Source organism: Thalassophryne amazonica, chromosome 5 (assembly GCF_902500255.1).
Source record: "Thalassophryne amazonica chromosome 5, fThaAma1.1, whole genome shotgun sequence".
Classification (NCBI taxonomy): Eukaryota; Metazoa; Chordata; class Actinopteri; order Batrachoidiformes; family Batrachoididae; genus Thalassophryne; species Thalassophryne amazonica.
In genome coordinates, this window is record NC_047107.1 from 87,644,278 (window position 1) to 87,716,366 (window position 72,089).

General features: G+C 41.1%; 1 protein-coding gene and 1 pseudogene across 1 annotated transcript in view; both read right to left on the reverse strand.

The window, feature by feature from the left end:
* Positions 1 to 6,247: 6,247 nt before the first annotated feature.
* On the reverse strand, positions 6,248 to 22,982 carry LOC117509978 (annotated as a pseudogene).
* A 14,763-nt stretch (positions 22,983 to 37,745) lies between these two features.
* LOC117509979 (probable global transcription activator SNF2L2) overlaps positions 37,746 to 72,089 on the reverse strand; it is a 126,211-nt gene continuing 91,867 nt past the window's right edge. Inside the window, exons 15-25 of the mRNA XM_034169587.1 lie at positions 65,971 to 66,137; positions 65,340 to 65,503; positions 61,290 to 61,517; positions 61,065 to 61,142; positions 58,583 to 58,801; positions 55,155 to 55,378; positions 46,935 to 47,040; positions 41,801 to 41,902; positions 41,165 to 41,294; positions 39,694 to 39,827; positions 37,746 to 38,967 (exon numbers count right to left, since the gene is read on the reverse strand). Coding sequence (XP_034025478.1) covers positions 38,938 to 38,967; positions 39,694 to 39,827; positions 41,165 to 41,294; positions 41,801 to 41,902; positions 46,935 to 47,040; positions 55,155 to 55,378; positions 58,583 to 58,801; positions 61,065 to 61,142; positions 61,290 to 61,517; positions 65,340 to 65,503; positions 65,971 to 66,137 — 1,582 coding nt within the window. The 3' untranslated portion in view covers positions 37,746 to 38,937. The remainder of the gene's footprint in view (positions 38,968 to 39,693; positions 39,828 to 41,164; positions 41,295 to 41,800; positions 41,903 to 46,934; positions 47,041 to 55,154; positions 55,379 to 58,582; positions 58,802 to 61,064; positions 61,143 to 61,289; positions 61,518 to 65,339; positions 65,504 to 65,970; positions 66,138 to 72,089) is intronic.

Here is a 72,089-nt window from a genome sequence, read left to right on the forward strand (position 1 = left end):
GGAAGGAGAAAAGCATATGATAGTGTGCCAAGAGAAGAGCTGTGGTATTGTATGAGGAAGTCTGGAGTGGCAGAGAAGTATGTTAGGGTAGTGCAGGACATGTACAAGAATAGTGTGACAGCGGTGAGATGCGCAGTCGGAATGACAGACTCATTCAAGGTGGAGGTGGGATTACACCAAGGATCAGCTCTGAGTCCTTTCTTGTTTGCAGTGGTGATGGACAGGTTGACAGATGAGATCAGACAGGAGTCCCCATGGACTATGATGTTTGCAGATGACATTGTGATCTGTAGTGAGAGTAGAGAGCAAGTTGAGTCTAGTCTGGAGAAGTGGAGATATGCTTTGGAGAGAAGGGGAATGAAAGTCAGTAGAAGCAAGACTGAGTACATGTGTGTGAATGAGAGGGAGCCCAGTGGAATAGTGCAGTTACAAGGAGTAGAAGTGGTGAAAGTAGATGAGTTTAAATATTTGGGGTCAACTGTTCAAAGTAATGGAGAGTGTGGTAGAGAGGTGAAGAAGAGAGTGCAGGCAGGGTGGAGTGGGTGGAGAAAGGTGGCAGGAGTGATTTGTGACCGAAGAATATCAGCAAGAGTGAAGGGTAAAGTTTACAAAACAGTAGTGAGACCAGCTATGTTGTATGGTTTAGAGACAGTGGCACTAACAAAAAAACAGGAGGCAGAGCTGGAGGTGGCACAGCTGAAGATGTTGAGATTCTCTTTGGGAGTGACAAGAATGGACAAGATTAGGAATGAACATATCAGAGGGACAGCTCAGGTGGGACGGTTTGGAGACAAAGTCAGAGAGGCAAGATTGAGATGGTTTGGACATGTGCAGAGGAGGGACCCAGGGTATATAGGGAGAAGGATGCTGAGGATGGAGCCACCAGGCAGGAGGAGAAGAGGGAGACCAAAGAGGAGGTTCATGGATGTGCTGAGAGAGGACATGCAGGTGGTTGGTGTGACAGAGGACGATACAGAGGACAGGGTGAGATGGAAACGATTGATCTGCTGTGGCAACCACTAACAGGAACAGCCGAAAGACAAAGAAGAAGAAGAATCAGAGTTTTAGCATGCAATGTTGATGTTGTTGTAAGTGTGCAGCGGTTAAATTACAGCGTTACCTGAAAGTCTCAATGCAGTTCTCAGTGTTGTTGACATATTGCAGAGGAGCAACCTCAGATTTTGCAGGATTTGAAACCTCAATAGGGTGAATAAGCACAATGCACAGTACTGAGACTGAACTCAATGCGATGATGTCAATGCAAAATTGTAATCTGGCCCAGACGGGTACGCAATAGAGTTCTTTACAAAATTCTCCAACAAATTATTTAAACTCTTACTTGACATGTTTAATGACTCTCTAGACTGTGGATCACTGCCGCAAACACAGGCTTAACCAATGATTTCTCTCCTGCTATAAACAGGTAATGTCAACACTGAATGTGGTTCATATTGTCCCATCTCCCTCCTAAACCGTGATCTGAAGATTTTGGCCAAGGCTCTAGCCTTGCATCTGGAAAAAAACAATGTATGATGTGATATCTGAGGGTCAAACTGGTTTTATTTTAGGACGTCAACTCTTCACTCTGCTGTGTCCAGTGCAGTACCAGAGGTGCCTATCCTCCTGGATGCAGAGAAAGCTTTTGATAGAGTTGAGTGGGGAATATTTATTTGCAAGCTTAAAAAAAATGGATATGGCCCTAATATTATTTCATGGATAAGTCTCCTATACTCCTCAGCCAAAGCTTCTACAATAACAAACAGTAAACAGGGGGACTTGTCAGGGATGCCCCATCAGTCCACTACTGTTTGCATTTGCCATTGAGCCCTTATCCATCGCACTTAAATCATCTCCATCAATAAGTGGGATCCTGCACAAATGTTAAAAATTAAATCCTTATTGGCTCCATGCTCCTGATACAGACCGGTGCCGCTTTGAAGCCACATCCCATATCTCAACATCCCTTAATGCCCTGGTCACGTCCAGTCTTCCGCTGTCCATTTCTAATTTTACTAATAATTCAATTGTCATAAACACAATCAAAATATGGAGCTTTGAGTTCAATAACTTTCTTCACATAAGTCCTGTATGTAACAATCATTCCTTCTTCCCAGCTAGATTCGACTCTGAATATTCTTTGGCAAAGATGAGGCATTTCTAAATTTAAAGATTTGTACATAAACAGTCTGTTTGCTAGTTTTGATGAATTATTATATAATTTGTCCTTTCATGATCCATCTTATTTTGGTATTTCCACATCCGCCATTTCTTTCAACATAGTGATACTAATTTTCTGGGTTTACCTTTACATCCAAGTTTCGATGATATGTTAGATATTTCTTTGAACACAAAAGGACTAATCTCAAGGATGTATAACTTCTCTTAAGAATAAAACCTTTTAAAAATAAGAGAGGATTGGGTGGATGAACTGGGACAGAAAAAAATGTGGAATAGTGCCCTAGAAAGAGTAAACGATAGCTCCTCCTGTGCCAAGTTAAACATAACTCAGTTCAAGGTAGTGCATCGCGCTCAGTTTCCAAGGCAAGACTGTCTAAAATAGATCCCAGCATAACTGCAAGTTGTGACAGATGTCACAATATTCCAGCCAACTTAGCCCATATGTTTTGGTCATGCCCCATCTTAGCTCCCTATTGGTCCTTTATCTTGACAGACTTTCAAAAGGTGTTTAATATCAATTTGAAACTCAGTGCGGCAACAGCCATATTTGGTTATAGATAGAAGACGTACAATACCAAATGGACATGAAAATATAATAGCTTTTAAAACGTTGCTTGCACAAGGAATATTTGGAAATGCAAAAATCTGCAGTGGTTGAGTGACCTCATGCAGTTTATACAACTGGAAAAGATAAAATACTCAGAGGCTCTAGAGATAAATTCTTCTCCATCTGGAACCCGATATGGACATATTTGGAAGGACTCAAAGTTTTGCCTAATGTAACTTGGTAGCAACCTTCTTCGTGCAAGACAGTATGTCCGCTCAATAACAGCACTGGGTAAATTATTTAACTTTTATTGTTGTGTATTTATTTTCTGACCTTGATGGATTTTGTGTTTGTCGGCGCTGCAGTTTTTTTAGGTAGGTAGGAAGGTGGGATGGGTGTGCGGTTAAGTTCCTCAAGTTCATTGTGCTCACACACACACATATATACAGTATATATATATATATATATGTACATATACACATAACATACACACACACACACGGGGGGGGGGGGGGGGGGGGGAATGGAAATGTCAAGTGATTGTACATACTCATACTCTTATGTCTGTCAACATTTCTGAAAAAAGTATTAAAAAATCAATATTACTCATCTAGATTTATTATGACAATGCAGCACTAAGCGGAATTGCTAAGAGCCATCTTTAAGAATTCCATGTGTGTTCTCTCAGTCTTTATACTTGAGACTGGTTTGGTTACTAATCAGGCAAACAACATGCACAGTCTCAACAGAAAGAACATCTTGGAACGTATTCAGACCAACTGACATAGTTCACATTTCTGCTGTTATTCTGGGGTTTTGCTTCCTCCAGGTTTATGTCCTGCATTGTCCAGTGTTTACTACATAGCTTGTGTTGCTGCCCCGTTATATTCCTTCCTTAATGTTACTGTTTTATTTTACTCATCGAGCTATTTTACTGTTATTCTTCTCTTTCTCTGTGTTAATTATTCATTAATCATTTTCTGCTGCTTTTTTGGGTCCAGGTCACGGTGGCAGCAGACCAAACACCTCATTCCACACTTCCAGGGGACATCCTGACCAGATGCCCGAACCACCTCAGCTGGCTTCTTTTGGTCCAAAGTAGCAAAAGTGTCTTACCCAGATTTTCAAGTTTCTCGCCCTGTCCCAGAGCGTAAGCCCAGATACCCGATGGAGGAATCTCATTTCTGCTGCTTGTACCCGCGACCTTATTCTTTCGCCATTTCCCAAAGCTCATGAGCATGGGTGAGGACAGGAACATATATCGACTGGTAAATTGAGTGCCATGATGGTCTGGTACAAACCTCCGTAAAGCCGCCTCAGTCTGTTAAGTGTCATGTTTATTCTGCATCTTTACTTCCTGTGCACCAATTCCTGGGTTCTCCCGCCCAGTATTCTCTTGCTCCCTCTGGTGTGCTGTTCTCTTCCACACGTTCCTCATCCAGTCCCATTAGTTTGCAGTTGTTTCCAATTGGTAATCACTCACACAGTGTTTCAGTTCTGTCCTTTCAGTTCACTAGTATATCCGGATTTGTTTCATGGCATGTATCCTGCATAATCCCAGTGGTTTTCCAGCTCATCTCCTCAGTGTTCCCACATTATTTTCCTGTGTGTATGCTTTCAACTCCTGTGTACTCCTCGACTGATCCCTGTGTTTATGGACACTTTCTGTACTGTCAACTTTCACAGTAAATATGTATCTTCATTTTTACATCTGTGCCTCCAAGTGTCTTGGTGTGCCTGTGATCAAGTTCAGATACAGCATTTTCAAGACGCCAACAGTCTGCCCAATATTTGGGTGGCTTTTGCGTCACTATCTGTGTCTGAACAGAACACCATTGGGACACAACAGTACCAAAAAAAAAAAAAAAAAAAGCGTGTAAATGTGCCAAGAATACTGACTTAACATGATTTGTGTAGGAACATATGCACACTGAGAAGCAGAAATGTATTTAAAAATAGTTTTTTTTTTTTTTACCACAGCAAAGGTTTTTTTTTTCCCCTTATAAACATGCACACATTGTGTTTATGAAATTACAGTTGTGATTTAATACGTCCACCAAGGATGTTCTAGTCAAGCATTCATTCCATTATCATAGTAACAAATGCTGTTTTTAGACACTTCACTCAAGCATGGGCACACAATTTTTGAGAAGTGCCTACGTGAGGCATATTTACTATACAGTCTCATACTGACTGTATTGCTTAATGATTGAAATAAATGAAGGCCGAGTCATATTCAGTAACTTGGGAATGTTCATGTATCCATCCTGTGACTTATCTCACAAAAACTGTCAAAGTGATGATTTAACCTTTATATTTAGAATAAACGTCTCCTGTCTCAACTTTTTTGGAATGTGTTGCAGGCCTTAAATGTGGGAATGGATGTATATTATCAAATGAAATGAGGCTGACCACACAAAAACATGAGATATCTTGGGTTCATAATGTCTGAAATGAAACAGAAAACAAAATAAATGCAAATATAAACCAAATGGTTACATTTGCATTTTCAATATTGTCCCATCTGTTTCTGATTTGGTGTTGTATTTGTCCCCAGGGAAAGCAAAACAGAAATGTGCTGAAAATCTGTGAGATTTTATTTGCTCTGGGCTATGAGATACAACCACAAAGACACTGTGCAAAGAAAGCAAAGATTAAGTCCACTTAGGGAAAGTTGGCAAGCATGGTTCACACAAACAAAATGGATATATCTGCATGTGAACGATACACAATAGGTTGTCAGGAGCTCATGCTACAAACAAACCAACAGCACAAGGGCTTAAAAGTAATAATACACAAACACCGTAACCCAAATGTATAAAACAATGTTGTTTAAAACAGTCATATTTTGAACCCATAACAGTTTTCTTTTGTAATCTTTCAAGTCATTCATGGTCTTCTGGCTAATAACTGCAAAAATTTGAGACTCCGTACTTATAAGTTTGCTTTTTACAGCAGCATAGAGTGATGCAACACGTGAGATGCTTTTCAAGAAAAGCTACATTTTTGTGATTGGATAAATGTTTCTCATATCCAGCAAGACTACACTTCTATGGATCTGTTGGCCAAAACCACACATTGCTCTGTCAAATAAACCCAGTCTGTTCTCTCCTGTCAAATTGAGTTCAACAAATTCTACTGTATGATACACAATTTGAAAACACTAAGAAGGTATAAGAAACAGATGGAACAAATGTAGTGCTGCCTATGTAAAGTGGGCACTTTTGAATGCGGTTAAAAATAACGGGGAGGAAATACACACATTTAAATTAATTGTATGTCCCCAAGTGTCAATAAAGATTGTCATTTTGTTTAAAATGTGCATCGTCTAAACATTTATCATGTCATTAATCTAAGCACGAGTGGTCACAAAATTTAAAATGGTCATCAAACTCCAGATTCACATGGCGATCTCAGAATTACCTAACTGGTATTATTTTCTTTTATTACTTTGGGCATTAACCTCATTTGGCAGAAGTGCAAGCGATTACAAAGCAAACGCTGGTATACTGTGACCAAATCTTTTGTTTCCCTCCGTACAGTTTCATTTATCATAAAAGCAGAGAGATAAAAATATACTACAAAATAGAAAATAGCAGAGTGGTATTGCTGTAGTTTATCCTCTTAACAGTAACACATTTCCAAGCTTGGGGGGGGGGGGGGTGTACAGTATGCACTACAGAAAGAGGAGAAGAAATAAACTTAAAAAAAAAAGAAGTGAAGGACTGGTTTACAGAAGATATTGTCTTTTATGTAAAAACGTCCTCAGTCATCATCGCTCTTGTCTGATGGATCCTGCAGACAGAAAGTAACAGAGGTGGATTTAAATGGTGGAGACAGACTGAAGGGTTTTGTTTTTTCCTGCAGACAGCATCAACAGCAATACACCATGATGAAAAAAAGAAGAAACTATCAGAACCCTGGAGTGAAGAAAAGACAGGCTGTGTGAAGGTGAAGTCAGTGACCTTTCTTGACTTGATGTCGAGATTGTGTTTGTGGGCAGAAGCTGACCTACGGAGCTGTGAGGGGAATGAGGACTTAAAAAAAAAAGAAGAAAAAAAAAACTTTGAGAAGAAATGCAGTTTGTGTTGTGTGTGTGGACAGGGAGAAAGAGATAGAAAGAGACTTCTCTTGGAACAGACGTCATAGTCAGGATGTGTCATCCCCACGGCTAACAGACGGCTGAGAAAATCACTGGCTACATTTACATTCACAGAGGAACCTGCTATTAGCTATGTTCTGCTGCCGGAGCTCTTACTGTGGCTGAGCGCTTCACAAATGATCTACTTTAGCATCATAGATACTGTGATGATAACCCACAAAGATTTGGGCTTCAATTATGCAGCCAACCGTTACACTGGATCTAGTCAAGCTTCATCATTATTACTGTCACATGAAGTGACTGACTTACAGCTTTTCTTTAAAACTACATCTGTCTCCTGATTACAAAATGACAGACAGTTATTGAGAAGAAAATTTTGGAAATAAATTGCTAAACTGGCAAACTGTTGAGTGACTTACGTTGTCGTCCTGCTCCTCGTCGCTGTCATCATCGCTGACCACAGGGTTTGGCCTTGGCACGGCTTTGCCTCTTCTTCCTTTATCATGGCCGCGTGCATCTTTGCTGAACTTGATCTTAACTCTCACTGATTTGGCTATATGAAGCACAAAGAAAAAACCAGGAATTACTTTAATCGCAGTTTCTGATGAGATCCCACAAACACGTCCCGGACTCAAAACAAGGGCCTCGAAGTGCACAAAATCTTTGTTAATTGATCTCGTACAAGGTTTCTGACATTTGTGCCTGAGGCGGCCATTAGAACAATCGAAACACAGCCAATGAAAAAACTATCTGAGGTTTTAGGGGGGTGTACCACGTTTGACCAAATGGACACACAAAGACAGACACATACACAAAATCAAGTGGTTCCTTTGCTGTCCCTGCTTTTGACAATGCTGGCAATGAGGCATTAGAACTACCTAATGTTGTGCAATCACAAATTAGCATCTCCACTAAGGCTGCATGATATCGTGAGATATTCAATATTGATAACTGTTGCAAAACAATAATTGGCAATACAAATCAGCGTGTGCAACATCAAAGAGTCTGCAACTGTACACACTGTGGTCTTTAGTCTGCTAGCATGTTTTTTATGCATCATTGTCATAAGTGGTGGAAACAAATGTTAGGTTTTTCTAGATAGCCGCTCCATTTGCATGACACATTTACAATGGCAGCTTACTTGCCCTGCAAGTGACCTCTGTCACGTAAAACTAAAAAACTGACACAGCCTCATTTTCAGACCTCAGTGTATCATTGTGGGAGTTCTTCTTGTGAGGAAAAACTGGAATTGATTCATGATCAATAACAGCAACATTTCTGAAGACTGAAAAGTACTCCGTGTGCAGATATAGAGCCTTTGTGCACTTTCTTACAAGCACACAGAGCTCAGGCACACAGCTCATGCATATTCACAACAATTTTGTGACAAAAATAAAAATACCTCCATCCATCAATTGAGGCAGACTGAAGAATTATGTTGCATGTTGTCTGTAAAAGCACAAAATTACTTTAGGCAGAGGCTCAGTTCAACCCAGCACACCGGTGTTTAATAAATGTTACCTGCCTGACTGTCAACTGATCTTATATGTTCTCAGTATTTATACTTAAAACAACCATTTCAGTTGAGGAGGAAAACAACTTGTCCTCAGCACCTTTTTGTCATGTTGCAAGTAACACAGTAATATTCAGATAAAATGAGCATTCTTGATTGTTTGTTTATAAAAACAACCCTCCGGCTGTGTGTATTTAAGTATGTATTGTGCACTTCTGATTTCAACCACTTTCCTCCGTGTTGTACAGTAACTCTTATGGTGGCAAAAGTAAATCTCAGAGTCAGCAGTGCAGAATTTTAAGTAGATTACACAAGCACATGCATGTAAATGTGCGGCTGTGCATTTGTGCGCATGCCCCAGAAATGTTGAGTCGTACCCTCGGGCTCGGACTCGTCCCTCATCATCGTCATCATCATCCTCACTGTCATCGTCACTCTCCTCGTCCCTGGCAATCTTCTGCCTGGCACTCTTGAAGACGGACTGAAGGACAATGGAGTCCTCATATATCTGCAGAGAGAGAAAGGAAAACTGTTAACCTTGATGACATACAACTTTATGAAGGTAGGAAGAGAAGAATTTAGTGACAAAATGCTAATGTGAAAAAGAGATTGCAGCATTGCCACACCCCTCCCGATTTATTTTTACACCATATCTATCTTGATCAGTGGTTCTTATACAAGTCCTTAAGTACCACCTAACATGCACATTTTCCTTCTCTCCCTGCTCTGCCACACCTGAATGAGCTCATCAGCTTGTAGTAGAGCATGGAGAGAAGGAAAATGCCTGTAGTAATTTTGAGTCATGGATTTACGCAGTTACAGTTGTGGATTCAGACCTGTGGCCACTTTGAACACTGTAGTCTGACCTGCTGTGTAATTTGATCAAAATCTGGACAAAATAATTTAGTTGTTTTACGGGACTACTGCACCATTCTTCATTGGTGTTGCGTTGTCATCTTACTGCTGCAAGGAGACAAGAAGAAACTGTAAAGAGAGACAACTGAGAGGGTTTCTGACCTGGGATCCTTCCAGATTAAAATTCTGGGCATTGTGACAGAGCAGCATCACATCGTTCTCCAAGTCTCCCACATTTCTGTATTTATGATTTCTCACACGCTCCTGTTGACACAAAAAACACCAACATGTCATCGTTCAAGCAGCAAGCATTCAACCCATGCGAAATTTAACACATCCGCACTGGGCCATACTGTCTCAAAAGACAAAACAAAAGCCAACACAGTTTTCATTCATCTTTTCTGACAGTTCCACAGTTGTGCCAGTACACTTTCTCCCAGTGATATCCATTAGTGGAGTAACTGGAAAAAGGTTGATCTCCTTAGATATCTGTCAAAGCTCTGATGTGCATGGCTAGCATAATTAAATTCACAGGTATTGCACAATACATAACAATCTACATGCTAAATATCCCAAGTAGCTCTGGAATTAACTTAATTAGACCATGATATCAATATAAATAATTTCCTTTGGGATAATAAAGTTCATCGTGTTCTTAAATTTTACCGTTTCCATACATGTTTCCAAAATATTGGATAATAAGGTACTTAAGACCACAATAACACCCAAACCATGAGCTCACAACAACATAAAAATAGTTACATGTACATTACGATCCTAGACTCAGGCCGTAACGTCAATTCTTCTTTTATTCATCTTGGTTCAATTGTTGCAAGCTGATTCAAAGCTGAATGTTTCTGCCTCATCTCCTTCAGTAGAAATCATAATGGACCACAATGGAAATAAGTGGATAAATGGATGACACAAAGCCAAAGCAAGCTAACACTTGGACTTTCAAAACCGGGCCGGAAGAGCAGCCAGCTCGAGTGGACAGAGGGAGAGGGAGCTTCTCATCAGTCAGGCCTGTGGCCCGGAGGAGAGACACACAGTCGGTAACAGACATGACGGTGGGAGAAAATGACAGTATTTGGAGGAAAAGTACTTAATCAGTGAAGTGCCACAAAAACAACGGATGAAGGATATTATTTTTTACTTTACACAAGGGACAGTAATTTCAGCTTGCCGGCGAGCCGGTAACAGCAGCAGCATTTGGAGGAATGATGTTTAATCACTCAAGTCCCATAACACATGGAGGATACCATTATTGTTTTTACTTTACAAGAGGGACTGTAACTTCAGCTTGCCGGCTGAGCTGGTACCAACGGCAGCATTTGAATGAAAGATGTTCACTCTAGTGCCACAACAACAAACAACAACAAACAAAAACACACAACACCCACACACACACACACACACACACACACACACACACACCACACCCACACACCACACACACACACAAACAACACACACACACACACACACACCACACACACACACACACACACACAAAACTATGCTAGATGATGCCATAGTATAACGGTGCTGTGATGATAGGATTATCCAGGTCTGGAGAACACTGCAGGGTATTAGCAAGTAGTACAGCCTTATCAACTTTATCAGGGCTAGATATTGAGCACTTTTTGGCACTGGCCCACATGGCCCAAAGCTTTGGAAAGTTCTCGCCCAACAAACTTCTACCTGGCCCAGGCGTACGTGCGCCAACGCAACTACAGCTGAAGAATTTTTAAAATTCGGATACAATTTTGTGCATTCTAAGGCTAAATGAATAAACACTAAGACTGCACAAAAGTGCTATTAGTTTTACAACTTTTTTTGCATTCAGTTTTTTGTTTGAATATGTTTGTTTGAACTTACTTGTACTTAACTTTTTATGTTACTTATTTACGTTATTCATTGTTTAGCATGTCAATAACACTTGTGCAGAAAAACATTAAAAGTGTTAAATTGTTACTATTTAACCTGTTATTTTCAAGTTTCATACATTTTTTTTAAAAGTTGGGAACTGCCTTGCTTGCACTAATTATTGAAGTTATTTTACATTTTATTCACCACTGAAGGTGTGAATGATTTTTAATTTTGAACGGACCCTTTTTTCCTGGCTTTAAACATATTAGGGTTCATTTATTCAGAGTGTTCTGTTCTCTTGTGTCTTCCTTCATTGTCTTCCAGTTCGATAATTTAAAGATGTTGAGGAAGATTGCCAAGTAACAGTATAGTGCAGCAGATAAGGAAACAATCCTTCACATAGTGATACAAGCTCCAGATTTGGCATGAAGGTTCTTCATAAATCAGATTGAGATCAGTTTGAGTAAATCAGTTTGAGAGAAAAAGTGCTAGCCCACGTGAAAATCCAATATGACGGCCAGGTAGGGGGTCAATGAAGGATGACACAGGGTCAAAATTCAAAAATGCTCCAATCATATTGAAAGCTATACCAAATTATGTTTCTGATCACAAAGATTCCAAAAAAGGTATAGTTTGGACTATCTATGACTGAATGTTATGGAGTTATGGGGTAAAAACAGCAATGGAATGGAAGAAAAGGTCAGATTCAGTTTGCACAGGAGTCAAAGTTAAAAGTTGCTCCAATTTTGGTAATAGAAAGTGGTGCAAAATATTGGTTGAACTAATAGGATTAATAAATGGAATAGTTTTTGACTGTGCTGAATGCTTGGTTTGCAGAGTAAATGTCAAACAATGTTGACGTACATTGGATTCTATGGCATATGACGATGTTACCCTGTAACGTGACAACTAAGCATGGACACATGGTGCAAACTATTCCTTTTTAAACCCCTATTAACTCAACCAATAATTTTGCATCACATTTTACAAAAATTGGAGCAGCTTTAACTTTGACCCCTGTACAAACTGGAAACTGACCTTTGTCACCATTTTTGCTGTTTTTTACCTCATAACTCCATAACATTCAATCATATAGTCAAAACTATACCTTTTTGGAATATTTATGATCAGACAAATAATGTGATACTTTTCAGTATGATTGGAGCATTTTAAAATTTTGACCCCTGTGTAATTCTTCATTGACCCCTACCTGGCCACCATACTGGATTTTCAAGTGGCCAGCACTTTTTTCTCAAACACTGATTTATGAAGAACATTCATGCCAAATCTGATGCTTGTATGACCAAGTGCACAATTCTGGCAAAACATCATACTTATCTGCTCCGCTAGTAGCGGAAAAGGCCAAATGCACCCTCCACACTTCTTCTTTCAAGTTTATTGGCGGTTTGCAAACCAACATGGTGCATTACCACCACCAACTGTTGGGCGTGGAGCATTAATGGATTCTCACTCACTCACCTTCAACCACTTATCTGGGACAGGTGTTACCGACCAAACGGTCCCCTCTAAAAATTGGTCTGCCCTGCATTCACTGCGCATGTGTTATCTGGGACCACAGCAGCACGTCTGAGACTGACTCTCTTCACCCAAAGTGATCAAAGGGAATAATGGGATTATTAACCATCAGATGACAACCTCTTAAATCATTCTAAATCAGTCTTAACTCATTGAGTGCCAGCCATTTTCAAAGTTCAGAACATCCCAGTGCCAGGATTTTTCAGCATTTGAGTGTTTTTTCAAGACCCATAGAAAATTGAGTTCTATGTCCATGTCAACAAACAACATACCAAAAGAAACTTCAGACTTTCCTTTATCATCAGAAAAAAACGTCTGTTTGTACCTCTTTCCATTCATTAGTAATTGTCTGCAGAACATGGGTGGGTATCACTAAAAATGCTGATTTCTGACAAAAAAACTGAGAAAATTGGCTTTTTGTGACAAGCAACATTTCAAGGAGAAAATGTCTTTGATTATAATTGTTTTTGCTTCAGTGACATCTCAAACATTATGAAAAGTGATCCTATTGTATAATGCACCAAAAAAAAAAAAAAAAAAAAAAAAAATATCAGGGGAGGGACTCCGTCTGTCTCTTCTCTCGGCGGCGCGTCTTTTCCCTCTGGCTCCCGTGTATCAGACCTTTTTTTTTTTTCAAAAACCTGATGGATTTGAATCACGTGTGCTTGCATGAGCCTGTCGATTGCATCATTTGCTTGTAAGCAGCCTTTGTGTGAGGTGTGTCGTGCGCTCAGCGTTTTTTCATTCCAAGGAAGAAGACGGAACGACTGGAGCAACGCGACTGCATCACAGTTTGACAGACAGCCAGCTGGAAACCAGTCGGATTAGGAGCGGTACAACCGTAAGACGTCCGCACATTGGTGGAGAGCGAGCCGCGCTCTGGTCCACACTCACACTGCTACCACCCACAGAATGGGTTCCCTTGTGATTACAACTCTAATTTTTTTACACAAGCTAGATCAGCTGATTACCACCCACCCCATGAAAAAATGTAATTGGTGCGATGACACGTCTTTGGCGCTGAGCGTTACTAACTGAAAAGACGTGTTTAGGCGTCAATGGCACTCAATGAGTTAAGCAGAAACAAGGCTGTTTTAAGCAGAAACAAGGTGATAATCAGTGAGTCACTACTAACGCTCTGAAATGACGTAGGCGCAGCAGCACGTCTGACTCCGACTGTCGCTCTCTGATCACTTCCCCCGGCTTTTATTCTGAAACAATGCTGAATTTATGTGGAATTGATTGTTGTACAAAAGGTTCATATATCTGTCTCTGAGATAAATGATGACTGGAGTGCAGTTTGAAGCAGAAAGGAGGTGATAATCGGCGAATCGCTGGTGACGTTCAGAAATGATGCAGATTTTTTGGGGTGACCGTTCGGTTGGCGACACCAGGTCGGGGGATTAACAGAGTCTGATGTATGTTATATAATAAGGAATTGTGGAAATGAGGGAGGGGAGAAAAAAGTAGCAGAAATTACACAGAACTATATTCTGCTGAATAACCCGTTCAAACCATTTCTTTGATCTGAAATCTCTTTTCCTCACTGGAGTTTGCACAAGACTGCAGGAGCGCGGTGCGAGACAAAAACAAACATGGCGGACTTGCAGAAATGTAAAGAAATTCAACTTTGCCACCAGAAAAATGGTAAAATAAATAGAATTTTGCAAACATTTGCAGTGGCCCGAGCAGGCCATCATTTTGTAAATTGCACTGGCCCAACTGTAGGCCAAATCACTGCCAAGCCAGAGGGCAATGGCAATGTCGAGCCCTGTTTATATTTTGCAGCAACATCCTGTTGCAGATTTGTCATTTATTTCATGATATCGCCTGCCAAAATGACTACTAGTTCCTCATTAATGTTAATCACAGATTCGGCACCGTCACACACCTTTGATCTTCTTGAAGTCCAACAGTTCTTCTGATCAGCTCATAATATTCAGGCAGCTCCTTCCTGGATGGTAGCTGGACAAAGACTTCACTTAGCTGCCGTCCTGACCTGTTAATAAAGACAAAATAATTTCACCTTTCAACAAGCAGATTACAAAAATGTTTTTGTGGAGATTTTTTTTTTCAAAATTTTGGGGTATATCTTACAGTGCAAGTCCACTGCATTTAAAGTCCTCCAATTTACTATTACAATACTTACTATCACATTTAAATTGTTCAATAAATTCTACTGAACAGTAAAAGTTTTTTTTCCTTGAACAGAGAACAGCAGAAACACACACTAATGTTACCAAACAGTAAAATTCACAGCGTACACTGTTAAGTCAATGCATAATGTGTAATTAATGTAAAGTCAGATTTCTGTAAGCAGAATTTTATCTTACAGAACCTCTCCAAACGATTGCAAATGACAAAATTCAAAAATTCCTTTATAACTGTAGTCACTGAAACATGACAAACTGCCATACAACCCAAAAAGAGCCCCTTTCAAACCAAAATACTGAAACATGTTCCTACCACTGTTTACAGCAACTTATGTAGTCTCCTGATATACGCTGTGCTTTAATATGTTCATATAAATGTGAATAATGCAGCACGAATAAAAATAATGTTTATGCTCAAATTGGCCATTTTATAGATGGTGAGGTAAAGAAACATGGAAAGAATTATAAAATAGCAACAGTGATAAGCCATTAACAACAACGGGCACTGTCGCTTCTGGGAAGTGGAATAAATCTGAAATGCACAGGCCTCTCACTGGCTATACAATCATACAAGATCGGTTGTTGTTCTGGCTCATCAAAAACCTTTGCTAAAACAGGTTATCCACTAATACTTTGGTCCCATAAACTAATTACTCTATGAAATGAAAAAAGAAAGCATGTAAAATAGATTGTCCTCTTTAGCCATTTCAAAAGGCATTCATATAATTCCTGAATTTATTCATTATTTTATTACTATATTTGTTCACAGGGTTTGAATAAGGGTTTGGAAATTTGGAGTCCACGGGATAAAAAAAAATTTGTGAGTCCCAATTCAATGAATTTTGACATTCAAATGTGATGTAAACTTGAATACGACTCATTTACCTTTCCAACATGGTATATGCAGCTTAATTTTTTCTACTTGTAAAATTTATCAAATCAGCAGCAGCAGCATCACCACCATTTTCTGAATATTATGTTAATCATTGTCATATCTCAGTTACTGTAGTTTGTGCAATGCTGTTATGGGCTTTGCTGTGGATTGTAGCCTCCCTTTCAGAGGATGGAAGACCATGAGTTAGAAAATTTAGACCAGTCAGTGCTCATCATCGCATTCAGTATAGAATAAATAAATAACTAAATGACAAGAAAAGAGACATTTAAATGACGGCATGAGGTTGAATTGACAGATGAATACAATAATATGGTGTAAAAATCTAGTTGTTGGAATAAGACAATATTTATATTATAGTGCTCAATGTTAACTTCAAGTCTACAATGATTTGGTGTCAAGTAATCATGTGGCGAAGGCCATGGATACACATGCACGCACACACAAAAAGAATTTTGCCCATTGACAAAGTTCCATTTAACATTTTCTGACACCACCCCAGAATTCATTGGCCAGCCATTGAAAAGTAGATGGAAAACCTTGGCGCCTTTCTGTTGAATGCAATGAAGGGACTGCGCATGTCTGTTCGCACAAATTTGGAAAACCTTCACATATAACTGTGTTGTAAAATATCACAAATAAAAATACTGTTTTGGAAATGATTTGGTGCTATGCTGTTGTCATTATAGTGTCGCTAGTAGCATCCTTGCTGGATTTTGTACCACCTTCAATGATGCCACCACACAATATGAATTTTGGACCACTGCAGAATGTCGCTGTACAGTGGTCCCTCGCTATAACACGGTTCACCTTTCGCAGCCTCGCAGTTTCACTGATTTTTTTTGTCCAATTTTGCATGCTTTTTTTTTTTTTTTTTTTTTTTTACAGCGCATTGTGTTCTGCGTCCTCATCAAGAAGGCCGGTCGCGGCACTGTTCGGCATCACCGCGAAGGGAGAGCATGCGCATTGTGTTCTGCGTGTGTCTGTTTATAAGAATCTTCTCGGCCAGAAGAAAAAATAGCGGCAACAACTACCCATAACTGTGTTTCTTTCACTCGGAAAAAGACACCTGCACCGAGGTGGTCACTCAGTGGAAAAAGACGCATACAGCGGAGCGCGCCAGGATGAAGAGGCGCGATCAGAAGGAACTGTGAAATACTGGTCAGTCACTATTAATATTTCTTATGTGTCCACCTCATAGGTTGATCGTTAAAATTAAATTTGTTTACACAGGAGAGAAAGAGGTGAGAAAATGTTAATTGCCTGTTTGAAGAAAATGTATAAAGTGTGTAGTGAGGGTTTTGCAGCCTTAAAATGTATATAATATTGTAAAAAATAATGCTTACCACTTCCCCGGATTTCGCCTATTGCAGGTTATTTTCAGGACGTAACTCCCGCGATAAACGAGGGACCACTGTATTGTAAAATTGACTGAAGCCCCGTTTTCACTGCATTAATTCACTTAAAATTGCAGGAACATTTTACTGCAGTACAAATTTAATTGGACAGTTGAATGAAAGATATGCAAATTAAAGGAAATATGGTCAGAGGAGCTTACAAAAAGGCATATGCACAAAATGCAATGGGAAGTGACACTCAACTGCATCTCCCCAAGTAATCGCTGGTTTGACACAGTCATTTCAGCAGTACCCAAGGACTCTCTGAGGAGACCCTAGTACCAAAAACATGTCGTCACCTTAGATCACTGCCAAGATAAGTGAATGTCTCTGCAGTTTCAAAATTTCCGTGCACACAGATACACACTTCTGATGGCTGAGTCCAAGAAGTCATCGAAAGTATGGATATCAGTCTTGATCCAGGACAATCACAAGCCCAGTCACTCCAATTCTTGACTCAGCTTCTGAAGTGCTGGAATCAGGGTATGTATTGATTCAACAAAAATCTCAGCATTATCCGCAATGTCAAAGTCAGTAAACATTTCCTCTCAAACAAAAGCACTTACGCAGCTGGTTTTACTACCATACCCACTGCCCAGTCTATACAGGCATGGAAGACTGTAGCAGCAGGAACACATCCCAAGAGGGAATCACAAGACACATCACAAGAGGGAAAACGAGAGTTCAAATTCTTGTCTAGTTCTCTTCATGCTACATGCATGTCTTAAAATGTCAGATGCCACAACTGGACCCAGAATGCATGCTTCTTCAACACGTGAGTGTTTCCGTTTTTCAGGCAGCTGAATTTCTGGTCCGTTGTTTACAATACTTGACTTCCACGTTTTTGTTTTTTTGCCCATGTATCTATGAGAAAGTCATGCTAGTTTATCAGATTTTGCAAGTATGTGACCATGGATGCTTGGAGAGAAAGAGACATCGGGTTAGTGATGTCAACAGGACAGCTGTGGTGTGGAAATGGGAATTTGAAGCAGTCAGCATGGGTAGCTGCTAGCAAGGTCTATGCTTACTGGTTTATTGACTGTGGCTGGACAAATGAAAGAATCAAAAGACATAAAGGTCACAATGGCAATCAAATGTTTAATGACCATCATGTGGAACTTTGAAATATCAAAGGTTATGAAGTCCTGTGAAGCTCAAAGCAGTGTCAGATTCAGACAACAGAACAATATTCGCCATGACTGCTGTGTGCCACTTCAGGTGAAGTAAAATCAGCGGAATGTTGCTGTATTGCAACGTATGTATTCATTATTTGTTATTTAGTTTGTCCAGTCTGGTTTACACTTATTGGATGTACTTTTAATGATACGTGTGCCAGTTACAGCTCAACCTGAAGGACAGCTGACTGGAAATATCTTTAAAATTAGGTAAATAATAATAATGTGCCACCTATATATGGTATGGCAAATTCATAATTTGTTTTAATGCCATGGATTAATAGCTGATATTTTGGAGACAAAATACTGCATCTTTGGAGTCCTTAATTCTTAGTGTATAAAATCCTAAATAAGTATGAGAAGGGGAAAAAGAAAACAGTGCTACGGCTGAGACTCTGGCAAGAATTCAATAAATCTGAAGAGGAAAGAATGCGACTTCTGGAAGAGCAGGTAGTAGTTTCCTGGAAAAGCTCTTGAACTGTAGTCAACCAGTGCATATTTGAGCAATGGGAACACAAATGCACATCTTCCATGAATGGGTATGTTATTAGAAAACTGCATTTAAATTACAAGGAGAAGGCACAATTGCAGATCAAAAGAGATCACACGAAAAACAATCATCGTCATGAGTGTACTGAAAGAACATGTTCAACCTGTAGTGTTACCGTGACACCTTGTTTACAGGCAGGATTTAAAATTATCTGTAGGTTTCCAAAACCTGAGAGACCGCACACGAGGAAAAAAAAAAAAAAAAAAAAAATCATAGATCTGACAGGTTTGGTCATACAGCAAGTGGTGTGCAGCCACATGGTAACAACAACACACCATACACGAACAGATTTCACACACAAACATTCCCGGTCAGACAGGAAATCTCGCAAAACTCTCAAGATTAAACGTGACTTCAACGTAAATAACAGAGATACTTTGTGGAATATTTACAACAGAGGAAAAAAAAATGATACAAGAGAAAAAGAAAAGGTGTTCTTTAAAGGAGTGAGACAGCGTGGACCAAACCAGACTTTCTGGTAAGCTGTTTTGATTTTAGATTTCCACTCTTTTGCATCTGTCACTCGCTTTCTGATTGGCTACACGCCACATTCAGCAGGCTGTGTGCTGTTTGTGTCGGGGGACACCACAGATGCTGCGATATCGGGGCCAAGACAACCCAACATGTTGAATTCCCCAATTTGTGGTTTGAGCGCCCCTGACGTCCTTCTGAGCAGATCAGAGCGCTCTTAACACACCACACACAGCAGAATATCTGATAGATTATCGTTACGTCATCACGATTGTCGAGGTGTCTTTAAGATTGTCGGAAGGGGAAGATTGGGTACGATATCGGCCTAATTATCTTGCCGTGTGAATCAGGCTTGAAGTGACTTCATATCTGTTCATTTTTACCCTGCTGAATAAGGAGAACTTATTTCTTTCATTCAATAATTAAAAACATCTTCCATACCCCACAAAAGACCACAAAAAATAAGCACATCTGATCATGAAAAGCTAAATGCTGCTGGCAGCCACCTTCAGCCAAAGAAAGTATAAGAAGGCGAGAGGTCGGCTGCTGCGTGGCTCCCGTTGCAGCTGGATGTGTTACCATGACAACTAAGGAAACAACATGGACAAAAAATAGGAAAAGACTACTAATGCTTTTATCTGAATTACTAAATTACATTATACCCACTCACTGCAACACGCACATGTGGAAATCAATATGACTTGACACACAAATATCAATAGTCTTGCCATCTTTCAACAAGCCAAAATACTGATTATTTTATGGTTCACAATCTGTTAAATGACATCCGTCTCCAAACAGCTGCAGTAACAGGTGGCTTCAAATGCAGAAAAACACAGTTAAGTATCAGCAGCAGCAGCAGCAACTTCCTGTGTGAAAGTACATTTGGGACTTACTAATAGAGCAGAGGAGGATTTTCTTAAAAAGAAGATCTGAAAGTTCACCTACAATTTGCCAGAAGGTACATCTGAGATGTAAGCCTAGATTTGATGTTTTAGTGAAAGAAAACCCTCCTCTATACCACTTCATCATGAAGCTTTAGAACTGGAAATACAAAATGCAGAATTTGCACTGTGCACAATTTCTCCAATCACAGCCACAGACGCCTGTAACTTCTGGGTTGTCTGGGTGTCTTGGTGGCTTTCCTCAGTCTTCTCCTTCTTGCACAGTCACTCAGTTTTTGAGAACTGTCTACTCCACATAGATTTACCATAGAGTTCCATACTGTTTGCATTTCTTCATAACTGATGTAAATAAAGTTAAAGACATATTCAATGACTTGGAAATGTTCATGTATCCATCTCCTCGCTTGTCTGAAGAAAACTGGCAATTAAACTGATTATTTACAGATATTATTCCAAAGGGGCTGATTACTTATGTAACCCATCATCTTGGCTTTTATATTTTTAATTGATTTATATCAAGTTGTAGAGATTTGTTTTCAGTTTGAGTCTAAGGAAGATAATTTTATCATTTTTTATATTGAGAAGCCTGATTTACTTTTTGTATTTGAAACGCCATAAACAAATTAAAATGTGTGACATACCAAGGGGCTAAATGCTTTTGCAAGCCACTGTATGTGACAAAAGCATGTTGCTTGCATATCATATAGTAATTGAGAAGTAAATTCCTACCCTTACAGAAAAAGAATGGGCACTCATGAGAGCACATGCATTTTGTTCCACTATTTTTTATCTAATCCATGGAATAAACTCACATAAACACAAAGTATCCTGAAGCAAAGATTAATTAAGTTACTAATATCAACTGAAGTACTAGCTGAGATGGAAAAGCGGTCAAACTATACACTTCATCGCTTTGATCTTGGTCCATAAAACATAAGTGACAGTGTCTGTGGGAGTACTTTTTGTTTAAGCAATAGCACATCCTCCTGGCTGATCTTCACAAGGTCCAACTTAATCTTTTTGCAATGCCCTAGTCTAATTTACAAGGGGTTACTGCTAATGTGCACCAACTACAAAATATGACAGCAGGCTGCAGTCATCAGCACCTAAACTGGACTCATTCAGAATAAGTATTTTTGACACAGCAACAGTGAACACACACAGCAACACCGTACAGTGGGAAAGTCCAAGCAGCTCAATGCAGATCTGAGACAGAGGATGGAAGATTTAGGCAAGTGAAGCTATTTCTAAACAACTGCAGCTTCCAAGTTCACCAGTTCAAACTGTATGTAAGTACAGGTTATTGGGAGGAACAGCCACTTTGCCAAGGTCTGGAAACTGACCCAAACTATCACCCTCAACTGAGAGGAGGGAAGCTGGAGCCTATTCCAGCAGTCATAGGATGAGAGGTGGGCTTAACCTTGCACAGGCCACCATTCTACCCCAGGGTGCTCCAGTTTTTCCTCACCAGCCACAGCAGAAGAACTTTGTGACTGCATGCTTAGTTGGGCTCTGTGCCATGGAGTGGCGCAGAGAGGAGGACACGAACAGAGCCAGATGTGTGGCTTCACGCGGTTCTCGCCTCACTCGTTTTCCCAAACATCAGGCACATGCAGCAGGTGGAATACCTGCAGGAGCGCACTGAGGAGCACTGGAACAAGACTTTTAGCTGAGTTGGCGTCACTGTCCTCCTTCATTACACTGCAGCAATGAAACTGAATGCAGTGCAGCAGGGTTTAATTGTGCGCACGTCAGAAAAGAACGCTGTCACCCTCTATTAAGGATTACCACTAATCAAGATGCCTCAACACGCTCAGTTGCAACCTCCACGACATGAGGCGAAACGAGGGTGGTGCGACAAGGACTGTCCTTGTCCTTGCGACAAGAAGTCTGTCCTTGTGGGCGGCCGACCGCTCCGCATCAAAACAGTGAGCGTAGTCTCTGGACTTGTTGCCAAGTTGGCCGCACCTCCATTCAGTAGACAAGGAGGTGGTGCCGGAGTTGGCTGCAGCTCTGCACAGCAGACACGGGGGCGGTGTGAGTGGCCCGCTGCGGCGTTTACCAAGCCCGCAGACTCGGTAAGCGCATCGGAGGCAGTGAGAGCAAGGCGTCGGGGAAGAACGTCGCCCACTGTTGATGTCACCGCTGATCTGAGCATGCAGAGCTGTATCTCGCATTCATTGTAGCTTACTTTTGGAGGTTGAAACCAGGATGTGTATAACAGTAACATTACTAACAGATAAAATAAATTTCAATGCGGGATCGGACTGAAGGCACTAGCGCTCCGTCTTCTGCCTCACGTCAGTTTTTGCGACGGGTCAAATTTTAGCTGCAAATTTGTCATTTTTAAACGAAGATTTCTCCGCTGAATTACACATTTGGGCTTGCAGATTTACTTTACTGCATTCATAAGGGTCTTATAAATACTATCAGCTATTTCTTTCTGAGATCTGACCACATTTATTTCAATGCAGGTCTACTTTAAGGATGTAATCAAGGACATTTAACATATTAGAAAAATAAAAGCTCCATACCCATCTCTGTAATTGATAACCGTGTCAATGATGGCGTTCATTTGCGGGTGAGTTTGGGAGGGTTGGGGGAAAGTTTTTCAGCTGGAGGGCGCCCACGTCTCTTCTTGGCTTTGGGGCCACCATCATCTCTGCTTGAAGAGTCCTTGTCCTGACGTCTTTTGCGCCTGCGTTTCTTCAGTCGAATCTCCTCCCATCTCTTCCAGGTTTCCATCCTCAATGGCCTAAAGTGGCAAAGTGCCGGCAAAGAAACAGGGTTAGAGAGAGGGCTACAGCAAGGGAGAGAGACCACCAGATAATACCTCCATCTTCTGTCCAATTCTAAACCTGCCACACCTGGCAATTAAAGAGTTAAAGAAAGCTGTCTACTACTGATATTTTTTCCTCAGGTGTTTACTTTAACAAGCTCCAGAGTAGTGCACCATCCTGTTCCCACCCCAGAAAAACAATATGTAAAATGTTCATTATTCCACGCATCCAAGACAAAATGAATTTTTAAGTGTGCGACTTCTAGTTGACATCACAAAAACAGACATTTGGAATAAAAAGAGAACAACCTGCACAAAAAGACTGACTCTGGGCCCAAAACCTGTTCCCACTCCATTGCTGTGATTTGGAAATTGCTATCCTTTCATTAAAAATTAAAGTTTGCACTTTATGATCTATTATTCATATGTGCTTTAAACTCTACATTGTGGCAAACAGCTAAAATAACACAGTCAAAGTCCATAGAACTGACGGTAATCAGCTGTCAGTCATATCAATTATGTTACTGTCTGTGGAACCAAGAAAAATATATTACACACAAAATGCCCTGGAGAATGTCTTCTCTCTCAAAAACACATTTATGTGTGAATAAAAATAAAAGCCAATATTACAAAACTATAATGATTACATTTCCATAAACAATAATACATTGGGTCTTGTTCCTACCACTAATATAGTAAGCATTTCATAATCAGAACAAGTCTGGGAGCATATGCTGGTTTGCATGTTGCTGCATTCACGCCTTTATGCCGCGTTCACACCGGGCGCGACGCGAGTGACTACAGCCACAGGTTGCCATGTAATCCCTATGTAAGGACGCGTTTTTGGCGCCAAACCGTGCAGCGCGACACGATGGAGGCGAGTGAAGCGACGCGAGTGAAGCGGATTTGAGCGTTTTGCGCGTTTGTGGTGCGATATTGTGTCGCCGTTGTGGGTCCGTGTACTTACACTTTCCCAACATGTTGCTTACATGACTGATTCTCTGTGCGTGATCGAGCACACAGGTGTCTCAGTGTTGAGGACCCCAGTAGTTGGATAACAAGGGAAAGTCCACATCTCACCTGGCTGCAGCAGCTAGATGGTTGCATTCAAGAGGTGAAGATGGACCAGGTGAGTAACTGTGTGGTTGGCAATGGGGACCCAAGGTGGTTCTGTGGTGTGGTGGATGCATAAATGCATGGCAGCAGAGTATAGTCATAAACTTGACTTGAATTCTGTACACAATGTAACAGGTCTGAAATATTTTTGCACTGTAGACATGAAAAAAGTATCCTGTTTTGCTGATTAGTCTTTGAGCCATTCATCAATTTTGACCTAATCGGTACCATAACGAAACGACATAGAATCCAGCCTCAGTGTACCATGGCCTACACAAAATGTGTGATAGCCATCCCAGGGTGGTAGTTATAGCCAGCTAGGGGTCAATGAAATTAGAGGTCAAAATGTAAAAATGCTTCAGTCATATTGAAAACTATACTACAGTATTATCATTTTACCGAGGTGTTGCTAGGCCGGTATTGTAGATTTACGTTGACGCTACCTCGCTATACCGCCCGCTGTGCATAAACAAATGATGTCATAGCACGTGTGCGCAGCCCAAGAACTGTCCGCAGAGGGAAAAAAAACTAACTAAAAAGGCGAGAAGTGTGTGTTGGTCCCAATGTGGATATTCCAGATGATTTTCTCATGGATAGTACGACAATGAACAGCAGCCAGAGCAGCCAGCTTGATGAGGACGCACTGCCGAATTTGGAGAGCAGCGCGCGCCAGCCGGCACGACAAAAGTTAAGTGAGCCAACTTTTTATGTACACGTTACGTGTAGTGTATCTCAGTAAAAAGTGATAATAATGCAAATAACATGCTGTGGTTGTGCAGTATGCATTTTCTGAGTCCCTCTGTCCATGACCAGTCGCCCAAAATGACAGATATTCGCCCGAGTTAAATAAAGGTCGAAGAAGGGTGATGTCCATTGGATTCTATGACCGTTGACCTATGTTACCCTGTAACATGATAACTAAGCATGACAGATGGTGCAAACTATTCCTTTTTAGAACCCTATAACCCAAACAATAATTTGCATAATTGTTTACTGAAATTGGAGCAACTTTAACTTTTGACCCCTATACAAACTGAAACTGACCTTTGTCACCATTTGTGTTGTTTTTACCGCATAACTACAGAAGATTCGGTCATACGTAGATAGTCCAAACTATACCTTTTTAGAATCATGATGAGACAAATAATATAATATGGTTTTCACATGATGAACATCATACATTTTTGTGTAGGCCATGATTCTGTGTCGTTTCATCATCTTAAAGGCCTGTCACACCTTGACGATTTTGCCTGCATATACCGGCCATTTTAAAAACACTGGTGTACATCTAATAAATTTGTGGTATCGAAAACCTGCTTGGCCCATGGACTAGATGACTTCTTTTCCAGAGATGGCTACATCCCCTGGCAATAATTATGGAATCACCGGCCTCGGAGGATGTTCATTCAATTGTTTAATTTTGTAGAAAAAAAGCAGATCACAGACATGACACAAAACTAAAGTCATTTCAAATGGCAACTTCCTGGCTTTAAGAAACACTATAAGAAATCAGGAAAAATAATTGTGGCAGTCAGTAACGGTTACTTTTTTAGACCAAGCAGAGGGAAAAAAATATGGACTCACTCAATTCTGAGGAATAAATTATGGAATCACCCTGTAAATTTTCATCCCCAAAACTAACACCTGCATCAAATCAGATCTGCTCATTAGTCTGCATCTAAAAAGGAGTGATCACACCTTGGACAGCTGTTGCACCAAGTGGACTGACATGAATCATGGCTCCAACACGAGAGATGTCAATTGAAACAAAGGAAGGATTATCAAACTCTTAAAAGAGAGTAAATCATCACGCAATGTTGCAAAAGATGTTGGTTGTTCACAGTCAGCTGTGTCTAAACTCTGGACCAAATACAAACAACATGGGAAGGTTGTTAAAGGCAAACATACTGGTAGACCAAGGAAGACATCAAAGCGTCAAGACAGAAAACTTAAAGCAATATGTCTCAAAAATCAAAATTGAAAAATGCACAACAAAACAAATGAGGAACGAATGGGAGGAAACTGGAGTCAACGTCTGTGACCGAACTGTAAGAAACCGCCTAAAGGAAATGGGATTTATATACAGAAAAGCTAAACGAAAGTCATCATTAACACCTAAACAGAAAAAAACAAGGTTACAATGGGCTAAGGAAAAGCAATTGTGGACTGTGGATGACTGGATGAAAGTCATATTCAGTGATGAATCTCAAATCTGCATTGGGCAAGGTGATGATGCTGGAACTTTTGTTTGGTGCCGTTCCAATGAGATTTATAAAGATGACTGCCTCAAGAGAACATGTAAATTTCCACAGTCATTGATGATATGGGGCTGCATGTCAGGTAAAGGCACTGGGGAGATGGCTGTCATTACATCATCAATAAATGCACAAGTTTACGTTGATATTTTGGACACTTTTCTTATCCCATCAATTGAAAGGATGTTTGGGGATGATGAAATAATTTTTAAAGATGATAAGGCATCTTGCCATAGAGCGAAAACTGTGAAAACATTCCTTGCAAAAACACACATAGGGTCAATGTCATGGTCTGCAAATAGTCCGGATCTTAATCCAATTGAAAATCTTTTGTGGAAGTTGAAGAAAATGGTCCATGACAAGGCTCCAACCTGCAAAGCTGACCTGGCAACAGCAATCAGAGAACGTTGGAGCCAGATTGATGAAGAGTACTGTTTGTCACTCATTAAGTCCATGCCTCAGAGACTGCAAGCTGTTACAAAAGCCAGAGGTGGTGCAACAAAATACTAGTGATGTGTTGGAGTGTTCTTTTGTTTTTCATGATTCCATAATTTTTTCCTCAGAATTGAGTGATTCCATATTTTTTCCCTCTGCTTGGTCTAAAAAAGTAACCGTTACTGACTGCCACAATTTTTTTTCCTGATTTCTTATAGTGTTTCTTAAAGCCAGAAAGTTGCCATTTGAAATGACTTTAGTTTTGTGTCATGTCTGTGATCTGCTTTTTTCTACAAAATTAAACAACTGAATGAACATCCTCCGAGGCCGGTGATTCCATCATTTTTGCCAGGGGTTGTAGAATGTGATTTACAATCTAGGAGTAAGACCTGGGAAAAAGTAACTATAACACTCAAAAGTTTTAGCCTGTTGCCACTTTTTAAGAACATAATGAATCAGAACAGTGAGCTGAAAAGACACAGTACAGAAAATTAGTATTTACAATCTGACATATTGCAGTTTTCTTTTTATATAAAGTTTGACATGTACATATGCTTTTACATCAGCAGGACTTAGTACTGTGAAGCACAGTGAGCAATTTCTTTGATCATGTGTTAAACCGATAGTGAATCCCGGAATCTGAACTTGGAAAAAGCCTTTTCCCACTGTTCCTTTTAAGTTGTGCAAGAGTTAGTATCTATAAAGCTTCTAGAGAATGTCAACAGGTTACACCGCCAGATAAACGGGACTCTAACAATAGAGAGCACCTGGCGTTTTCATATCATCATTCATGTCTTATTAGGAAGGAAAATTCCCTCAATCCATTTGGGATCGGACGCTTCGGCATTTGGTGCTTGGACAGTGTGATGATGGCGGTGCCCTCGACAAAGGCTACAGAGGAATAGCAGAAATTGCACCGGCACCTGAGTTTTTCCAGCTGACATCTCTGGCACTCAGACAAGGATTAGGATCTAATTTGCCCTTCTCTTCCTGGGCTCAAGTTTGTCCTAACAGCTCGGCGCTTCAAAGAGCCAGATAAAAACAGCGCGATGGATGGTCATTCTTCAGTGAGAATTGGCTTAGTGAAGCTCTGTTTGAAGTGGCAGGAACACAAAAAGAAAAGCTGGTTTGATGTGCGGTGGAGTGTGAGGATCCTGCCAGCTGTACTGTCCGACGACTCCGCCTAAGCCACACAGTTCAGCCACGACACCGGCAAATACTGGAAATATCAAACATGTGTGTAAATGACAAATGTCCTGAATATAAATGAACTGCATTTATATAGCGCTTTTCCATCTGCATCAGACGTTCAAAGCGCTTTACAATTATGCCTCACATTCACCCCGATGTCAGGGTCGCTCACTACACACTGGGAGCATTAGGGGATTAAGGACCTTGCCCAAGGACCCTTAGTGATTTTCCAGTCAGGCGGGGATTTGAACCCATGATCTTCCGGACTCAAGCCCAACACCTTAACCACTAGACCATCACCTCCCCCATATAAACTAAAGGGAACTCAGAGAGAGTAGCTCTCCACCAACCGAAGGGGACAGGTGCGATATTTTTGACTGCCCAATCAGGTTCTGCTACCTGTATCAGGATTTGATGGTGACTGCTTGGCAGCAGTCCGTTGCCAAATGTTAGTATATGAAGTTTGCACAGAAATTAATTGATTTATGATGTGGACACTGACTGATGTTATAGCTGTTCTAATTTCATGTATAACCTTTTTGTATATGTTATACAAGCAATCTATTTGTCGTTCAGTTCATGTGTTCTCACACACTGTTCTAGAGATGTTATATCACTAAACCATTATACACACATATCATTATTACTGTAGACAGTTTATTTTTCAACCTAAATATGAGAAGGTTCTCAGATTGGTTATTTTATTATTACTGGGGGCCCTTCTGAGTACAAAGATTCAGAGGCTATATTACCAGAAGTGTTTGCATATAGTGTAGTGTAGCCTGCAGCATGTCTCAGGGAGAGGAACAAGTACAGGCTTAGTTCTGATTTTAGTTTTGTAGTTGTTAGAGCGGGTTTGGGTTACGGGACACCCCTAGATTTTTGAAAATCTTATTTTCATCTGTACTCAGAAATGATGTCTATGAATGTGTATGTTTTGTCTCAACCAACTGTTTTTGTGTTGTTGTTATTATTATTATTATTATTATATAATAACCTTTATTGAACCAGGTAAAAGTCCATTGTGAACAAGACCTTTTTTTTTTTTTTTACAAGAGTGACCTGGCCAAGAAAGACAGCAGCACACATCATAATAGACAGGTTAACATCATCAAGAGAATATTAATAACAAACAAAATACACTCAACTTAGTCATTGTGAGTTGTAATGATGTGTGGGAAAAACAGATTAGAATTTAAAGACACAGGCATGGTGTCTTTAAATTGAATTGAATTGAATTCCAATTCAATTCAGTTCCATTTGCGATCTCTTAAAACAGAGCAGAAGGTATTCAAAGACGTTATCCCAGACAGTTGCAGTTCACATTGGAGGACATTCCAATCAGGGGGAGCAGAAAAACTGAAAGCCGCCTTTCCCGTTTCAGTGCGGACACGAGGTACATGGAAACTTAACATGCCGTTCGAATGCAGAGCATAATGGCTTCCCGATCTCTGAAGTAAAGTGGATAAATAGGTCGGAACCAGTCCAATAAGAGTCTTGTAAACCAGCGTCATCTAATGTGTATATCGCCTTGCAGTCAAAGGGGGCATGCCAGCTGTGGCATACAACTCACAGTGATGTGTGAGGTGGCGACAGCCAGTGATGAATCTTAAGGCATAGTGATACAGTGGGGTCAGGGACTGTAGGCAGCTAGTTGAAGTGTACCTGTATATGACATCGCTGTAGTCCAGTAAGGGCAGGAAGGTAGCAGTTATCAGGTGCTTCCGGGCAATTAAGGGGAAACATGACTTATTTCTAAAAAGGAAGCTGAGCTTCTCCTTTAATTTGGAGAATTAAATTTTAAGATGGATTTTAAAGGAAAGCACCACTTTTAGTTAAACATGGCAGATAATACTAATTCAAAATATGCTGCTGCACAGTTCATAAATTGGAATGTAAAAATTAAACGGGCCTGTAAAAAGAGCTAAATATTCAATTACCTTCTCCAGGAAACTCCTTTGTTGGTAAAAGATCATAACAGACTAAAAAGGCTGGGTAGGGCAAGTGTTCCATTCCAATTTAAACACTAGAACACGTGGAACAGCCATACTGATACATAAGAATATTCAGTTTAATGCAACCACTATTTCAGATCAACAAAGATTTGTAATGGTACCTGGGCTCCTCCTTTACAGACCTGCATTTTGGTTAATGTTTATGCCCCAAACAGGGATGATGACAAGTTTATTATGAAAAAAAATTGTCTCTTCAATATCAACAATTAATTTTTTGGCGGTGATCTGGACTGTTGTACCCCCAAAGTTATGAACCCTTCAAACATGGGTAAGTTGCTTGCAACTTTTATTAATCAAATAGGGAGTGCTGACCCTTATTTCCAGAAAATAAGTCCTTCTCTTTCTTTTCCCCGGTGCATCATTATACTAGAATAGATTATATTTTTTTAATCAATCAAATGCTTCTGCCTTATGTTAGGAAAGCAGAATATTCCACATAATTGAATCGGATCACGCACCTATGTTATTTGGATCTTGAATTTCCTCTTCCCTCTGATAGTGCCTCCTGTGAATTAATATCCCAGAAAATTGATGACTTGAATCAAAACAAAAAGGACAATATTTCCTCTTCCCTTCTTTGGGAAACCCTGAAAGCTGTAATCAGGGGTGAGATATGCCTGTTTGATTTCTTCTGCCTACACCTTTAGGCATCATGTATTTGGTTTATTTTCTTATATTTCTTTTTGTTTTTACTTTTCTGTTACGAGTTTGGTTATTTGTATATGAGTGAACTTCTGTTATGCATGGGTGTCTAATAAATTATTATTATTATTATATCATATTCTGCCAAAATGAATAGATTTAATCAGGAAGAGCTTATTAAATTAATGTGGTGGATGCTCAGTACTCTACGTATTTCACCCTCCCCTGAACTTTATAAAAGAAAACCTGACTTTCAAACAATATAATTTGTTATCAACTGAAAAGACTGAATGACCTTTGTTAAAATCACGGGGATATGTTTATGAATACGGCAACAAAGCTAGTCGTCTTTTAGCTCATCAACTGAAGGGACGCTCAGCAAATCCCACAAATAAGGAAAATGAAGGATGAATTAACAAACGACCCAGAAGAAATTAATGACACGTTCACTTTGTTTTACTTGAACCTGTATACATCACAGATGACAAATAACAGTCATGGAAAATTTCTTTAACAACCTCCAGGCCCCTTCTGTTCACCCTGAGATATCCCATAATCCCTTGTGCGCCAGAGCTGTCAAAACAACAGAGAAACTACATGAAGACAATTGCAAATGAACATTATACTACCAAAATGTTCATTTGTATGTCTTTCAGAACATTTATAAGAGACTGCATGCATGAGACCCCTGAAAAGTTGCTAAAACAAATATTCCAAGTATTCCGTGTCTGCTGCCTTCAACCTGCGTGGAGCTTCATAAACGCAAACTGAATTTCAGACATCTTATATATATTACTCTGAAATATACAGCACAAACAGCGTTGCAAAGGCAATAAGCAGGGAGTTAAAGAGCAAACTTCACTTTCCCCCAAAATGAAATTTAACAGGAAAATAACGGGGAAACTTCCTGAGATTCTCGCATGTTTACATAAAACAAACACAGTAACAATGTCTAAAAACCCAGATAATATCACAAGCGTTTTAGGTACAATAATCAAAGCGTTTTAGCATATTGAAGGGGTGATGATGAATATCATCAGTGCATATGCCCCACAGGTAGGTTGTGAGATGAAGGAGAAAGAAGATTTCTGGAGTGTGTTAGATGAGGTGGTGGAGAGTGTGCCCAAGCATGAAAGAGTGGTGATAGGAGCAGACTTCAATGGGCATGTTGGTGAAGGGAACAGAGGTGATGAGGAAGTAATGGGTAGATATGGTATCAAGGATAGGAATGGGGAAGGACAGTTGGTAGTTGATTTTGCAAAAAGGATGGAAATGGCTGTGGTGAATACCTACTTTAAGAAAAGGGAGGAGCACAGGGTAACATATAGGAGTGGAGGAAGGTGCACACAGGTGGACTACATTCTTTATAGGAGATGCAAGCTAAAAGAAATCACAGACTGTAAGGTGGTAGCAGGAGAGAGTGTCACTAGACAGCACAGGATGGTTGTTTGTAGGATGACTTTAGAGGTAAAGAAGAAGAGAGTGAGAGCTCAACAAAGGATCAGATGGTGGAAGCTGAAGGAGGAAGACTGTTGTGTGAAATTTAGCGAGCAGGTGAGAGAAGCACTAGTTGGAGGGGAAGCAATTTTGGATAACTGGAAAAGTACTGCAGATGTGGTGAGGGAGACAGCTAGGGCAGTACTGGGTATGACATCTGGACAGTGGAAGGAAGACAAGGAGACTTGCTGGTGGAATGAAGAGGTCCAGGAAAGCATAAGGAGAAAGAGGTTGGCAAAAAAGTTTTGGGATAGTCGAGAGATGAAGAAGTAGACAGGAGTACGGAATGCGCGTAAGGCGAGAGAGAAGTGGCAAAAGCAAAGGAAAAGGCATATTGCGAGCTGTACAAGAAGTTGAATAGTAAGGAAGGAGAAAGCATATGATAGTGTGCCAAGAGAAGAGCTGTGGTATTGTATGAGGAAGTCTGGAGTGGCAGAGAAGTATGTTAGGGTAGTGCAGGACATGTACAAGAATAGTGTGACAGCGGTGAGATGCGCAGTCGGAATGACAGACTCATTCAAGGTGGAGGTGGGATTACACCAAGGATCAGCTCTGAGTTCTTTCTTGTTTGCAGTGGTGATGGACAGGTTGACAGATGAGATCAGACAGGAGTCCCCATGGACTATGATGTTTGCAGATGACATTGTGATCTGTAGTGAGAGTAGAGAGCAAGTTGAGTCTAGTCTGGAGAAGTGGAGATATGCTTTGGAGAGAAGGGGAATGAAAGTCAGTAGAAGCAAGACTGAGTACATGTTATGAATGAGAGGGAGCCCAGTGGAATAGTGCAGTTACAAGGAGTAGAAGTGGTGAAAGTAGATGAGTTTAAATATTTGGGGTCAACTGTTCAAAGTAATGGAGAGTGTGGTAGAGAGGTGAAGAAGAGAGTGCAGGCAGGGGAGTGGGTGGAGAAAGGTGGCAGGAGTGATTTGTGACCGAAGAATATCAGCAAGAGTGAAGGGTAAAGTTTACAAAACAGTAGTGAAGACCAGCTATGTTGTATTGGTTAGAGACAAGTGTCACTAACAATAAAAAAACAGGCGGCGAGCTGGAGGTGCACAAGCTGAAGATGTTGAGATTCTCTTTGGAGGTGACAAGAAATGGGACAAAGATTAGGAATGAACATATCAGAGGGAACAGCTCAGTGGTAACGGTTTGGAGACAAAGTCAGAGAGGGCAAGATTGATGAATGGTTTGGACATCGTGCAGAGGAGGGACCCAGGGTACTATAGGTAGAAGGATGCTGAGGCATTGATGCCACCAGCAGGAGGATAGAGGAGACCAGAGAGTGAGTTCTGATGTGCTGAGAGAGGACATGCAGGTGGTTGGTGATGACAGAGGACGATACAGAGACAGGGTTGAGAATGGAAACGATTGATCTGCTGTGGGCAACCACTAACAGGAACAGCCGAAAGACAAAGAAGAGAAGAATCAGAGTTTTAGCATGCAATGTTGATGTTGTTGTAAGTGTGCAGCGGTTAAATTACAGCGTTACCTGAAAGTCTCAATGCAGTTCTCAGTGTTGTTGACATATTGCAGAGGAGCAACCTCAGATTTTGCAGGATTTGAAACCTCAATAGGGTGAATAAGCACAATGCACAGTACTGAGACTGAACTCAATGCGATGATGTCAATGCAAAATTGTAATCTGGCCCAGACGGGTACGCAATAGAGTTCTTACAAAATTCTCCAACAAATTATTTAAACTCTTACTTGACATGTTTAATGACTCTCTAGACTGTGGATCACTGCCGCAAACACAGGCTTAACCAATGATTTCTCTCCTGCTATAAACAGGTAATGTCAACACTGAATGTGGTTCATATTGTCCCATCTCCCTCCTAAACCGTGATCTGAAGATTTTGGCCAAGGCTCTAGCCTTGCATCTGGAAAAAACAATGTATGATGTGATATCTGAGGGTCAAACTGGTTTTATTTTAGGACGTCAACTCTTCACTCTGCTGTGTCCAGTGCAGTACCAGAGGTGCCTATCCTCCTGGATGCAGAGAAAGCTTTTGATAGAGTTGAGTGGGGAATATTTATTTGCAAGCTTAAAAAAAATGGATATGGCCCTAATATTATTTCATGGATAAGTCTCCTATACTCCTCAGCCAAAGCTTCTACAATAACAAACAGTAAACAGGGGGACTTGTCAGGGATGCCCCATCAGTCCACTACTGTTTGCATTTGCCATTGAGCCCTTATCCATCGCACTTAAATCATCTCCATCAATAAGTGGGATCCTGCACAAATGTTAAAAATTAAATCCTTTATTGGCTCCATGCTCCTGATACAGACCGGTGCCGCTTTGAAGCCACATCCCATATCTCAACATCCCTTAATGCCCTGGTCACGTCCAGTCTTCCGCTGTCCATTTCTAATTTTACTAATAATTCAATTGTCATAAACACAATCAAAATATGGAGCTTTGAGTTCAATAACTTTCTTCACATAAGTCCTGTATGTAACAATCATTCCTTCTTCCCAGCTAGATTCGACTCTGAATATTCTTTGGCAAAGATGAGGCATTTCTAAATTTAAAGATTTGTACATAAACAGTCTGTTTGCTAGTTTTGATGAATTATTATATAAATTTGTCCTTTCATGATCCATCTTATTTTGGTATTTCCACATCCGCCATTTCTTTCAACATAGTGATACTAATTTTCTGGGTTTACCTTTACATCCAAGTTTCGATGATATGTTAGATATTTCTTTGAACACAAAAGGACTAATCTCAAGGATGGTATAACTTCTCTTAAGAATAAAACCTTTTTAAAAATAAGAGAGGATTGGGTGGATGAACTGGGACAGAAAAAAATGTGGAATAGTGCCCTAGAAAGAGTAAACGATAGCTCCTCCTGTGCCAAGTTAAACATAACTCAGTTCAAGGTAGTGCATCGCGCTCAGTTTTCCAAGGCAAGACTGTCTAAAATAGATCCCAGCATAACTGCAAGTTGTGACAGATGTCACAATATTCCAGCCAACTTAGCCCATATGTTTTGGTCATGCCCCATCTTAGCTCCCTATTGGTCCTTTATCTTTGACAGACTTTCAAAAGGTGTTTAATATCAATTTGAAACTCAGTGCGGCAACAGCCATATTTGGTTATAGATAGAAGACGTACAATACCAAATGGACATGAAAATATAATAGCTTTTAAAACGTTGCTTGCACAAGGAATATTTGGAAATGCAAAAATCTGCAGTGGTTGAGTGACCTCATGCAGTTTATACAACTGGAAAAGATAAAATACTCAGAGGCTCTAGAGATAAATTCTTCTCCATCTGGAACCCGATATGGACATATTTGGAAGGACTCAAAGTTTTGCCTAATGTAACTTGGTAGCAACCTTCTTCGTGCAAGACAGTATGTCCGCTCAATAACAGCACTGGGTAAATTATTTAACTTTTATTGTTGTGTATTTATTTTCTGACCTTGATGGATTTTGTGTTTGTCGGCGCTGCAGTTTTTTTAGGTAGGTAGGAAGGTGGGATGGGTGTGCGGTTAAGTTCCTCAAGTTCATTGTGCTCACACACACACATATATACAGTATATATATATATATATATGTACATATACACATAACATACACACACACACGGGGGGGGGGGGGGGGGAATGGAAATGTCAAGTGATTGTACATACTCATACTCTTATGTCTGTCAACATTTCTGAAAAAAGTATTAAAAATCAATATTACTCATCTAGATTTATTATGACAATGCAGCACTAAGCGGAATTGCTAAGAGCCATCTTTAAGAATTCCATGTGTGTTCTCTCAGTCTTTATACTTGAGACTGGTTTGGTTACTAATCAGGCAAACAACATGCACAGTCTCAACAGAAAGAACATCTTGGAACGTATTCAGACCAACTGACATAGTTCACATTTCTGCTGTTATTCTGGGGTTTTGCTTCCTCCAGGTTTATGTCCTGCATTGTCCAGTGTTTACTACATAGCTTGTGTTGCTGCCCCGTTATATTCCTTCCTTAATGTTACTGTTTTATTTTACTCATCGAGCTATTTTACTGTTATTCTTCTCTTTCTCTGTGTTAATTATTCATTAATCATTTTCTGCTGCTTTTTTGGTCCAGGTCACGGTGGCAGCAGACCAAACACCTCATTCCACACTTCCAGGGGACATCCTGACCAGATGCCCGAACCACCTCAGCTGGCTTCTTTTGGTCCAAAGTAGCAAAAGTGTCTTACCCAGATTTTCAAGTTTCTCGCCCTGTCCCAGAGCGTAAGCCCAGATACCCGATGGAGGAATCTCATTTCTGCTGCTTGTACCCGCGACCTTATTCTTTCGCCATTTCCCAAAGCTCATGAGCATGGGTGAGGACAGGAACATATATCGACTGGTAAATTGAGTGCCATGATGGTCTGGTACAACCTCCGTAAAGCCGCCTCAGTCTGTTAAGTGTCATGTTTATTCTGCATCTTTACTTCCTGTGCACCAATTCCTGGGTTCTCCCGCCCAGTATTCTCTTGCTCCCTCTGGTGTGCTGTTCTCTTCCACACGTTCCTCATCCAGTCCCATTAGTTTGCAGTTGTTTCCAATTGGTAATCACTCACACAGTGTTTCAGTTCTGTCCTTTCAGTTCACTAGTATATCCGGATTTGTTTCATGGCATGTATCCTGCATAATCCCAGTGGTTTTCCAGCTCATCTCCTCAGTGTTCCCACATTATTTTCCTGTGTGTATGCTTTCAACTCCTGTGTACTCCTCGACTGATCCCTGTGTTTATGGACACTTTCTGTACTGTCAACTTTCACAGTAAATATGTATCTTCATTTTTACATCTGTGCCTCCAAGTGTCTTGGTGTGCCTGTGATCAAGTTCAGATACAGCATTTTCAAGACGCCAACAGTCTGCCCAATATTTGGGTGGCTTTTGCGTCACTATCTGTGTCTGAACAGAACACCATTGGGACACAACAGTACCAAAAAAAAAAAAAAAAAAAAGCGTGTAAATGTGCCAAGAATACTGACTTAACATGATTTGTGTAGGAACATATGCACACTGAGAAGCAGAAATGTATTTAAAAATAGTTTTTTTTTTTTTTTTACCACAGCAAAGGTTTTTTTTTCCCCTTATAAACATGCACACATTGTGTTTATGAAATTACAGTTGTGATTTAATACGTCCACCAAGGATGTTCTAGTCAAGCATTCATTCCATTATCATAGTAACAAATGCTGTTTTTAGACACTTCACTCAAGCATGGGCACACAATTTTTGAGAAGTGCCTACGTGAGGCATATTTACTATACAGTCTCATACTGACTGTATTGCTTAATGATTGAAATAAATGAAGGCCGAGTCATATTCAGTAACTTGGGAATGTTCATGTATCCATCCTGTGACTTATCTCACAAAAACTGTCAAAGTGATGATTTAACCTTTATATTTAGAATAAACGTCTCCTGTCTCAACTTTTTTGGAATGTGTTGCAGGCCTTAAATGTGGGAATGGATGTATATTATCAAATGAAATGAGGCTGACCACACAAAAACATGAGATATCTTGGGTTCATAATGTCTGAAATGAAACAGAAAACAAAATAAATGCAAATATAAACCAAATGGTTTACATTTGCATTTTCAATATTGTCCCATCTGTTTCTGATTTGGTGTTGTATTTGTCCCCAGGGAAAGCAAAACAGAAAATGTGCTGAAAATCTGTGAGATTTTATTTGCTCTGGGCTATGAGATACAACCACAAAGACACTGTGCAAAGAAAGCAAAGATTAAGTCACACTTAGGGAAAGTTGGCAAGCATGGTTCACACAAACAAAATGGATATATCTGCATGTGAACGATACACAATAGGTTGTCAGGAGCTCATGCTACAAACAAACCAACAGCACAAGGGCTTAAAAGTAATAATACACAAACACCGTAACCCAAATGTATAAAACAATGTTGTTTAAAACAGTCATATTTTTGAACCCATAACAGTTTTCTTTGTAATCTTTCAAGTCATTCATGGTCTTCTGGCTAATAACTGCAAAAATTTGAGACTCCGTACTTCTAAGTTTGCTTTTTACAGCAGCATAGAGTGATGCAACACGTGAGATGCTTTTCAAGAAAAAGCTACATTTTTGTGATTGGATAAATGTTTCTCATATCCAGCAAGACTACACTTCTATGGATCTGTTGGCCAAAACCACACATTGCTCTGTCAAATAAACCCAGTCTGTTCTCTCCTGTCAAATTGAGTTCAACAAATTCTACTGTATGATACACAATTTGAAAACACTAAGAAGGTATAAGAAACAGATGGAACAAATGTAGTGCTGCCTATGTAAAGTGGGCACTTTTGAATGCGGTTAAAAATAACGGGGAGGAAATACACACATTTAAATTAATTTGTATGTCCCCAAGTGTCAATAAAGATTGTCATTTTGTTTAAAATGTGCATCGTCTAAACATTTATCATTTCATTAATCTAAGCACGAGTGGTCACAAAATTTAAAATGTCATCAAACTCCAGATTCACATGGCGATCTCAGAATTACCTAACTGGTATTATTTTTCTTTTATTACTTTGGGCATTAACCTCATTTGGCAGAAGTGCAAGCGATTACAAAGCAAACGCTGGTATACTGTGACCAAATCTTTTTGTTTCCCCGTACAGTTTCAATTTATCATAAAAGCAGAGAGATAAAAATATACTACAAAATAGAAAATAGCAGAGTGGTATTGCTGTAGTTTATCCTCTTAACAGTAACACATTTCCAAGCTTGGGGGGGGGGGGGGGTGTACAGTATGCACTACAGACAGAGGAGAAGAAATAAACTTAAAAAAAAAGAAGTGAAGGACTGGTTTACAGAAGATATTGTCTTTTATGTAAAAACGTCCTCAGTCATCATCGCTCTTGTCTGATGGATCCTGCAGACAGAAAGTAACAGAGGTGGATTTAAATGGTGGAGACAGACTGAAGGGTTTTGTTTTTTCCTGCAGACAGCATCAACAGCAATACACCATGATGAAAAAAGAAGAAACTATCAGAACCCTGGAGTGAAGAAAAGACAGGCTGTGTGAAGGTGAAGTCAGTGACCTTTCTTGACTTGATGTCGAGATTGTGTTTGTGGGCAGAAGCTGACCTACGGAGCTGTGAGGGGAATGAGGACTTAAAAAAAAAAAGAAGAAAAAAAAAACTTTGAGAAGAAATGCAGTTTGTGTGTGTGTGTGTGACAGGGAGAAAGAGATAGAAAGAGACTTCTCTTGGAACAGACGTCATAGTCAGGATGTGTCATCCCCACGGCTAACAGACGGCTGAGAAAATCACTGGCTACATTTACATTCACAGAGGAACCTGCTATTAGCTATGTTCTGCCGGAGCTCTTACTGTGGCTGAGCGCTTCACAAATGATCTACTTTAGCATCATAGATACTGTGATGAATAACCCACAAAGATTTGGGCTTCAATTATGCACCAACCGTTACACTGGATCTAGTCAAGCTTTCATCATTATTACTGTCACATGAAGTGACTGAACTTACAGCTTTTCTTTTAAAACTACATCTGTCTCCTGATTACAAAATGACAGACAGTTATTGAGAAGAAAATTTTGGAAATAAATTGCTAAACTGGCAAACTGTTGAGTGACTTACGTTGTCGTCCTGCTCCTCGTCGCTGTCATCATCGCTGACCACGGGTTTGGCCTTGGCACGGCTTTGCCTCTTCTTCCCTTTATCATGGCTGCGTGCATCTTTGCTGAACTTGATCTTAACTCTCACTGATTTGGCTATATGAAGCACAAAGAAAAACCAGGAATTACTTTAATCGCAGTTTCTGATGAGTCCCAACAAACACGTCCCGGACTCAAACAAGGGCCTCGAAGTGCACAAAATCTTTGTTAATTGATCTCGTACAAGGTTTCTGACATTTGTGCCTGAGGCGGCCATTAGAACAATCGAAACACAGCCAATGAAAAAACTATCTGAGGTTTTAGGGGGGTGTACCACGTTTTGACCAAATGGACACACAAAGACAGACACATACACAAAATCAAGTGGTTCCTTTGCTGTCCCTGCTTTTGACAATGCTGGCAATGAGGCATTAGAACTACCTAATGTTGTGCAATCACAAATTAGCATCTCCACTAAGGCTGCATGATATCGTGAGATATTCAATATTTGATAAACTGTTGCAAAACAATAATTGGCAATACAAATCAGCGTGTGCAACATCAAAGAGTCTGCAACTGTACACACTGTGGTCTTTAGTCTGCTAGCATGTTTTTTTATGCATCATTTGTCATAAGTGGTGGAAACAATGTTAGGTTTTTCTAGATAGCCGCTCCATTTGCATGACACATTTTACAATGGCAGCTTACTTGCCCTGCAAGTGACCTCTGTCACGTAAAACTAAAAAACTGACACGGCTCATTTTCAGACCTCAGTGTATCATTGTTGGATTTCTTTGTGAGGAAAACTGGAATTGATTCATGATCAATAACAGGCAACATTTCTGAAGACTGAAAGTACTCCGTGTGCAGATATAGAGCCTTTGTGCACTTTCTTACAAGCAACACAGAGCTCAGGCACACAGCTCAGCATATTCACACAATTTTGTGACAAAAATAAAAATACCTCCATCCATCAATTGAGGCAGACTGAAGAATTATGTTGCATGTTGTCTGTAAAAGCACAAAATTACTTTAGGCAGAGGCTCAAGTTCAACCAGCACACCGGTGTTTAATAAATGTTACCTGCCTGACTGTCAACTGATCTTATATGTTCTCAGTATTTATACTTAAAACAACCATTTCAGTTGAGGAGGAAAACAACTTGTCCTCAGCACCTTTTTGTCATGTTGCAAGTAACACAGTAATATTCAGATAAAATGAGACATTCTTGAATTGTTTGTTTATAAAAACAAACCCTTCCGGCTGTGTGTATTTAAGTATGTATTGTGCACTTCTGATTTTCACCACTTTCCTCCGTGTTGTACAGTACTCTTATGGTGGCAAAGTAAATCTCAGAGTCAGCAGTGCAGAATTTTAAGTAGATTACACAAGCACATGCATGTAAATGTGCGGCTGTGCATTTGTGCGCATGCCCCAGAAATGTTGAGTCGTACCCTCGGGCTCGGACTCGTCCTCATCATCGTCATCATCATCCTCACTGTCATCGTCACTCTCCTCGTCCCTGGCAATCTTCTGCCTGGCACTCTTGAAGACGGACTGAAGGACAATGGAGTCCTCATATATCTGCAGAGAGAAAGGAAAAACTGTTAACCTTGAATGACATACAACTTTATGAAGGTAGGAGAGAAGAATTTAGTGGACAAAATGCTAATGTGAAAAAGAGATTGCAGCATTCCACCCCTCCCGATTTATTTTTACACCATATCTATCTTGATCAGTGGTTCTTATACAAGTCCTTAAGTACCACCTAACATGCACATTTTCCTTCTCTCCATGCTCTGCCACACCTGAATGAGCTCATCAGCTTGTAGTAGAGCAGGGAGAGATGGAAAATGCCTGTAGTAATTTTGAGTCATGGATTTACGCAGTTACAGTTGTGGATTCAGACCTGTGGCCACTTTGAACACTGTAGTCTGACCTGCTGTGTAATTTGATCAAAATCTGGACAAAATAATTTAGTTGTTTTACGGGACTACTGCACCATTCTTCATTGGTGTTGCGTTGTCATCTTACTGCTGCAAGGAGACAAGAAGAAACTGTAAAGAGAGACAACTGAGAGGGTTTCTGACCTGGGATCCTTCCAGATTAAAATTCTGGGCATTGTGACAGAGCAGCATCACATCGTTCTCCAAGTCTCCCACATTTCTGTATTTATGATTTCTCACACGCTCCTGTTGACACAAAAAACACCAACATGTCATCGTTCAAGCAGCAAGCATTCAACCCATGCAAAATTTAACACATCCGCACTGGGCCATACTGTCTCAAAAGACAAAACAAAAGCCAACACAGTTTTCATTCATCTTTTCTGACAGTTCCACAGTTGTGCCAGTACACTTTCTCCCAGTGATATCCATTAGTGGAGTAACTGGAAAAAGGTTGATCTCCTTAGATATCTGTCAAAGCTCTGATGTGCATGGCTAGCATAATTAAATTCACAGGTATTGCACAATACATAACAATCTACATGCTAAATATCCCAAGTAGCTCTGGAATTAACTTAATTAGACCATGATATCAATATAAATAATTTCCTTTGGGATAATAAAGTTCATCTTGTTCTTAAATTTTTACCGTTTCCATACATGTTTCCAAAATATTGGATAATAAGGTACTTAAGACCACAATAACACCCAAACCATGAGCTCACAACAACATAAAAATAGTTACATGTACATTACGATCCTAGACTCAGGCCGTAACGTCAATTCTTCTTTTATTCATCTTGGTTCAATTGTTGCAAGCTGATTCAAAGCTGAATGTTTCTGCCTCATCTCCTTCAGTAGAAATCATAATGGACCACAATGGAAATAAGTGGATAAATGGATGACACAAAGCCAAAGCAAGCTAACACTTGGACTTTCAAAACCGGGCCGGAAGAGCAGCCAGCTCGAGTGGACAGAGGGAGAGGGAGCTTCTCATCAGTCAGGCCTGTGGCCCGGAGGAGAGACACACAGTCGGTAACAGACATGACGGTGGGAGAAAATGACAGTATTTGGAGGAAAAGTACTTAATCAGTGAAGTGCCACAAAAACAACGGATGAAGGATATTATTATTTTTACTTTACACAAGGGACAGTAATTTCAGCTTGCCGGCGAGCCGGTAACAGCAGCAGCATTTGGAGGAATGATGTTTAATCACTCAAGTCCCATAACACATGGAGGATACCATTATTGTTTTTACTTTACAAGAGGGACTGTAACTTCAGCTTGCCGGCTGAGCTGGTACCAACGGCAGCATTTGAATGAAAGATGTTCACTCTAGTGCCACAACAACAAACAAACAAACAAACAAACCACACACACACACACACACACCACACACAACACACACACACACACACACACACACACACACACACACACACACACACACACACACACACACACACACACACACACACACACACACACAAAACTATGCTAGATGATGCCATAGTATAACGGTGCTGTGATGATAGTATTATTCCAAGGTCTGGAGAACACTGCAGGGTATTAGCAGTAGTACAGCCTTATCAACTTTATCAGGGCTAGATATTGAGCACTTTTTGGCACTGGCCCACATGGCCCAAAGCTTTGGAAAGTTACTCGCCCAACAAACTTCTACTGGCCCAGGCGTACGTGCGCAACGCAACTACAGCTGAAGAATTTTTTAAATTCTGATACAATTTTGTGCATTCTAAGGCTTAAATGAATAAACACTAAGACTGCACAAAAGTGCTATTAGTTTACAACTTTTTTTGCATTTCAGTTTTTTGTTTGAATATGTTTGTTTGAACTTACTTTGTACTTAACTTTTTATGTTACTTATTTACGTTATTCATTGTTTAGCATGTCAATAACACTTGTGCAGAAAAACATTAAAAGTGTTAAATTGTTACTATTTAACCTGTTATTTTCAAGTTTCATACATTTTTTTTAAAGTTGGAACTGACCTTGCTTGCACTTAATTATTGAAGTTATTTTACATTTTATTCACCACTGAAGTGTTGTGAATGAATTTTTAATTTTGAACTGACCTTTTTCCTGGCTTTTAAACATATTAGGGTTTCATTTATTCAGAGTGTTCTGTTCTCTTTGTGTCTTCTTCATTTTCTTCCAGTTTCGATAATTTAAAGATGTTGAGGAAGATTGCCAAAGATCAGTATAGTGCAGCAGATAACTGAAACAATCCTTCACATAGCGATACAAGCTCCAGATTTGGCATGAAGGTTCTTCATAAATCAGATTGAGATCAGTTTGAGTAAATCAGTTTGAGAAAAAAGTGCTAGCCACGTGAAAATCCAATATGACGGCCAGGTAGGGGTCAATGAAGGATGACACAGGGTCAAAATTCAAAAATGCTCCAATCATATTGAAAGCTATACCAAATTATGTGTCTGATCACAAAGATTCCAAAAAAGGTATAGTTTGGACTATCTATGACTGAATGTTATGGAGTTATGGGGTAAAAACAGCAATGGAATGGAAGAAAGGTCAGATTCAGTTTGCACAGGAGTCAAAAGTTAAAGTTGCTCCAATTTTGGTAGAAAGTGGTGCAAAATATTGGTTGAACTAATAGGATTAATAAATGGAATAGTTTTGACTGTGCTGAATGCTTGGTTTGCAGAGTAAATGTCAAACAATGTTGACGTACATTGGATTCTATGGCATATGACGTATGTTACCCTGTAACGTGACAACTAAGCATGACACATGGTGCAAACTATTCCTTTTTAAACCCCTATTAACTCAACCAATAATTTGCATCACATTTTACAAAAATTGGAGCAGCTTTAACTTTTGACCCCTGTACAAACTGAAACTGACCTTTGTCACCATTTTTGCTGTTTTTACCTCATAACTCCATAACATTCAATCATATAGTCAAAACTATACCTTTTTGGAATATTTATGATCAGACAAATAATGTGTTATACTTTTCAGTATGATTGGAGCATTTTAAAATTTTGACCCCTGTGTAATTCTTCATTGACCCCTACCTGGCCACCATACTGGATTTTCAAGTGGCCAGCACTTTTTTCTCAAACACTGATTTATGAAGAACATTCATGCCAAATCTGATGCTTGTATGACCAAGTGCACAATTCTGGCAAAACATCATACTTATCTGCTCCGCTAGTAGCGGAAAAGGCCAAATGCACCCTCCACTACTTCTTCTTTCAAGTTTATTGGCGGTTTGCAAACCAACATGGTGCATTACCACCACCAACTGTTGGGCGTGGAGCATTAATGGATTCTCACTCACTCACCTTCAACCACTTATCTGGGACAGGTGTTACCGACCAAACGGTCCCCTCTAAAAATTGGTCTGCCCTGCATTCACTGCGCATGTGTTATCTGGGACCACAGCAGCACGTCTGAGACTGACTCTCTTCACCCAAAGTGATCAAAGGGAATAATGGGATTATTAACCATCAGATGACAACCTCTTAAATCATTCTAAATCAGTCTTAACTCATTGAGTGCCAGCCATTTTCAAAGTTCAGAACATCCCAGTGCCAGGATTTTTCAGCATTTGAGTGTTTTTTCAAGACCCATAGAAAATTGAGTTCTATGTCCATGTCAACAACAAACATACCAAAAGAAACTTCAGACTTTCCTTTATCATCAGAAAAAAACGTCTGTTTGTACCTCTTTCCATTCATTAGTAATTGTCTGCAGAACATGGGTGGGTATCACTAAAAATGCTGATTTCTGACAAAAAAACTGAGAAAATTGGCTTTTTGTGACAAGCAACATTTCAAGGAGAAAATGTCTTTGATTATAATTGTTTTTGCTTCAGTGACATCTCAAACATTATGAAAAGTGATCCTATTGTATAATGCACCAAAAAAAAAAAAAAATAAAATAAAAAATATCAGGGGAGGGACTCCGTCTGTCTCTTCTCTCGGCGGCGCGTCTTTTCCCTCTGGCTCCCGTGTATCAGACCTTTTTATTTTTTTCAAAAACCTGATGGATTTGAATCACGTGTGCTTGCATGAGCCTGTCGATTGCATCATTTGCTTGTAAGCAGCCTTTGTGTGAGGTGTGTCGTGCGCTCAGCGTTTTTTCATTCCAAGGAAGAAGACGGAACGACTGGAGCAACGCGACTGCATCACAGTTTGACAGACAGCCAGCTGGAAACCAGTCGGATTAGGAGCGGTACAACCGTAAGACGTCCGCACATTGGTGGAGAGCGAGCCGCGCTCTGGTCCACACTCACACTGCTACCACCCACAGAATGGGTTCCCTTGTGATTACAACTCTAATTTTTTTACACAAGCTAGATCAGCTGATTACCACCCACCCCATGAAAAAATGTAATTGGCGCGATGACACGTCTTTGGCGCTGAGCGTTACTAACTGAAAAGACGTGTTTAGGCGTCAATGGCACTCAATGAGTTAAGCAGAAACAAGGCTGTTTTAAGCAGAAACAAGGTGATAATCAGTGAGTCACTACTAACGCTCTGAAATGACGTAGGCGCAGCAGCACGTCTGACTCCGACTGTCGCTCTCTGATCACTTCCCCCGGCTTTTATTCTGAAACAATGCTGAATTTATGTGGAATTGATTGTTGTACAAAAGGTTCATATATCTGTCTCTGAGATAAATGATGACTGGAGTGCAGTTTGAAGCAGAAAGGAGGTGATAATCGGCGAATCGCTGGTGACGTTCAGAAATGATGCAGATTTTTTGGGGTGACCGTTCGGTTGGCGACACCAGGTCGGGGGATTAACAGAGTCTGATGTATGTTATATAATAAGGAATTGTGGAAATGAGGGAGGGGAGAAAAAAGTAGCAGAAATTACACAGAACTATATTCTGCTGAATAACCCATTCAAACCATTTCTTTGATCTGAAATCTCTTTTCCTCACTGGAGTTTGCACAAGACTGCAGGAGCGCGGTGCGAGACAAAAACAAACATGGCGGACTTGCAGAAATGTAAAGAAATTCAACTTTGCCACCAGAAAAATGGTAAAATAAATAGAATTTTGCAAACATTTGCAGTGGCCCGAGCAGGCCATCATTTTGTAAATTGCACTGGCCCAACTGTAGGCCAAATCACTGCCAAGCCAGAGGGCAATGGCAATGTCGAGCCCTGTTTATATTTTGCAGCAACATCCTGTTGCAGATTTGTCATTTATTTCATGATATCGCCTGCCAAAATGACTACTAGTTCCTCATTAATGTTAATCACAGATTCGGCACCGTCAACACACCTTGATCTTCTTGAAGTCCACAGGTCTTCTGATCAGCTCATAATATTCAGGCAGCTCCTTCCTGGATGGTAGCTGGACAAAGACTTCACTTAGCTGCCGTCCTGACCTGTTAATAAAGACAAAATAATTTCACCTTTCAACAAGCAGATTACGAAAATGTTTTTGTGGAGATTTTTTTTTTTCAAAATTTTGGGGTATATCTTACAGTGCAAGTCCACTGCATTTAAAGTCCTCCAATTTACTATTACAATACTTACTATCACATTTAAATTGTTCAATAAATTCTACTGAACAGTAAAAGTTTTTTTTCCCTGAACAGAGAACAGCAGAAACACACACTAATGTTACCAAACAGTAAAATTCACAGCGTACACTGTTAAGTCAATGCATAATGTGTAATTAATGTAAAGTCAGATTTCTGTAAGCAGAATTTTATCTTACAGAACCTCTCCAAACGATTGCAAATGACAAAATTCAAAAATTCCTTTATAACTGTAGTCACTGAAACATGACAAACTGCCATACAACCCAAAAAGAGCCCCTTTCAAACCAAAATACTGAAACATGTTCCTACCACTGTTATAAGCTGTATTTACAGCAACTTATGTAGTCTCCTGATATACGCTGTGCTTTAATATGTTCATATAAATGTGAATAATGCAGCACGAATAAAAATAATGTTTATGCTCAAATTGGCCATTTTATAGATGGTGAGGTAAAGAAACATGGAAAGAATTATAAAATAGCAACAGTGATAAGCCATTAACAACAACGGGCACTGTCGCTTCTGGGAAGTGGAATAAATCTGAAATGCACAGGCCTCTCACTGGCTATACAATCATACAAGATCGGTTTGTTGTTCTGGCTCCATCAAAACCTTTGCTAAAACAGGTTATCCACTAATACTTTGGTCCCATAAACTAATTACTCTATGAAATGAAAAAAGAAAGCATGTAAAATAGATTGTCCTCTTTAGCCATTTCAAAAGGCATTCATATAATTCCTGAATTTATTCATTATTTTATTACTATATTTGTTCACAGGGTTTGAATAAGGGTTTGGAAATTTGGAGTCCATGGGATAAAAAAAAATTTGTGAGTCCCAATTCAATGAATTTTGACATTCAAATGTGATGTAAACTTGAATACGACTCATTTACCTTTCCAACATGGTATATGCAGCTTAATTTTTTCTACTTGTAAAATTTATCAAATCAGCAGCAGCAGCATCACCACCATTTTCTGAATATTATGTTAATCATTGTCATATCTCAGTTACTGTAGTTTGTGCAATGCTGTTATGGGCTTTGCTGTGGATGTAGCCTCCCTTTCAGAGGATGGAAGACCATGAGTTAGAAAATTTAGACCAGTCAGTGCTCATCATCGCATTCAGTATAGAATAAATAAATAACTAAATGACAAGAAAAGAGACATTTAAATGACGGCATGAGGTTGAATTGACAGATGAATACAATAATATGGTGTAAAAATCTAGTTGTTGGAATAAGACAATATTTATATTATAGTGCTCAATGTTAACTTCAAGTCTACAATGATTTGGTGTCAAGTAATCATGTGGCGAAGGCCATGGATACACATGCACGCACACACAAAAAGAATTTTGCCCATTGACCAAGTTCCATTTAACATTTTCTGACACCACCCCAGAATTCATTGGCCAGCCATTGAAAAGTAGATGGAAAACCTTGGCGCCTTTCTGTTGAATGCAATGAAGGGACTGTGCATGTCTGTTCGCACAAATTTGGAAAACCTTCACATATAACTGTGTTGTAAAATATCACAAATAAAAATACTGTTTTGGAAATGATTTGGTCCTATGCTGTTGTCATTATAGTGTCGCTAGTAGCATCCTTGCTGGATTTTGTACCACCTTCAATGATGCCACCACACAATATGAATTTTGGACTACTGCAGAATGTCGCTGTACAGTGGTCCCTCGCTATAACACGGTTCACCTTTCGCAGCCTCGCAGTTTCACTGATTTTTTTTGTCCAATTTTGCATGCTTTTTTTTTTTTTTTTTTTTTACAGCGCATTGTGTTCTGCGTCCTCATCAAGAAGGCCGGTCGCGGCACTGTTCGGCATCACCGCGAAGGGAGAGCATGCGCATTGTGTTCTGCGTGTGTCTGTTTATAAGAATCTTCTCGGCCAGAAGAAAAAATAGCAGCAACAACTACCCATAACTGTGTTCTTCACTCGGAAAAAGACACCTGCACCGAGGTGTCACTCAGTGGAAAAAGACGCTACAGCGGAGCAGCGCCAGGATGAAGAGGCGCGATCAGAAGGAACTGTGAAATACTGGTCAGTCACTATTAATAATTTCTTATGTGTCCAACCTCATAGGTTGATCGTTAAAATTAAATTTGTTTACACAGGAGAGAAAAGTGAGAAAATGTTAATGCCTGTTTGAGAAAATTGTATAAAGTGTGTAGTGAGGGGTTTTGCAGCCTTAAAATGTATATAATAATTGTAAAAAATAATGCTTACCACTTCCCGGATTTCGCCTATTGCAGGTTATTTTCAGGACGTAACTCCCGCGATAAACGAGGGACCACTGTATTGTAAAATTGACTGAAGCCCCGTTTTCACTGCATTAATTCACTTAAAATTGCAGGAACATTTTACTGCAGTACAAATTTAATTGGACAGTTGAATGAAAGATATGCAAATTAAAGGAAATATGGTCAGAGGAGCTTACAAAAAGGCATATGCACAAAATGCAATGGGAAGTGACACTCCTCAACTGCATCTCCCCAAGTAATCGCTGGTTTGACACAGTCATTTCAGCAGTACCCAAGGACTCTCTGAGGAGACCCTAGTACCAAAAACATGTCGTCACCTTAGATCACTGCCAAGATAAGTGAATGTCTCTGCAGTTTCAAAATTTCCGTGCACACAGATACACACTTCTGATGGCTGAGTCCAAGAAGTCATCGAAAGTATGGATATCAGTCTTGATCCAGGACAATCACAAGCCCAGTCACTCCAATTCTTGACTCAGCTTCTGAAGTGCTGGAATCAGGGTATGTATTGATTCAACAAAAATCTCAGCATTATCCGCAATGTCAAAGTCAGTAAACATTTCCTCTCAAACAAAAGCACTTACGCAGCTGGTTTCTACTACCATACCCACTGCCCAGTCTATACAGGCATGGAAGACTGTAGCAGCAGGAACACATCCCAAGAGGGAATCACAAGACACATCACAAGAGGGAAAACGAGAGTTCAAATTCTTGTCTAGTTCTCTTCATGCTACATGCATGTCTTAAAATGTCAGATGCCACAACTGGACCCAGAATGCATGCTTCTTCAATACGTGAGTGTTTCCGTTTTTCAGGCAGCTGAATTTCTGGTCCCGTTGTTTACAATACTTGACTTCCACGTTTTTGTTTTTTTTGCCCATGTATCTATGAGAAAGTCATGCTAGTTTATCAGATTTTGCAAGTATGTGACCATGGATGCTTGGAGAGAAAGAGACATCGGGTTAGTGATGTCAACAGGACAGCTGTGGTGTGGAAATGGGAATTTGAAGCAGTCAGCATGGGTAGCTGCTAGCAAGGTCTATGCTTACTGGTTTATGGACTGTGGCTGGACAAATGAAAGAATCAAAAGACATAAAGGTCACAATGGCAATCAAATGTTTAATGACCATCATGTGGAACTCTGAAATATCAAAGGTTACGAAGTCCTGTGAAGCTCAAAGCAGTGTCAGATTCAGACAACAGAACAATATTCGCCATGACTGCTGTGTGCCACTTCAGGTGAAGTAAAATCAGCGGAATGTTGCTGTATTGCAACGTATGTATTCATTATTTGTTATTTAGTTTGTCCAGTCTGGTTTACACTTATTGGATGTACTTTTAATGATACGTGTGCCAGTTACAGCTCAACCTGAAGGACAGCTGACTGGAAATATCTTTAAAATTAGGTAAATAATAATAATGTGCCACCTATATATGGTATGGCAAATTCATAATTTGTTTTAATGCCATGTGGATTAATAGCTGATATTTTGGAGACAAAATACTGCATCTTTGGAGTCCTTAATTCTTAGTGTATAAAATCCTAAATAAGCATGAGAAGGGGAAAAAGAAAACAGTGCTACGGCTGAGACGCTCTGGCAAGAATTCAATAAATCTGAAGAGGAAAGAATGCGACTTCTGGAAGAGCAGGTAGTAGTTTCCTGGAAAAGCTCTTGAACTGTAGTCAACCAGTGCATATTTGAGCAATGGGAACACAAATGCACATCTTCCATGAATGGGTATGTTATTAGAAAACTGCATTTAAATTACAAGGAGAAGGCACAATTGCAGATCAAAAGAGATCACACAGAAAAACAATCATCGTCATGAGTGTACTGAAAGAACATGTTCAACCTGTAGTGTTACCGTGACACCTTGTTTACAGGCAGGATTTTAAAATTATCTGTAGGTTTCCAAAACCTGAGAGACCGCACACGTGGAAAAAAAAAAAAAAAAAAAAAAAAAAAATCATAGATCTGACAGGTTTGGTCATACAGCAAGTGGTGTGCAGCCACATGGTAACAACAACACACCATACACGAACAGATTTCACACACAAACATTCCCAGGTCAGACAGGAAATCTCGCAAAACCTCTCAAGATTAAACGTGACTTCAACGTAAATAAACAGAGATACTTTGTGGACTATTTACAACAGAGGAAAAAAAAATGATACAAGAGAAAAAGAAAAGGTGTTCTTTAAAGGAGTGGAGACAGCGTGACCACCAGACTTTCTGGTAAGCTGTTTTGATTTTAGATTTCCACTCTTTGCATCTGTCACCTCGCTTTCTGATTGGCTACACGCCACATTCAGCAGGCTGTGTGCTTGTTTGTGGTCGGGGGGACACCACAGATGCTGCGATATCGGGCCAAGACAACCCAACATGTTGAATATCCCCAATTTGTGGTTGGAGCGCCCCTGACGTCCTTCTGAGCAGATCAGAGCGCTCTTAACACACCACACACAGCAGGAATATCTGATAAGATTATCGTTAGCGTCATCACGATTGTCGAGGTGTCCTTAAGATTGTCGGAAGGGGAAGATTGGGTACGATATCGGCCTAATTATCTTGCCGTGTGAATCAGGCTTGAAGTGACTTCATATCTGTTCATTTTTACCCTGCTGAATAAGGAGAACTTATTTCTTTCATTCAATAATTAAAAACATCTTCCATACCCCACAAAAGACCACACAAAAAATAAGCACATCTGATCATGAAAAGCTAAATGCTGCTGGCAGCCACCTTCAGCCAAAGAAAGTATAAGAAGGCGAGAGAGGTCGGCTGCTGCGTGGCTCCCGTTGCAGCTGGATGTGTTACCATGACAACTAAGGAAACAACATGGACAAAAAATAGGAAAAGACTACTAATGCTTTTATCTGAATTACTAAATTACATTATACCCACTCACTGCAACACGCACATGTGGAAATCAATATGACTTGACACACAAATATCAATAGTCTTGCCATCTTTCAACAAGCCAAAATACTGATTATTTTATGGTTCACAATCTGTTAAATGACATCCGTCTCCAAACAGCTGCAGTAACAGGTGGCTTCAAATGCAGAAAAACACAGTTAAGTATCAGCAGCAGCAGCAACTTCCTGTGTGAAAGTACATTTGGGACTTACTAATAGAGCAGAGGAGGATTTTCTTAAAAAGAAGATCTGAAAGTTCACCTACAATTTGCCAGAAGGTACATCTGAGATGTAAGCCTAGATTTGATGTTTTAGTGAAAGAAAACCCTCCTCTATACCACTTCATCATGAAGCTTTAGAACTGGAAATACAAAATGCAGAATTTGCACTGTGCACAATTTCTCCAATCACAGCCACAGACGCCTGTAACTTCTGGGTTGTCTGGGTGTCTTGGTGGCTTTCCTCAGTCTTCTCCTTCTTGCACAGTCACTCAGTTTTTGAGAACTGTCTACTCCACATAGATTTACCATAGAGTTCCATACTGTTTGCATTTCTTCATAACTGATGTAAATAAAGTTAAAGACATATTCAATGACTTGGAAATGTTCATGTATCCATCTCCTCGCTTGTCTGAAGAAAACTGGCAATTAAACTGATTATTTACAGATATTATTCCAAAGGGGCTGATTACTTATGTAACCCATCATCTTGGCTTTTATATTTTTAATTGATTTATATCAAGTTGTAGAGATTTGTTTTCAGTTTGAGTCTAAGGAAGATAATTTTATCATTTTTTATATTGAGAAGCCTGATTTACTTTTTGTATTTGAAACGCCATAAACAAATTAAAATGTGTGACATACCAAGGGGCTAAATGCTTTTGCAAGCCACTGTATGTGACAAAAGCATGTTGCTTGCATATCATATAGTAATTGAGAAGTAAATTCCTACCCTTACAGAAAAAGAATGGGCACTCATGAGAGCACATGCATTTTGTTCCACTATTTTTTATCTAATCCATGGAATAAACTCACATAAACACAAAGTATCCTGAAGCAAAGATTAATTAAGTTACTAATATCAACTGAAGTACTAGCTGAGATGGAAAAGCGGTCAAACTATACACTTCATCGCTTTGATCTTGGTCCATAAAACATAAGTGACAGTGTCTGTGGGAGTACTTTTTGTTTAAGCAATAGCACATCCTCCTGGCTGATCTTCACAAGGTCCAACTTAATCTTTTTGCAATGCCCTAGTCTAATTTACAAGGGGTTACTGCTAATGTGCACCAACTACAAAATATGACAGCAGGCTGCAGTCATCAGCACCTAAACTGGACTCATTCAGAATAAGTATTTTTGACACAGCAACAGTGAACACACACAGCAACACCGTACAGTGGGAAAGTCCAAGCAGCTCAATGCAGATCTGAGACAGAGGATGGAAGATTTAGGCAAGTGAAGCTATTTCTAAACAACTGCAGCTTCCAAGTTCACCAGTTCAAACTGTATGTAAGTACAGGTTATTGGGAGGAACAGCCACTTTGCCAAGGTCTGGAAACTGACCCAAACTATCACCCTCAACTGAGAGGAGGGAAGCTGGAGCCTATTCCAGCAGTCATAGGATGAGAGGTGGGCTTAACCTTGCACAGGCCACCATTCTACCCCAGGGTGCTCCAGTTTTTCCTCACCAGCCACAGCAGAAGAACTTTGTGACTGCATGCTTAGTTGGGCTCTGTGCCATGGAGTGGCGCAGAGAGGAGGACACGAACAGAGCCAGATGTGTGGCTTCACGCGGTTCTCGCCTCACTCGTTTTCCCAAACATCAGGCACATGCAGCAGGTGGAATACCTGCAGGAGCGCACTGAGGAGCACTGGAACAAGACTTTTAGCTGAGTTGGCGTCACTGTCCTCCTTCATTACACTGCAGTAATGAAACTGAATGCAGTGCAGCAGGGTTTAATTGTGCGCACGTCAGAAAAGAACGCTGTCACCCTCTATTAAGGATTACCACTAATCAAGACGCCTCAACACGCTCAGTTGCAACCTCCACGACATGAGGCGAAACGAGGGTGGTGCGACAAGGACTGTCCTTGTCCTTGCGACAAGAAGTCTGTCCTTGTGGGCGGCCGACCGCTCCGCATCAAAACAGTGAGCGTAGTCTCTGGACTTGTTGCCAAGTTGGCCGCACCTCCATTCAGTAGACAAGGAGGTGGTGCCGGAGTTGGCTGCAGCTCTGCACAGCAGACACGGGGGCGGTGTGAGTGGCCCGCTGCGGCGTTTACCAAGCCCGCAGACTCGGTAAGCGCATCGGAGGCAGTGAGAGCAAGGCGTCGGGGAAGAACGTCGCCCACTGTTGATGTCACCGCTGATCTGAGCATGCAGAGCTGTATCTCGCATTCATTGCAGCTTACTTTTGGAGGTTGAAACCAGGATGTGTATAACAGTAACATTACTAACAGATAAAATAAATTTCAATGCGGGATCGGACTGAAGGCACTAGCGCTCCGTCTTCTGCCTCACGTCACTGTTTTTGCGACGGGTCAAATTTTAGCTGCAAATTTGTCATTTTTAAACGAAGATTTCTCCGCTGAATTACACATTTGGGCTTGCAGATTTACTTTACTGCATTCATAAGGGTCTTATAAATACATATCAGCTATTTCTTTCTGAGATCTGACCACATTTATTTCAATGCAGGTCTACTTTAAGGATGTAATCAAGGACATTTAACATATTAGAAAAATAAAAGCTCCATACCCATCTCTGTAATTGATAACCGTGTCAATGATGGCGTTCATTTGCCGGGTGAGTTTGGGAGGGTTGGGGGAAAGTTTTTCAGCTGGAGGGCGCCCACGTCTCTTCTTGGCTTTGGGGCCACCATCATCTCTGCTTGAAGAGTCCTTGTCCTGACGTCTTTTGCGCCTGCGTTTCTTCAGTCGAATCTCCTCTTCCATCTCTTCCAGGTTTCCATCCTCAATGGCCTAAAGTGGCAAAGTGCCGGCAAAGAAACAGGGTTAGAGAGAGGGGCTACAGCAAGGGAGAGAGACCACCAGATAATACCTCCATCTTCTGTCCAATTCTAAACCTGCCACACCTGGCAATTAAAGAGTTAAAGAAAGCTGTCTACTACATGATATATTTTTTCCTCAGGTGTTTACTCTTAACAAGCTCCAGAGTAGTGCACCATCCTGTTCCCACCCCAGAACAAACAATATGTAAAATCGTTCATTATTCCACGCATCCAAGACAAAATGAATTTTTAAGTGTGCGACTTCTAGTTGACATCACAAAAACAGACATTTGGAATAAAAAGAGAACAACCTGCACAAAAAGACTGACTCTGGGCCCAAAACCTGTTCCCACTCCATTGCTGTGATTTGGAAATTGCTATCCTTTCATTAAAAATTAAAGTTTGCACTTTATGATCATTACTTATTCATATGTGCTTTAAACTCTACATTGTGGCAAACAGCTAAAATAACACAGTCAAAGTCCATAGAACTGACGGTAATCAGCTGTCAGTCATATCAATTATGTTACTGTCTGTGGAACCATAAGAAAAATATATTACACACAAAATGCCCTGGAGAATGTCTTCTCTCTCAAAAACACATTTATGTGTGAATAAAAATAAAAGCCAATATTACAAACACTATAATGATTACATTTCCATAAACAAATAATACATTGGGTCTTGTTCCTACCACTAATATAGTAAGCATTTCATAAATCAGAACAAGTCTGGGAGCATATGCTGGTTTGCATGTTGCTGCATTCACCGCCTCTTATGCCGCGTTCACACCGGGCGCGACGCGAGTGACTACAGCCACAGGTTGCCATGTAATCCCTATGTAAGGACGCGTTTTGGCGCCAAACCGTGCAGCGCGACACGATGGAGGCGAGTGAAGCGACGCGAGTGAAGCGATTTTGAGCGTTTTGCGCGTTTGTGGTGCGATATTGTGTCGCCTCACGTCGCGCTGCCCTCCTCCCAAGTTCAAAAATCTGAATTTTTCGTCTCATCGCGCCGCGATGACCAATCAGGGACTGAATATGTAGCGACGTGGAGATGTCTGGAGTTTGACTAAAGATGTGAACATGTCCTGTATCTGGTAGCAGCTTGTGAGCAAGACTTATGTCTCTTTTGTCCTTTATTTCACAATCATGACAGAGTTTTTGGAGCGAACAGCAGCACCACAGCAGCGGGGAGCGGAGTTTCCTTTTATTTTTACTTTACGTGCGCGCGCGAATCGTCCTGGAGATTATTTTACTTATTAACTACACACCTGTATAAAGCAAATGGTGACTGGTTTCTAAACACAATTATCACAGTTTTTGGAGCGAGCAGCAGCCCTACTTGCAGCAGCGGGGAGCGGAGCTTTTTCCTTTCCTTTTTTTCTTTTTTTACGTGCGCGCGTGAGCGAATCATCTCTAGAGAATATTTTATTAACTACACAGATGTATAATAAAACAAATGGTGACTGGTTTCTAAACACAATTATGACAGAGGTTTTTGGGGGAAGAGCCAGCTGCAGCAAGCAGCGGAGTTTTTTTTTTTTTAATTGTTTACATGTGCGCGCGCGAACAGGACAGTTGATCCTCAAACTGGGTCCCGCAGAGGTGGAAGGACCGCTGACAGCGGCCGTCACGCAGACACAGCTCCTGCAGCAAATAATGATACTCTCTGTATTGGGAGCTTTTCACAACAACTCGCTCCGTGTGATCAAGGTTCGTCATGTTAGCTTGACTGACAACCGGAGCCGGCGAGCGGAATGGAAGCTCCTCCTGTTTGATGACGCACCGGGGCGAATTTTCGCAGCGAAAGTCCACCCAAGCAGAGCGACACACCGGGCGAAGGAGACGCGTCCGTCGCCTGGCGACCCACGCAAATTTGTAGCGTCTGATCGCGCCCGGTGTGAACGCGGCTTTAGAGTCAACCAGGGAAACCTTCAGTTCTGCTGTGTGGTGGATGTAACCACAGGCAGCACCAGCACATGCTCCCTGACCGGAGATGCCATACGAGGTCTGTCAATAAAGTAACGGTCCTTTTTATTTTTTTCAAAAACTATATGGATTTCATTCATATGTTTTTACGTCAGACATGCTTGAACCCTCGTGCGCATGCGTGAGTTTTTCCACGCCTGTCGGTTACGTCATTCACCTGTGAGCACGCCTTGGGAAGGAGTGGTCCCGCCCCCTCATCGGATTTTCATTGTCTGGAAATGGCGGAATGAAAAGGACTTTTTTTCCATCAGAATTTTTTCAGAAGCTGTTAGAAACTGGCACCTGGAAACCATTCGAAAAATTTATCTGGCTTTTGGTGAAAATTTTACGGGCTTCACAGAGAATAAGGACTGTTACTACAGCTTTAAGGACCCCTTTAAGGACGCTCGGCATGCCGCACTCCGAGCTGCGACGACGCGGCACAAGCCACCAGACCATTTCTAAACGGATGGCTCTGTGCATACGAGACCGTCGTGTGCTCTTTCTCTGGTTATCACAAGAGCTGGACATCAGCCATTTTCCGGCAGATTTCACTTTTAACAAGAGATTTTGTCATGGAAAGCCGCGTGGAGGCTTTGCGCATAAAGACCGATTCGCTTTGGAAGCGAGACAAAGGAACACCTCCATTTCGGTGTGTCAGAGGACAAGTTTGGACATGCCTATCTTGGCTTTCAATGCTTACAAGTCCAGTAAGTATCAGAGAAATTGTGGAGGGCTGGACATGTCCAAACTCGTCCTCTGACACGCCGAAACGGAGGTGTTCCATTATCTCTCTGTGAAGCCCGTAAAATTTTCACCGAAAGCCAGATAAATTTTTCAAATGGTTTCCAGGTGCCAGTTTCTAACAGCTTCTGAAAAAATTCTGATGGAAAAAAAGTCCTTTTCATTCCGGCATTTCCAGACAATGAAAATCCGACGAGGGGGCGGGACCACTCCTTCCCAAGGCGTGCTCACAGACAAATGACGTAACCGACAGGCATGGAAAAACTCACGCATGCGCACGAGGGTTCAAGCATGTCTGACGTAAAAACATATGAATGAAATCCATATAGTTTTTGAAAAAAATAAAAAGGACCATTACTTTATTGACAGACCTCGTATATCCACCACTTTCTTTTCCGCAGACAAAAATAAATATAATGCAAAGTGTACCCAGACTGAGTGTAGGTACAGTGAGACTTTACCCGTAGCCACTGCTTCTCAGTCAATGTGTCACTGTAGTCTACATCCCGGCGACAACGCGAGCCTCGGCCAAATATCTTCTCCTCCTCTTCTTCATATGTGAGACGTTCTACTTCTGCGTCATCTTTAATGATCCAAGAAGGCAACTCATCCTCTTCCATCAGACGTGGCTTACGCTTTGGGTTCCTGGCATCTTCCCGGCGTCGGTCCATGTCCATACGCTACAGAGAAGAAAATGCAGCAGAGTGTCACATGCAGTTCTTGGGTCTTTATTTATGAAATGAAGTCCGGGGTATGACATTAAACTGCATCCAGGCATAGTGGGGAGGCCATATATGTTTTAAGGGTACCCCAACCTTGAAACCTATAAAGCACACAAGTGACTCTTACTAGTCACTCTGTGACTACCGTGTGTGGTTGGCGTCACAAAACCCAGCGGGCCCTTGGGTTACTAGGGTTTTGCAACATCTGCAATGGCAGTTGTTTCACAACAGGTGGATGAGAGCAGCACCAGTCAGGCTGGCATGTTCTAAAGTGGACCTCAACTATAACTGAGTCATCCGGCAGCGGGCTGCTAGCACCCCAACCAGAACAAGCACGTCTCTATCCCCAGTGGTGCCGCTGGAAAAGGCAGGTGCCCAAACTGCATGTACCTGTGATCCACAGTAAACAAACTCCTGTGAAGGCCATCTGTGGCAGGACCAATGAGCCTCCCCTTTCATAGAGAAATTAAGCCCAAGTGATCCTGCCATAGAACCACTGCTTGGACATGAGCGACTGCTGACGACGAGACGAATGATGAAATACCAGTATAACATTTAGAGACCATTTGCCCCTGAGATTCAGTGCTGTGACACACAGCCAAACCTGTTATGTACGATGCATCTGGAAAGTATTCACAGCACTTTACTTTTTCCACATTTTATGTTACAGTCGTATTCCAAAATGGATGAAATTATTTTCTTTCCTTCAAAACTCTACACACAATAACCCATGACGACAATGTGAAAGTTTTTTTTATTTATTTCGATTTTTGCAAATTTATAAAAAAAAACAAACAAACAAAAAAAAACTAAACTAACTAAGAAATCACATGTACATAAGTATTCACTGCCTTTGAAGCTCAAAGCCATGAAGCTCAAAATTGAGCTCAAGTGCATCTTGTTTCCACTGATCATCTTTGAGATGTTTCACCAGCTTAACTGGAGTCCACCTGTCTAAACTGAGCGAACAGGGGAGAAGGATTCTGTCAGAGCTCCAGCATTCCTCTGTGAAGAAAGGAGAACCTTCCAGAAGGACAACCATTTCTGCAGCAATCCACCAATCAGACCTGTATGGTACAGTGGCCAGATGGAAGCCACTCCTTAGTAAAAGGCACATGGCAGCCTCCCTGGAGTTTTCCAAAAGACAAGTGAAGGACTCTCAGACCACGACAAAGAAAAATCTCTGGTCTGATGAGACAAAGATTGAACGCCAGGTGTCATGTTTGGAGGAAACCAGGCACCATCCCTACAGTGAAGCATGGCGGTGGCAGCATCATGCTGTGGGGATGTTTTTCAGCTGCAGGAACTAGAAGACTAGTCAGGATTGAGGGAAAGATGTATGCAGTAATGTACAGAGAAATCCTGGATGAAAATCTACTCCAGGACGCTCTTGACCTCAGACTGGGGCGATGGTTCATCTTTCAGCAGGACAATGACCCTAAGCACACAGCCAAGATATCAGAGGAGTGGCTTCAGGACAACTCTGTGAATGTCCTTGAGTGCCCCAGCCAGAGACCAGACCTGAATCAAATTCAAAATCTCTGGGCTCATGATACCATTAAAAACTCAACTACTGCACAGAAGAAATAATCTTTTGCAGAAGAATCATGAATGATTTGTAAAATATATAACAGAAAACATCTCTGGAGAGATCTGGAAATGGATCCATCCTGATGGAGCTTGAGAGGTGCTGCAAAGCGGAATGGGCAAAACTGCCCAAAGGTAGGTGCGCCAAGCTTGTGGCATCATATTCAAGAAGACCTGAGGCTGTAATTGCTACCAAAGGTGCATCAAAAAAGTACTGAGCAAAGGGAGTGAATACTTATGTACATGTGATTTCTTGGTTTATTTTTAATAAATTTGAAAAAAATTATGTTGTCATCATGGGGTGTTGTGAGTAGAAATTTGAGCGAAAAAAAAAAAAGAATTTATTGTGAATTAAGGCTGCAACATAAAAAATGTGGAAAAAGTGAACACTTTCCAGATGCACTGTAAGTCATGAAATATAAGCCAAAATAAATTGACTTCAATTAGTGACAAAACTTTTTTTTAACAAAGATTTGCCAACCTATATTCAGTTCCCATGGAGATAAACAAGCCAACAGTATGAATATTCAGATTTTTAAGTGAAGGCTCAGGTATCACTTACATGCATTCATGAACATTTCAGCTGTTAATTCTGTGACTAAAATTTCAAATGATAAAAAAGTGCATTATTTACCATGAAAAGCTCAAATTCATCCTCATTGCGAGCTATCATCTGGTTCAGGGTTTCATCATCAGGCACCTCATCTTCCTCCTAAATTTAAAGGGAAAAACAATCACCATCATCCTATTTAAAATATCTGCCACTTAAAATGTTTTGACATTTGTAGATTCGGTTTAAACTATTGAAGCAAATCAGAAGCGTCATTGGCTCAGTTCAATATAACTTGCACATTATTACCTCATTTTGTTCCTCATGCTCTAAAATGGCCTGCAAGAAGGCACGGCGCTCATGGCTGGAGGACTTCTGGTCAAACATTCCCGCCTGGATTACCTTCTGATCCACATTAAGTTTGTACTTCGCAGCGGCTAAGATTTTTTCCTCCACACTGTTGACAGTGCAGAGGCGAAGGACACGCACTTCATTCTGCTGACCGATCCGATGAGCACGGTCCTGAGCCTGAAGGTCCTGGAATCAGAAGGTCAGAGGTCAAGAAATATGACACCATTTCAACTGCTTCAAATTAAACTAAGTAATAAAATGAACCATAGGCATCACAAGTTTTAACAACCCGATTTGTTTGGAAGTAGACTCATCTGGAATGATAATACCAGAAAAATGTTTTTAGAATCCAAATTGTAAAAGCATTGTACTTTAACCCCAAATCTAAAATAAACCACGTTCTCTGCACATTCTGCGTGTGTCTCTGCACATCAGGGTGTATGTGCAGCCGGTAAACAGTGATACCAGGTCTGAGGTTTACTGGTGGAAACGTGCTATATTTGAAGCGTTTCCACAGGTTGGGCAGACCTATGACGTGGCATAAGGCAAATCAGATAGTCCACTGTTTGCAAACAGAGTATGGTGGGAATTTTCTCTACTTCATGTGAACACTGTAAACCTTTTCGCAGATCTGGCAACATGGGCATTTTTTTTAAAGATGGGGAAATGAGGCAGCGACATGATCTATTTTAGAGATTTTTTTTATATCAAGCAAATATGAATAATTGTGTGAATGTGCCCCAGTTGAGCAATATGAATAACAATGCCCCTGCCGACTAAAATTCTGTGTTCTTCAAAAGCATCACTTCCTGAAAATTTAATTCAAATTTGAAGTAATTTGAGAAACCCTTTCTAAATGTGCAGAGGTTGGATATTGCAGTGTCAAAATTATTTATTTAATGTCTTACAGATAGCCTACCTAAAACCTTTGCATCTAAACTCTTATTCATTGTCTTTATATAACGTTGCAATATTGCAGCTGCACTGATAAAACACACACAGTCTATTCTCCAAGGCCAAAAACTGTGATAACATTCATTGTTCAGCAAGAGTTTTCATGGGAAACTCAAAGTTTCATATTCTGGTAAACAGCCTACATGACTGTTTGCAGCTCTGCATGTACAAAACAGCTCCCTCAGAAATGCTGTGCACACACACACTCATTTAAATCCTGCTGTCCCGATTGTGACTTTGCATGTGTCTTCAAGGCCTCAAATTAAAAGTCTGTTATTTAATCTGTCAATTTCTTGACTTCATTTCCACAAACGGCTTCAGACACTTTGACTTAAGATCCTTTTTGCCTCCACAATGGAATAACCCTTAAAAGGAAAAATGGAAGCAAGGGATTTATTTATTTACTTTGCCTTTTCTGGGGTGGGCAAGTACATTTCACTGGGTATGTAGGCACAGGTTATTTCAAACATTACTGTGGAGCCTAAGTTATCTGAGAAGCTTTGCTGAAGACTGTTCTGTTTTCAAAACTTTCTAGCACAGATCAAACATATACTTAAGTGGTAACGATTCACTGCTCAGTTATACATTGCCATGAATATAAGAATTTCTAGAACTACACAATTTGTTGTTATAAACAGTGTTGCCACAGTTACTTTGAAAAAGTAATCCAATTACTGATTACTCCTTGAAAAAGTAACTTAGTTACTTTACTGATTACTCAATTGTAAAAGTAACTAAGTTAGATTACTAGTTACTTTTTTAGTTACTTTCCCCAGCTGCCGACAACAACCCTCTGCCACCTCAACATGACAATGATACTTGTTTTGCTAAAACTCACTTTATAGAGGGTTTTCATGTGACGTATCGGTCACGTCATTTTGTGTCCCGCGGCCATTCTGGATTACGACGCGGTGGTCGCTGTGATACTCTACATGCATTTGGCGAACAATTGCAGAAGCTTCAACATCTATGTGAAGAAGCCTCACGGCACCGTGGCGCTGAGAGAGATCCGCCGCTAACAGAAATCCACTGTTACCAGAATTTTATCTTATTTTATTCGGCAGTAAAATTATATAAGAATACATAAAAATACCGCTGAGGATAACACAAGAACGCTTCCAATACAGATGCTTATTTACATTGTGGTCCTCGAGCACCGAGCTGCTGATCTTCAAGCTGCCCTTCTAGCGCCTGGTGAGAGAAATCGCTCAGAACTTCAAGACGACCTCCGCTTTCAGAGCTCCGCTGTGATGCTCTGCAGGAGGTCAGCGAGGCTGACCTGGTCGGCAGCTTCCTAGTTAACAATATCGCAGTGTGACACTGTCAGCCAGTTCGTTACATCAGCACTAAATTCACTATCTGGTACAACTACAACATCTATCACGATAAATAGCTTTATGTCGAGGACTTAAAGCATCGTAATAACTGTACAATCTCTCCATTTTTCTATCACGCGCCAGCCTCCTTGTAATCCAGAATGGAGACGGCACCTGTCCTGCAGCAAATCGGTCACGTGATTGAAAACCCTCTATAGTCACCCTTTCTTGACTTCAATGAAAATAAATACTTGTTTTATAAAAAGTAAAATAAAGACCTCTTTCTTGATCTCATATTTAACTGCTGACAGCAATGTAACAGTAAAACTTGCAATTTCTAGCCTACATTGTTTATAAATGTAACTATTAAATTCTTTCTAACATTTTTCTAACATTTAAATTCTCTCTAAACATTTTACTTGTCAAAATTATTAGTGTTATAAGTAGTATTAGTAGTTGTCGTAAAAAAAGGCTTCAAAACTGGACCTTTAATCTAGGGGTGTTGTGGGAGGGGGCACATCCTTGCCCCACGCCCCCATTCCATCTGGATTCGCCCCTGCTTTGGCGTTTGAGCACAAAGAATGGATAACATTTATTTATGCAGAAAACATGACCAGATTTACAGGTAAGAATGTTTTATTGCGTTTTCACATCATGTGGTCCTCAGAAAGAGAGTTTAGGTGCATTTGAGTGGAAAATAGTGTTAGTTGTTGACACGTCGCAGAGGATCAGCTGTTTTTAACGAGCAGATACGGAGCGACTCAGTTCAGAATTCTAAATAAAAGAGAAAAAAAGCATAAAAATGTCTGTAAAGTTCAGTGCAGGTGTGTTGTTGTCAGCGCACTTTAGGTGAGGACGAGCTGCTGCAGAAAACAGCAGATGAAAAGCTCACAGCTTGCTTAAAGTGAGCAGTTCAGTCGAACCCCGACCTCCTGCCCACGGACCAAGTTTAATGCTGCTATCGACCCACAATGCAAAAATAATAGTAACGCACAGTGACTTGGAGAAGTAGCTTTAATCTGATTACTGATTTGGAAAGATTAACGCCTTAGATTACTCGTTACTGAAAAAGTGGTTAGATTAGAGTAACGCGTTACCGGCATCACTGGTTATAAAAAGGTTTAAATTTATAACTCTCTGAAACAATATTTCCTGCATTTTGAGAACCAAATTTTGCCAAGTAAAGCCATAGGTTGTTTTTTTTAAATCTTTGTTACAGCCTTACTTTAAAGCCAAAAGAAACAAGGCATCAGACCAAAACATGGAAAGGTGTAGAAATGTACCTGCGTCAGGGCCAATGAACTAGGTACCTCTGGTGCCCTCTTTTGACTGCCCTGGATCTGTTCAGTAATTCTGCCCTTCAGCATGTTTGTAAAATAAAAATACTACTCTATCATTCTGGGAGGGGGATTGGTTCATGCCATCTGTCTTATAGACATCATTAACTGCCAATACTTCATTAATTTGCTGTCAAATGTCGATATAATACTAGTATTATGTTGCATAACTAGACAATTAGGTAACATCTCAAAAACAGTTTTAATAACACTAAATGAAATCAATATTGGATGGAAATAATCAATTTTGAATCTTAAGAGTCAGAATCAAATGGATTCTTGAAATTTGAATCGATACCCAGCTCTAATTCTGATTAATCAATATTCAGTATAAGGCTCAAGTTTCACCAAAGTAGTAAAAAAAGCAGCTTATCACTGCTTAGATAATTCATGTAGCCAACCTGATGTGGGTTCCAGTCACTATCAAAAATGACGACAGTGTCAGCAGCCTGAAGGTTGAGACCCAGGCCACCAGCTCTGGTGCTGAGGAGGAAGATAAAGTACTGAGATCCTTCTTCATTAAATTTCTTCAGCAATGCAGCTCGGTCCTCAGACTTGGTGGTTCCTAAAACATCAGATGTGAATATTTTGAAATTTAGCATCTGCTAACTCAGTGGTGTCCAAAGACATTCCAGAAAGGGCCAAGAGGGTGCAGGTTTTCTTTACAGCCACTGAGTCCAGCAAGTGATTTCACAGATTAACATCACATTGAGCAGACAGGATAAGTGAAATCACCTGCTGGAGTCAGTGGTTGCAAAGAAAACCTGCACCCTCTTGGCCCTTTCTGGAATACTTTGACACCACTGTGCTAACTTTTCTTGTTACCACAAAAGGTGGGATTGTATTTTTTTCTTGTTGTTTTTTAACTGGTGTGTCCACCCACAGAGATTCTGATTATCTCAAAACCTAGAACACTGAGACAAAACCAAAAGCATTTGGGTTTACAGCATAAAAAACACAGTCAAAACTTTAGACCTCGAATGTATAATTTGCCATTTCAGAATTGCAAGATATGCTTTTGGGCATGCCTACCATCCAGACGTAAATAGTTAAAGTTGCGGTAAGTAAAATAGTCCTCCATGATGGTCATGAGAGATGTCATCTGGCAGAAGAGCAGAACTCTGTGGCTGGTGGCCTGCAGCTTGGGCAAGATGCGATCAAGCAGCTCAAACTTCCCTGAAGCCCGATATAGATCGTGCCTGGGTGGAGGTGAAGAGGCAAAACGAGTATTAGAAGAACAGCACATCGTTAGTGATACATAGTCGCAATTATGCAGCTTACAAACAGCCATTTTATCCAAAGCTTATGTGCTCACCGGCTGTGAGAGTCTTGCACTAGACATAACCAAAATAAAAAATGCAACTGCAATGTAAAATGCAACTACATGTGATGTTTCTAGAGGTTTCTACTTATCCAAAAATATCCCAAAATAAATTATACAGTATGCAATTCAGATCATTATCATGAAGCATTTCCTTTCTATCACACAATCCTTCTAGCACAGTGGTTCCAAAACTGGTCCTCAAGGAGGACGGGCCAGTTTCAAGGGACCTACTTAAATGCCAATTGGTGACACTACGCTGATTATAAGCAAATGTAATGTTTTAATGCATGCGAGACTGCAAAAAAAAAAAAAAAAAAAAAAAAAAAAAAAAAAAAAAAAAAAAAAAAACCTTGCTTTAATATATTGGGTAGCTTTAGAGATGTTTTAGAATGTGTGCCTCCAATGTGGCAATGCAAAACACCTGCAAACGCCTCTAGACCCAAGTGTCTTAGCAGCTAATACATAGTTAAACTGGTCGCACTGTGTGAACACCACATTTCTTAAAAAAAATTATTTCCACTTGTCTTTGATTTTCTCAAGGGCTCTGTTAAGTTTTTGTAAAATGTCAATAATAAAAGTGGACTTCATTTTTATAGTTCATTCAAAAAATTACTTAAAGATCACATTTACTCTACACACTTTTGTCTACTGCACTGTGACACTGCTGATACACAAATCTTACGACAGCCATGCTAAGCAATATTCACACTGCTGAATTTTAACTACAGAATTTAAAATATGTTCAGAAATAAATGCAAATGATCCAAGTTGCAAAAAACTGAATATTTGCTAAAATGTACAAAGCTACTGAATAAGAAAAAGAAATAAAAATAAAATGCTGTCATATAGCGAAATAAAAAATGTAGACATGGCAGTTGTTCATATGCTTTGATGAATTTACAATAAGTCAGCCAGTTTTCTTTAGACAAGTCAGGGAACATTCTTATTTAATTTCAAGGTGTCAAGAGAAGGATTTTTTCTGTGTGTGTGAAAACTGATTAAATGTTTCCACTACATGAACACATTTTTGGTGTTTTATAGCTTTGGATGTTTTATTAAACATTGTGATTACATAAAACTGAATCATTTAAATTTTTCAGAACCCATTTTATACTTTATAAAATGGGTTCTATTTCATTCCTCCTGACCGCCAGAGGGCAGTGCTTTAGCACCTGGATAACTACATGTGCGCAGCACAGAGGTCGAGAATATATACCAACAAAGTCACACCATTGAATGTGACCTGGGTGACGTCACTGGTCGTCTTTATATACCAGACGCACCCAGCGCTCGCTTCTTTTCTACATTCTCGCATTCTTAGAGGTTGAGAACGCATTTAGCTGCGATTGCCGCTCTCGCTTCTAGCCTCGCAACCCACCTTCGGTTGGAGCTACGTGCACTGCACACGTCCTCCAGAGGCTGCGAGACACGGCTTCACCGTTTTTTGTAATCTTTGACGCCTGTCGTGAGTACACCATCCTAAACGCCGAATGCGCGCCTTGCCGCTGCCCTGCTGGATATTTTCCTCTGTGCACACTAGCTGTGTTGTTTCGATGAAAGCTGGCTATTTGTTTAGTTGTGTCACTAACCCTGTTAACTACGCGGTAGTGTGTGTATCAGAACCAGTATAGTGTACTGTGTTGGGCTTGCCGTGAGTGTTTTCCACTCCTTGAAGTACTTTGTCTGCACTGCCGCCATTTGCTAAGTTTAACAGCTCCGCTGGCAGCTAGTGTTGTCGTCGTTGCTCTAAGTGACTTAGCACTTGGGCTGTGAGTTTTTCGGCTGTGTGCATCGTGTTATTACTGTGGCTGTGAGTGTTTCACGCTCTGGGCCTTGTATTAGCTTTTACACTGTGAGTGTTTCAAGCTCCGTGCCTCGTGCTGAGTCTGCGGCTGGAGTGCTTCACGCTCCGTGCCTCGTGTCGAGTCTGCGGCTGGAGTGCTTCGCGCTCCGTGCCTCGTGTCGAGTCTGCGGCTGTGAGTGCTTCACGTTCCGTGCCTCGTGTCAAGCCGACGGCTGTGAGTGCTTCACGCTCCGTGCCTCGTGTCAAGCTGACGGCTGTGAGTACTTCACGCTCCGTGTCTCGTGTCAAGCCGACGGCTGTGAGTGCTTTACGCTCCGTGCCTCGTGTTACTATTTACACTGCGTGTGATTCACGCTTTGTCTTTCCATTTGTAACCATCAGGGCTTGCGTTAGCCATCTGCACGCAGTCCACAATGTTGACAGGACCTTTGTTGCATGGCTGTAGTACCTGTTTGGCTCCCTTGAGCCCAGATGATGGACATATGTTTTGCCCATCCTGTCTTGGGATCGGACACCTGAGGGAAGCCCTGACTGGCAATGCCTGCCTTAATTGTGCCAGCATGCCACTGGCAGAGAGATCTGCTAGACTTGCGGCATTGGAAAGTGGAATATCTAGTGCGACTTTGGCCTCCAGCCCCAGGAAGGACCCAAAGTGCCGTAAACGCCCACATGCAGGAGCCCCTTCTGCTAAGAAGGTTACTCATGACCATGCTTTGGCTGAAAAGGTCGAAACGTTGACTTCTGAGTTTGCTCTGATTAAGTCCTTGCTTCTGAATCTACAGCCTAAGGATGCAGTGACAGTTCCTGCTGTCCCTAATGAGGCTGATCAGACCAATGTATTTACTCAGCAGGAAGAAGATGTCATGTCTATTGCTGCAACTGATTCCTTGTACATGGCAAGTGATATAAACTGTGTGGAGGATGAGGATGAGAGGAGTCTTTCTCCAAGCCATTCATTAGTGGGCTCTCATACCTCCGAGGCAGAGTCCATGCCGCAAACCGAACCTGGACTATCCTTTGTCAAGCAAGCTGTTCAGTTGGCTTTATCCAGGCTTGGGGTCGACAATCCCCCTGCGGAAACCACCGCTTCAAGTGCCTTTTTCAAAGTCACTCAGAAGACTGAGTTCAACGTTCCAGTTTCACAACCATATATCGAGGAGCTCCACCGATGTTGGGCGGACCCCAAATCATTGACCCATCTATCACAGGACTGCAGAGCGCTTAGCTCTGTGTGAGATTCAGCGCAGTATGGTCTGAACCGTATGCCCGCCGTTGACAGCATTATTGCGAACCTGGTTGTGGCTCCAGCTGATGCTGCTCGGCCGGATGCCCGCTACCCACGCCCTCAGTGTAGGGTCACTGATGACCTCCTCACCAAAAGCTATGACATAGCTGCTCGCATCGGTCGCCTAGGCAATTCACTGTCCCATTTAGCCCTTGCCCTCTCAAAATCTTTGAGGGAGGCAGAGGTTGATGATGCTACGCAAAGTCTTAGTGATGCCTCACTCCAAACCTTTGCTTATATGTCCAGAGAGCTTGGCAGACTGATGTCAACCCTTACCATCACTAGACGTCAGGTGTGGCTTGCGCAGTCCCCCCTTTCCGAATCCTGCAGAGGCACACTCCGTTCGCTGCCGGTTCTTCCAGGCCAAGTATTTGGACCTGCGGCCCAACAAACTTTAGAGCGTGCTGTTGAGGCTAGTAAATCTCGGCAACAGTTTGTTGACCTACACCGGTCTTCCAGACCTCAGCCAGTCAGACGTGCTACAGCTTTTCACTCTACATCTAGGCTTCCGCCGACTCCCGTAGCTGCACGTGCTTTTGCAGTTGAGGGCCAGCTCTCCCAGCAGCCTGCCTTTCGTGAGCCTACGGGCAGACCCCCGAGAACTGAACGGTTTCGCAGAGCTTCCAGTAATCGCGCCCAGAGGTCCTCAGGGATGCGAGGCAGAGGTGGTCGGGTCTGACTGCCAATGTTTGGCCCCCAGCCGTTTTTCACGAAATCAACTCAGCCACTGGGAGGCTCAAGTTCAAGATCCATGTGTCATTTCAACCTTGTTCGAAGGTTACAGAATTCAGTTCGGATGTCGTCCTCCAAAGTTCAATGGGGTGAGGATGACTGTTGTTTCCAACTCGGTGCAGTCTGCTGCCCTACAATGGGAGATTTTGGAACTCCTGGAGAAGGGGGCCATAGAGCCAGTTCACAGATCAGACCAGCTCAGGGGGTTCTATTCAATTTACTTCCTTGTTCCAAAGAAGGATGGCGGCTTTCGTCCTATCCTCGATCTCCGACGTCTGAATCGTTATATCAAAGTGCTGCAGTTTCACATGCTCCGCACAGTAGACGTCCTTCAAACTATCACACCAGGAGACTGGTTCACAAGTGTCGACTTAAAAGACGCCTATTTCCATGTGCCAGTGGCGCCTCATCACAGGCAGTTTCTCTGCTTTGCTTTCGAAGGTCAGGCATACCAGTTCAGGGTGCTTCCTTTCGGCCTCTCTCTTGCCCCTCGTACATTTACCAGATGTATGGCTGCAGCACTAGCCCCACTGCAAGCTCTTGGATTAAGAATCCTACCCTACTTAGACGATTGGCTTGTGTGCGCTCCGACTCAGGAGCAGGCGCACAACGACACAGCTCGTCTACTGAACCATGTCTCTCATTTAGGACTCACAGTGAACTTTGCAAAGAGTTGTCTTGTTCCCAGTCAACAAACGACCTTCATCGGCATTGCCATCAACTCCCTGACTATGACTGCATCGCCATCCCCGCAGAGAGTGGACAATGTAATTCGTCTCGTCTCACACATTCAACGGGCTGTGACGCTGCCTTTTGGTTTTCTGCTCCGGTTGATGGGCAAATTGACTGCAATGTCGCAGTGGTACCTTTGGGACTTCTGTTCTTACGTCCCCTACAGATTTGGATCAACAACCTAGGCCTCAACTCGAAGTTGCATCAGCACAGGCTTGTACGACTCTCCAACCAGTGCCTTCTGCACCTCAAACCCTGGGGGAACGTAGACTTCAGCTGCAAGGGTGTCCCTCTAGGCTCTGTTCCTTCTCGCCGAGAGGTGGTGGTTACAGATGCATCACTCAAAGGTTGGGGGGCCGTGTGGAATCACAGGATGGTGAAGGGGGGTATGGAGTCCCAAGGAGAGACTCCAACACATAAACATGCTGGAGCTTCGCGCTGTGCGACTGGCTCTCAAGCATTTCCTCCCAGCCCTGAGAGGAAGACATGTTCTTGACCGGTCGGACAACACATCAACAGTCTATAACATAAACCATCAGGGGGGCACCAGGTCCAATCACTCATTGGCAGAAACTCAGAAGCTTCTCTTATGGGCGTTGCCTCGCCTTCAGAGTGTCAGAGCAGTTCATCTGCCCGGTGTACAGAACAGCGCAGCGGATTTACTCTCCAGACAGAAACCACCACCGGGAGAGTGGAGACTGAACCCGATTGTGGTCCAAATGATGTGGCAGAAATATGGTGCAGCAGAAGTGGACCTTTTCGCTTCAAGCATCTCGACACATTGCCCACGATGGTACGCCCTCTTGGAACCAGACAGCCCGCTGGGGCAGGATGCATTGGCTCACCCGTGGCCGGATTGCCTCCTTTATGCCTTCCCTCCTCTCCTGCTGCTGATGTTGACACTGCACAGGATAGATCAGAGCAGCCACAGGGTGCTGCTGGTTGCTCCATTCTGGCCTGGGAGGGTTTGGTTTCACATGATTTACAAACTCCTCGAGGGAGAACCTTGGGCTCTCCCGGAGAGGAAGGATTTGTTGTCACAGCTACAGGGGAGGATTTGGCACCCTCACCCAGAACGCCTTCAACTGTATGTGTGTCCGTTGAGGGGCCAGACTCCTTGTTAAGTTCTTGTGACCAGGCTGTTGTTCAGACTATCCTTAATTCACATGCTGCTTCTACCAGGGCTTTGTATGACAACAGATGGAAGCTGTTTGTGCGGTGATGTGAGAAACAAAAGTTAGACCCGGAGCATTGCCCTGTGCCTATTCTCCTCA